The sequence below is a fragment of the Pithys albifrons genome, chromosome 1, assembly GCF_047495875.1.
Source record: "Pithys albifrons albifrons isolate INPA30051 chromosome 1, PitAlb_v1, whole genome shotgun sequence".
Taxonomy (NCBI): domain Eukaryota; kingdom Metazoa; phylum Chordata; class Aves; order Passeriformes; family Thamnophilidae; genus Pithys; species Pithys albifrons.
The window spans coordinates 43836782-43908870 of record NC_092458.1 but is presented as its reverse complement, the minus strand read 5'-3'; the positions used below and the strand labels follow the sequence as shown (position 1 = coordinate 43908870).

The 72089-nt window shown below is 38.5% G+C and overlaps 1 protein-coding gene across 1 annotated transcript; it reads right to left on the bottom strand.

Annotated features, from left to right (window-relative positions):
• Positions 1-32193: 32193 nt before the first annotated feature.
• Positions 32194-49533, bottom strand: EDNRB (endothelin receptor type B). The gene is made up of 8 exons (XM_071549649.1): positions 49450-49533; positions 48714-49212; positions 39582-39694; positions 39216-39420; positions 38716-38865; positions 37668-37801; positions 36992-37100; positions 32194-35519 (listed from the first exon to the last, which is right to left on the bottom strand). Exons 2-8 carry the CDS (start codon positions 49170-49172, stop codon positions 35388-35390), a joined length of 1302 nt encoding a protein of 433 aa, XP_071405750.1. The 5' UTR covers positions 49173-49212; positions 49450-49533; the 3' UTR covers positions 32194-35387.
• Between the last annotated feature and the right edge of the window lie 22556 nt (positions 49534-72089).

Sequence of the window (72089 nt, the reverse complement as noted above, 5' to 3'; positions counted from 1 at the left end):
AGATAAGGGTATGATAAGTTGTGGAAATAAAGCAGAACTATGAGATGGTATTATCCAGCATAACAAGCATACAAGATATCTCTCTCTTCATGTAACAGACTGAGGAAAATTTCCTAGAACTGGATTCACTCTGTGTACTACAGAGAAGATCCTGTGTGAGACATTCATGCAGAGACATTTTTGGAAGAATATAAGAGAGCATTTCAAACTACTGTCAGTGCATAAGCACTGGCCAATAAGTTGAAAATTTTGAGAAGTTGTCTGCAGGAGCATGTATCTGTTATGGTGCAAAAAGCACATTTCAAATGAAAAAGTAGTAACAGCGAGACTGGTCAGTGATAAAGACAGAGAGAATTGAGAAGAGCTGAGCTTTGAAGAACCAGGAAAATAATTGTTTGTATGGAGAAGACAGAAAAAACCTCACCTGATTTCAAGTGGTTGACTTGAATATTAATCCAAGAAACCCCAGCTCCTTTTGCAAGAATCATTAGTAGAGTGAATTGCTGTCAAAATTCAGCATCTGATACCAAAAGGGTTAATTTATCTGCTTAAACCAACAAATCAATTTACCTACAAGAAGTTTTTTAAACTACTGCTTTTTTGGAATACCTGACAAATATATTAATGGCATGAGTTCTTTTAACCTGAGTGTTTTGGAAGGGCTCCCAGTAAAGTTATTGACATAAAGCTCTTTCAACTAGTGGCTTTTGGAATGTATCCCCATAATGTTATTGTCATTCCCTCAACTCATTTGTCTTTGTAACATTATAGTAATTACACATTCATTTTCCTATTTATTGAGCTACCTTTCTTTGTAATAAAGTAGCATTTTAGGTAAACAGAATTTTGATTTCAAATATGTTCAGTATTAATACATGTCTGTTAAAGCCAACCGCAGAGAAGTAAATTAGTAAAAAAAAAAATTCATTAAACTGAAAAAAAGTGAAATTTTCAGATGCATATATGCCTTAATGAGCAATATTATATAGGATGAGTTCAGGTATGCAGAATGTAGTGCCAAGAAGACTTTGTCCTAGTTCAGTAAGTGGGACCAGTTCGTCACCATGTGGGTGTAACCAAAGCTGTGTATTCTACCTCCTCTTTGTAATTTCCCATGAACTGTTAACAATGGACCATTTGCAGCAGCTGCCCAGGGCACACCTGACCCCTCAGGATGTCAGCTGGGTGTTAAAGAAGCTGTGAGATAGGAACTGTGATAAGTCCCCTCCAGGAAGTCGTTAGTACCTCCACACCCAGCTTGAGGGGGACGTGTCTGCTAATGGGCCATCAACGATTTCAAAAATACCCCATAACTCACAGAGTGAGTTCATCCATTGCGGAACTCCCCGCCTTGGGTACTGAGCGGTCCCACCTGATCCTCAGGGGATATAATCTTGGGGTTTGGAGACCTCTGGTACCACTCGTCTGATCCAGAGGAGGACCAGAACCTCAACAGGACTGCGATCACTGCTCTTGACCAGACTGTGATCGTCATCTACACCAACAGGTTTTCCCCTTCACTCTATTTTGGACTCAGGGGATCCACATGGGGCTCAGCACAAGGGCTAACAAACTCCATTGTGTTTGTGCCCCAAGGTACTGGGTTTATACTTCTGGGTTTTGTAGGTTAAAACCAATTTCTCTCTGTGTCGTTGCATTTATTTTAATATTTTTATTAAATTGTAACTCTGACTTATAATCTCTCTTGAGCTGGGTTCATTTCTCCTGCTGGTTTACCCTTTAACCAGCACAATCTTGTTTCTTAATTTACCTAGTAGAGTTGTCAAGCTAATTGACATAATAAAATGGTCTGACTTCTTTGTGTGGCTACATGGAAAAAAAGTCACGAGATAATATATATATATATATTTTAACTTTTTAAAGTGCCTATCTCTGAAGTGCCTGAGTTGTTATGAGGTGTATCTATTCTTTGATATACTTTGTGCTACAATGATATTGATTCTTTAGGACTCATCCAGCCTGAGTTGAAGATATGTGTTACTGCGGAGAACTGTAACTTGGCTCTTTATACTCTCTGTCTAAATTACGCCCACTGAGAACAGACTTTTTGTCTATCTGGTTCACATGACTACATGACTTAAATGAAATTCCAACAACTGACTCAGGCCAGGTTTCTCCCTGCCTCCCTTTTTTTTTTTTTTTTTTGAGGTGCTGTGTGCTCAGATATTTGAAACAAATACAAAGAAAGACACATGGATAGAAATATAAATCCAGGCTGTATATGACATATGTTTTTTGTTGTCTGACCTATTTCATCCTTCTCTCTCACACAATTACTGACCTTCATGGGAAAGAACAAGGGAAAAAACTTGTTGCGGATCCTGCTCAGAAATAATTACAGCCTCAGGTGGAGATAAAGAGAGAAACATCCTTCTGTCAAACTTCTTAACTGATGGAGAGTTCTCATAATGCAGAGACAGGAATGCCAGTTTTGTGACAAGAAGCCATCTGAATAGAAAGCTTGGGTTCCTTGTCATGCTATGACAGTTCTTTCCATACAGCTTTTCTGCCATCTTCTTTTCTTCTTCCTTCAAAAAAGAGTGAAATTGAGTGTGTTTCCTATTTTTGCAGAGAGCTAAATGACAAAGGAAAGCACCATGACATTATTCAGGAGATATTAGTTCTAACTCCACTGCCAGCTTATGGAAAGGCCCACGTGGATATCATGGATGGAATCAGAGCCTTATCCTTTCTAGCGCTAAAGGCATAAAGCAGCATTGTGGAGATACTGTCACCTCCTCTGTTCCCTTCTAGAACCTCAGCTGAAGAGAAGCTTCTCCCATCGTGATGCAGGCAAAACAATCTTGTCTCTGCAAATTTATCTTGCATGAATTTATAGCCAAGCAATATAAACTTTTAATCACAGAAATGGGTATTGAGAAACAAAGAAAAAAATAAATTTAAAATTAAACAAAGTTAAATGTAAAAATTTTTTAAAAATCAGAAAAAAAACAGGGAAAGCTCCTTTCCATCTCTTTCCCCAGGCTCAAAGTCAGTTGAGACAGCTCTCAGTCCCTTCAGTAAGATATTGCATGTCACAGGAGGCTGAGATCAGTGCATAGGGGTTTTTTTCCTACTGCTCCTGATTCTGTCTCTAATTGCTTTGCTGTGGTATGGGGTCCTCCACAGGGAGGACCTTCAGGGCTATACCTGCTCTGGCATAGGCTTATACATGGGCTGCAAGTCCTCTGGAAAGTAATGCTTCTTTCAAGAGTGCATTTCCACCCATGCCCCTCAGAGTATCCCCTTCTGTGTCCCTCCTCTGGTATCTTCATGTGTCCCCTACCGGGTCTTCCCTTTGGCCTCCTCACATTCACTTTGGGCAGCAGCTCTTGTCCTTTCTTACATAGGTCTGAGCAGAGGTTTTGGCACAGGTTGGGTTGGTTGTTGAGCTGGGTGGGACAGGCTGTGATTGCACAGGATAGTTCATCACCTTCTCCCAGACAAGCCACTTCTTTAGCTTTCTGCTACCCAAGCATTGCCAGTTATGCCCACTATACCTTCCCAGAGTGGGTTGTGACCTAGTTCTGCTCTTGCATATACCCAAACATGCATATACACAAACTTTTTCTTGGCAAAGCATTTTCCTGCTCACACAGATCTCAGACATACCTGTAGGCATTGGGGTCACTCAAAATGCAGTGTTCCGACCCTGCTGGGCACGTTACTTCTGATACAAGACAGGATGCCATTGGCCTTCTTGGTCACCTGGGCACATTTCCAGCTTATGATAGCTGGCTGTCAACTAGCATTCCCAAGTCCTTTTCTACCAGTCAGCTTCCCATCCTCTCTGCTCCCAGCCTGTAGTGCTGCCTGGGGTTATTGTGACCCAAGTGCAGGTCCTGGTACTTGGCCTTGTTCAACCACACACAGTTGACATCAGCCCATGAATCTAGCCTGTCCAAATTCCTCTGTAGAGCCTTCCTACCCTTCAGCAGACAAACATTCCTTCCCAATTTGGTGTCTTCTGTGAACTTACTGATGGTACACTCAATTTCATCATTCAGATCATTGATAAACATTAAACAGGACTGGCCCAAAAACTGAACCCTGGAGAACACCACTTGTCACCAGTCACCAACTGGATTTAACACCATTCACCACAACTTTCTGGGCTTGACCAGCCAGACAGAATCTCCATCCAGGAAAGGATGCAGATTCTTTTTAGCCCTCCTTTTGTTGCTCATATATTTATAGAAACATTTTTAATTGTCTTTTATGGCAGAATCCAGATTAGGTTCTAGTTGGACTTTGGCCCTCCTAATTTTCTCCCTGCATAACCTCATGATATCCTTGTCTAGACTTAATTGTTTTTACAAGCCATATGTAATTCAGTCATGTGGACTTCCAAATAAGATATTTTATTAGTAGGAAGGGTTGGATTGTTTGGAAACATGGAAAAGACATGTAGGGCTTTTTGCCTTGAGTTCACTGGTTTGAGCTTGGTCCAGCCTGATAAGAGACCAAAACCATTAAATCTGTATGTTCTCATGCAGTTCTTCAAACAAGTATTTCCTAGTATAAGAGGGAGGTCATTGCTGTTGTTTTTCCTTCTTTTTCCTGCTTTCCCTCTGAGTTCAGTGTTCAAACTTGAACACTGCCTGGTAGGATGACCTGCTTCTACTTTTCAAAGAAATGCAGCAGAGAATTTTCTTCTGTAGACAGAATTTCTCCTTCCCTCCTACATGTTGTATATGAATACTATGTAACTACTGAGTTGACTTCATTGAGATATGTTAACAGACTTTTTGCTAGATATTGTTCACTGTGAACAGCCTTTCTTCCAGGTCATATGTTCTGTGTTTATTTCATATAGATTCAGGGACCTAGTCAAATCACATACTTTATCAGAGGGTTTCTCTAAACCCTATCATGCAGAAGAGAGAAAAGCACCAGAAAAGCATGCCTTAGATTTTTATATGTGCCACCTTCTCTACAATAACAATGCATTTCTGCAGTTTTGCTTGACACATTTTGAGAACATGTATAATTTGAGATTATGCTTAGGTGCAGAAAGACACTCTCAGTGTCAAATTAGAATGTTCAGGCTGGGATCTGAGATGTATTCAGCTGGATTCAAGTTGAGTTTTGATGACAAAATTCAAAAGAGAAATTAAGGATGTCTGCAACAGATAGCTGACAGCCCTTGAAAACCTCTAATTCTGTTAGACTTGCAATGCTGGGTTCCCTGAGAACTGAAAATGCAGGATCCCACATATCCTCAGAATTTTCCTGAACTAGACCTGTGGGAACCTGAGAACTTGAACTCCTGAAGTTTTCTCTGGTGAGAGATGATTTACAGTGATCAGACTAGTTAAGACACATGGAGAGGACTAATTTTGCTCGAAAACACACAAAGAAGATGGTGGTGGCACTGCATAAAGACTCTTTGAGGCTGAAGGTATCCATGGGATTTGAGTCCTTTCTCGCTGGCACTGCTGCCAGCTTCCTCTCCCTTCACTTGGCAATCCTAGGTTAAACAACAGTACAGGGATGAACCAGTGCTACAGCTTTGTTATTAGCTACATGCTTATTGTTCAGGGTCACAGGTTTTCTAAGATCCCTGTAATAGTGAATGACATTACACAGGTAAATGTCCTTTACTATTATTGTGGATGTTTCGTTTTTTGACATCTATATGAATGTTGCTTTTTTTTCATTAACAGTGGGCCTTTTTAATAGATATACCTAAGGGTATTTCATAGTTACTGCTACAGTTACTATGTTGTGTATCCTCCTGCTTTCCGAAACAAATACTGTATAGGTGTCCACTTTTAGAAAAACTGTTCTCCCTGCTCCTGGATATCAGTTAGACCTTTTTCCACCAGAACTCATGACTGCTTTGATCAGGGTCCTGGTTAACTTCAAACCTGGTTTTCTCTTCTGACACTCACTGGGGAGTGACCAGCTACTCAAACTGCTTGTGAGCCCTAATCCAAGTAAAGCCTTTGAGGAAAAGGCTGTCAGGAGTATCCAGGTCTTCAGCTCTATTTGTTTTCATGGTCAGCAAGCAGCATAAACACAGTGCTGATGTGAGTTGATGCTGACCTCTCCTAGTCCAACCTGTATCTCCATATTGCTCAGCCACTCTGAAGCAGCTGTGTCTGCACTACTGTCTTCCTAAGACCATGTAAAGGCATTAGCTTTATACTTCATAAAAATCCCTATAGCATTCAGCTGGCCTCCTTTTGTCATTTTAGCAGTTGAGTGGAGTGGAAGCAGAGCAACAAAGAGAATAAGTCCCTTAGTGTTTGAACAGTCAAGTGAATGGGGTATGTGTTGCTTGCAACTATCACAAACAATAGGGTTACCAAGTCTGTGGTATTTTCAGAGAGCTGAAAATGACATTTGATTTTCAGCAGCAGAAACACATAATTTAAATTAATTGTACTTTCTCACATAGTTAGAATATTGCTGATTCAAAGAGGGAATAATCAGCTTCTTGTGGGATTTAGAACAAAAAATAGCTGAGCATTCAAATAAATTTTCTTGTGAGGTTTCCAGCATTGATGATACCCTACTGGCACTGTATGCAGCAATGGGAAAAGTGGAGTGGGCTTGAAGTGAACATGGGAGAACAGCATCAAAAGCCCTGTCTACGCAGCAGCCTTAGGCTGGTTTATAATCCAGCTAGAGCACTGCTTTAGATGATTATAATATGTGTCTGTACCTGTCATTTCTTGGGCACAGACACTGAAGATATATTTGGGCCATATTTTAATCCTAATCACAGTACTTAAAGTAAACAAACTTTCGCGGAGAGAAAGGACTTCACCAACAAGCTTATGAAGTTTATAGTGAAGACCTTTTATTTCATACAGCACACGGTTTATATAGGGTTAGAGGTGCATCTTATTGGCTAAAAAGGTCTCACCCCAACACCCTAGAACTTCTAATTGGTTAAAAGCCTATCTCTCACAAGTCCAGTGTTTGTATTATCTCATCCCGATGTTTTGAGGTCCATGTCCGGAGATCAGGAAGGCAGTTGAGACGTTCTCGTGAAAACACTTGCAAGGAGTGACTGTCGCCTACCGGACAAACAGCAGGTATGTGTCCTTGCAGGCTGAAGTATCTGCATGATTCTCACGGAGCTGAAGCAGTTTGGATTGCTCAGAAATTAACTTTTTGCAAGCAATCTCACAACAAGTACTGAACAGTTATTGCATTCTATAGAATTACCTCCATCTGCATAAGCATTCAACTTTATATCTGTGTAGGTGGCATAGCAAGTTGTTCACACTGGTTGCTGTTTATGCTTGAGATCTCATATGTATAGTGTTTGAAATGCTATTTTTGTAATCGGATCTTCACCCCCCCTATCCTCACATGGAAGTATGGTGGTAAGTGCACAACAGGTAAACAATTTCCAAATTACATTTTTCATCTGGAATTGGCTACCAACACTCACTTTTCAGAACTGTAAGCTGAGGTTCTCAAGCACAAAATAATTTTCACATACATGTATGGGCATAGAAACAGTTCAGACAAAGAATCTGTCTAGCACACTACTCTGCCCTTGCACTGTCCGTATGTACACATGAAGGAAAGGGAAAAAAGGGGGGGGCAAAATGTTGCCAGTTCTAATATCCTTTCTACAAAGAAAGCATCAAAGCTGTACACAATGTTTATTCAAGGTGAAAATGAATGATGGATTTCAACAATGACATGAAGATTTTCCTATTTTTTTTGTTATCCTTATCTAATGTTTACTAATATTCTACTTGGGTTTTGAGCACTGAGTTAGTGCTTTCATAGTGTTATCTATCTCAAGATCTTTCTACAGAATATATTGGCTCATTTTATATGGAATCACCTTTTTGCATGAGATACTAGGTCTCTTTTTCCACATGTTTTGCCCTATGATTTCACATTTATCTGCATTGAATTCCACCTGCTGTTTTACTGCTCAGCAGCTTAAATACTTCTCTTCGCTTACACTACCTTGAATGAGTTAATTACAGCCACAGGCTTCACCAGGGCACTGTTGGCTCTCTTTGCCAAACATCTTGCACTGCACACACATGACCAAATTTGTGTTGCCTCTGAGACAGTCTCGCTCCTTGAACTGAGAACGTTGTTCAAACCCAGCTGGCAAAACTTAAACTGTAGCGTTGTGGGGGGAGGGGAGGAATGAAGCCTCTAGTTGTTCCCTGTGAACTAAATGAGTAACCTGCACTGCACTATTCTTGATATGGAAGATTTAAAGGCTTCCTTTATTTCCATATGCTTTTATTTTTTTTGTAAATCATGGTTATGCATTACAGTTTTCTTTTTTCAATGTTGAAATTGTATTGGAAGGTTCCTGTCCACCCACATCTACTTGCTCCCTCATTTCAATATTTTCAAAAGCCACAATTGCAATTTTTCTTGGTGGTGGGTTTTTTTGTTTGTTTGTTGTTTGTTTTTTAACCCTAAATCATTTAAAAGTCTTGGCACATCCCTGTGATGTTTCATGAGCACACTGTAAGACAGAGAACTACAACAGGCAACAGGTGATAAAAGGGAGTGGGAACAGGTGATAGAAGGGGGGCGGGACTTTTCAGGAACTAATTTTGTTGCCCAGAAAATGGAACATGTAATCAGCGCTCTAAGAAAAAGTTAGGTTAGATAATACCATTTCCTGGATAGGTTGCACTTAAGCAATCTTATCTTTAAGCTTCAGCATTCAGATACTCTCAAAATTTCTTAGGCTAAGAGCTCTTGACTGTCAAGAAGTCACAGAAATTTTTAGTCTATCAGCATCACGTGTGTAGCACTGGCTCCCATATTGTAAACTTCCCTTTTATATTTGTGTCTCTTTGGTTTTCATCATCCCTTTGTTAAATTCTGAAGCAACAGAAATTTTCAGTGAAAGCTAAGTGACTCATTGGGCCGTGATGGAAAGATCTACAACTTCCTGCCCTGAGCAGCAGTGCTGAATAGTTGCCTATGATTCGTACTGGGCATGGAATCAGATTCACCGAAAATATTGCTAGAATTGTAAAAAGTGGCAGGTCATTGTGGGGGCCTGGACCCTGCCAAAGGCTGAACTGAGGAAGCTGAGGCTCAACTAGTGTTGAGTCAGCCTGGCTCTGCTGTCATCAGCAGAGCAATCCCATTTTACCCTAGCTGACAGCCCCATCACAGCTATCAGTCTGCAGACCCAAATGCGATAGGATTAGAAGCAATCACCGTAAAACACTGCTTTGTGCCGGACAATCGGGGGCTCAGCAACGGATGTGCATAGGTAGCATGGAAATAATTAGGCAGCAGAGATAAAAAGTAAAAACCTCTACTGGGCAAAAACGATGATCATAACAAGTGATTTACTTTCCTTTTTTGAACAGCAGTTTGTTTTATAAAAAATGTTATTTGGCATGCAGGAATAGTCACCATCTCGTTGGCTGTTTGGTTCTTTGCAGGGAGAGATTATTCTATCTGCCTTTTTTGAATCAATTTTCTGTTTAGTATTGAAAGAGTCACCCTGGGTCTGGGTTAATCCATCTTCTGGTGGACATGGTGAAGGTCTGAATGAACCGAAAAAAGGACAAATTGCAGCAGGCATGTAACAAGCCTCTCTTCTTTTTGTTAAACCTCTGTTAATAATGTGTGAAGGAGTGATAACAAAGAGCTTCTGTCCCCTTTATGAAAGACCCTTGAGGGCATAAGCAAGCTGTAAGAAACTATTCTTTTGCTAATGATAGCTGAATTACTGAGAAGCTCAGTGTTAAAAACCCAGGACAAGGATCTTGTACATGGAAAGGAAGTATTTCCTTGGATGACTTTCTAATGACTGTCAAACATTTGCAGCCATCAGACAAAAGGAAGCATTGTGATGACAAGCCACATTCAACCTACTGCTAGTGCCGTGGTTACATCTGCCAGTTGTGTAGATGTGAGCTGCTCTAGTAGTCCCACAAATTAAAAACTGACTTCTGATTCTGAATTTGCTTTACTTCACTATTCCTACTTGTTTATTTTTTCTTTTACTTTTTCCAAGGGTAGCTTTAAAGGAACAGATTTTTGGGGTGAAGCTTCTATAAAAACAAAATGCTTAGAAATGAGGCAGTATTTCTAATATTGATGCAAATGTGTAACAGGAGAGTTAAATGTGTTTTCCAGTGGAATCAGCCAAGCTGTATTCCCAAAAATACTGCTTACTAAAAGGTATGTGTACATTGCATTTTTGCCCTTAGGCTTTGTGGCAAACTTTTAGGTATGGGTGTGATCTATGATGGAAAGTCATTCTGTCAGTATGATGTCTCAGCTGAGCTGGGGAAAAAAAAATCACACACCCTAAACTTATATATCTGTCCATACAATATGCAGCTCTAATCTTGGTTTAGTGAGAATCTTTAAGATAGGTGTGGCAGACACACTGGTGGAAAACCTCCTTCAGTATCTTGTTTTGCTAAAATAGCTCTGCTACCGGGGCAAATTGAGAGAATCTCTTCAGTGGAAAGAAAGAAGTTAATAGTACAGCTAATTATGAAGCATTTAGTGCAGGAAAGGGAATATAGACTACATTACTATTCAAGAATATGTGTCTTGAAAAGCAACATGCCTAAAAGCACTACAGAGTTTCAGTGAACACCAAATTATCTATGTGGTCCTCACATACTGCTTTGCTTGAAAGGGCAAACTCAAGCCTTGAGTGTATGGACTGAAAACTACTAGAGAGGTTTTGCATCAAACGCTGAAGAAATTGTGAAGTTATACCAGAGCTGGAATAATACGTTTGGTAGTAAGGATGACTAATCATAGCAATAACATAACAAGAGATGTGATGATGTCTCTGTAATTCAAAATATGCATATGAAAACTGTTGCTTCTACCTAAAATATGTATTCTACTTTAAAGAAAAAATTACTTTTCAAAACCAACATCTTATGCTCCTTGCATCTAGCCCTAGAAAAGGGACTGAACACTATCACAGTAGAGATTAACTACCTGTTTTTCAAGCTTAAAGGGTACCTCTTACAGTTTAAAAAAAATCCTTAATTATAGACAGGTAAAAATGAGATATCCGAGTTATCCATTCAACCTTTCCAGTATGATATGTGGCAAGAAATAAGCATCGAAGAAAGTTGTTCATCTCAGCTGAAAACATACATCTAAGACAGATCACATGAATTACCCTTTGGAAGTAACTTTTTTTGTACTGTGAAGGAAACTTGAAGGATTAGCTTCCAATATTTAAGCAAGTTCATTAATGCAGATGAATCCCTTCAGAGGTGTAGATTTGGCATAGTGAAGGCCTTCAAGATTTTACAGTTTAAATATTTTCTTTAACTTTTCTTAATTTATAAAATATCTTCTGCCCTCCTCAATAAGACAGAGACACAAAGACTTTTTTTTTTTACAGTAAGTTGCACTGCTTGCTACAACTCACCTCCCATTGCAGCAAATGTCTGCCTCACAAACCCACATTCATAATTTTCTGTCTGTGAGTGACACAGAGGACAGAGACACTGAGGATTAAAGGCTTGATTTAAATCCCATTAAAATGGGAGAGTCTTGCATTGACGTTAATGGGATTTAGATTGAGTGCAGAGGAGGCTGAATGCTGAACTTCTGATGGGTCTGAAGAACAGGGAGTACTAAAGGGCAAACTAATAATGCTTCTGTTAAATGTTAAGTGCCCATTCTTCAGAGAGACTTGCCAAACTGGTCATTCAGTCTCATTCAGGATGACTAAAGTGACTCAGTAAACAATACACAAAATTATTAATATAATTGCTAGTTGTCTTCATGTCTTCTGATGTTTGTTACATTTCAATAAAGTAAGAGTGTTTAAGATATGATATATTTTCTAGATACTATTAACAATTTATTTTTAGGGTTGTTTTTGCTATCTGTCAAGGAATCTCTATCCTCTATCAATGCACTATATGATTCATTTACAGGCCAGTGAGAGCAAGTAGGGCTGCATTAAGCCTTTCGGTTGTGGTACCTAAGTGACTCCTTTGGACTGTAAGCCCCTATATATCTGGAAAGTCCTTAGATACCTGCCTGAAATGAAGATAAAGCCAGCTGTAGTTCATAGATGCCTGCTCCACCAAGCATATCGCAACACTTGGTCCAGTTCATTATGTGGATGGAGGCAGGACATGGAACTCATGAAGTAGGGAGTGGGAGCTTTGGTTTTCAAGTCCTTCTTTTAATAAATGGTTTTGAATCTTTAGTTGCTATTTTATATAATGACTGACAAAGTAAGGATGCAGGGACTGTCTTCGTTTGCTGGTAAATCTGAATCACTGTGCAGGGATGAAGGCAAGAGGCAAATGGGCATGAACTGAAACATCAGGAAACACTATTTTTAATGTGAGTGAAGACAGCACTGGAACATGTTTCCCACAGAGCGTGTGAAGTTTCCACTCTTGGAAAAGCTGTCTGGACATGGTCCTAGGCAACCAGCTTCAGGTGGTCTTGCTTGAGCAGGGATGATAGACCAAATCACCTCCAGGGTTCCTTCCAACCTCAAGAGTTCTGTGATTCTGTGATGAGTGTCAGTCTGTGAGGTAATGGGGTTGTCAACCAGCTGTTGGCTTCTGAATCCTTGTGAGAAGAGAAATTCGTGAAAGGAAGGCATCCTGACTTCAGCTCAGTTCTGCTGGGACTGCTCAACCATATTTGATTAATAAACCAAGAGATTACAGCAGTGCTTGATGCATGCACCACAACACAAACTCTCCTGGGGAGTCTTTGTGTCCCTGATCTAGGGAGTGTCCTAGGAATGTGGGCATTCCTTTTGTCCCAGGAATGGAGGAGGGGCAGGGGAAACCACAACTTCACCAAGCAACCTGTTCAGTGCCTCATCACCCTCACAGAAAAGAATTTCTTCCTAATATCTAATTTCAATCTACCTTCTCACAATCTGAAATATGAAAGTAAACATGAAAAATGCTGCATGCAGGGCAGGTTCTCAGTGAACCTCTTGTGCAGTTGGTCTCTAGTCATGCTGCAATCAAATCCAGGTTATGTAGACAGCAGATCAGAATACTATTCTGGATTTCCATACTGAATATTGGATGAATATTCAAAATTCTCCTAAAGTGACCATAATTAAGTTTCCAGGCAGAAATGAAGCTGTGTGGAAGTGACATGGCCAGTGGTAATCGTGTGTTTTCAGGAATTCTGAGGAACGGTAAACATCCAGCATACTTCTCCGTATGCTGCCTGGACCAGGCAAAAGCTGTGTGTAATGCATAACCTGGGAAGGAATAGTCCTCTGCCTCGGAGTAGGAATGCTGCCTGCTTGCCTGTGGGCATCTGCTGTGACCTCCTTGATAGAACAGGTGCCAGTATAGATAGGACATTGCTGGTTTTACCAGCATGGTGACAAGGGTGTAGTTTCCCTTGGTTGCTGAGTCTGGATTTTCCCAGAGATTTCCCATCATGTTCTGCAGAAATGTGCAGACATACATCTGTGATTTGGGACTGAAAACATCCATTATATCATTGTCTCAAATTAAGTTAATTTAAAAGAACCCAAAGAATGGACCTGTATACCAAGAAAGCATAATGGTCTCCACAGTTCTTGTCAAAATCTAAAATTTTAAATAAATTTACTTAAAGGAAAAGAACCCGCATGTACATTCTAGGCTTGAAATTGAAGACATGTTTTATTGTTTATTTTGCTTTAGAGTTGGAGAGTAGATGGTACTGGAAATTAAACTGAATTTAAGTACTTTTTTAGAGTCCCAAGATATTACCTCCCCTCACCCTTTTCAAAAATCTTCTAAGTGCAGAAGAACAAAAATACATGTACAATGACAGAAATCCCAGATTTACAAGGCAATCTTTCACATGACAGTCAGGTAGACTCAATCTTATTTACAATTTGTTTAAAGAGACATAAAAGACTTTTTTGACCAGCAGTTTTAGATTTGTGTGTATCTGTGCCAATGTGTGCTCTGATGTCTCTTTGCTTTCTATGCCACACTAACAAATCTGAATTTAGAAATAATTCCAAGGCTGTCTCACAAGTTGCAGCTTAATTGGTTTCTGCTCTTTTTGTATATAGCAAGGAATACAAATAGCAATCCAAAATAATTTGATTTCTGAATTAAATACTTCTGCTGACTGACTTGTAGTGGCTTACCATCTTTATTCTAAACAAAGATTTGAATAGATCCTATTCAGTCTCAGAAAGCAAATCCAGATTTTTCGTGATGACTTTTGAAATGTGTTGATGGCGGATTCTCTTACTGGTGAAGAAAGACAGATTTCATTGGGTTTTTTTTCTTTACATTCAGGGCTTTGCATAATTAATCAAGAAAAGAAAATAATGAATACACTCAGTGCTCATGCTAAGTGGTGACTGTTTCATGTCAAATGCAGACATTCAAGGAGGAATGAGAAGCCCAGATTTGTGTCCTAATTGCTGGAGAAGAGTAATCAGTTTTCTGTTATTCTCCAGACTCATCAATCTTGGCTGCACTTTTGATTTTTTGTGTAGTAGCAGAGATGAACAGCAGGGGTAGATAAGCCTTGCTTCTTGATATGAGCAGTCTGCAGCCAGATGTCTGGTACAATTTTTACAGGTGAGAAAAGATAAACTGAGTTTTGAAAACAGTGTCACTATCCCCTGCTTTTCAGAAAGTATTGTGTCTCTTGAGTTACTATATAGAGGGCTGGAAAGAAATAAGACAGTGAATAACTTGGTGGTTTGTTTTTGTTTTATTTATAGTAAATGCCTTTTTATTTTTTTGCATAGATAATGCCCTGGGTTTGAATTATATAAAGAAGATGGTCATGGCTTCTGTATTCTTGATGGACTTATGCCTTAGAAATGACTTATGTGTGCATAGAGTCTACCTGCCAGACTGGGTTTCATAGAAAACAGACATAATTTAAAATTCCAATTATGTATAAACATGAGATATATGTTGAGTTTCTCAGCTGTGCCAAAATAGTAGCAATCTTGTGCATGCTTAGAAGCAGACTGTCATAGGAGGTTCACTGGTGTAAATGTGGGACTGTATCCAAAGAGTCACTGTGAATGTAGACTTGGTAGTTTGGTCAGTAACTGGGAGGTGGAGGAGGGTGGGCATGGAGGGGATCTGTAGGAGGTGATCCAGAGACTTCAGGGAGGTTTCTTACCACCTATTACACTGAGCACAGCTGTGGCACACAAAAAGAAGTACTGGGGCGTGCAGGCAGGACATGTCCAATTATTCCAGTCACAGGTGTTCAGGCAACTGAAAACCACCACTTGGGTTTTAGCATGGCTGATGACATTACCTGTGTATTTTGTTCCTAGTTCCTAGCACAGCTCAACATACCAAATCATGATACGTATACAAAATCATGGATCTAGTTTTGGCTCTTAGTCCTTGGTCTTGGAAGTTAATTTCACAGCTTCTTAAAACAAGTGGCTTAAAGCCCCTATTTTAATCCGATTATTTCCATGTCTAATATTATTTATGTTCTGAAGGCTTCCTACAATAAAACATAGACCTAGTCTGATTTGTTTTTCCTCTTTCTTTTTTTCTTTTAAGTATCCTAAATGATGGTTGACACTAGAACCAGGAATCCAGACACTTTGACATCAAAAGCAATTGTAATATGGATGTGGAACAAGGGTGGGGGGCAGAGTGGAAGGAAGAGGAGCACTTTGAAGATGTCATGATAACTCAGGCATGTTTAGATTCAGTAAGTAGGTGTGCCTTTTTCTGTATCCTGCTCATCTGCAAAGTAGGATGTTTGAAGAGAGGGAAAAATGAAATGTTATTTCCAGTAAAGGGGAGGAGACGTAACAATGGCAAAATTGTTAGGAAAAAACAAACAGTGGAGAGAACATTAGAATTTTTGGCCAGGGAATAAATGAAAAAAGTGTGTGTATTTGACATACAGATGAAAATTGCTGCCTTTTTGTTTTTCAAAGCACTGAGGTTTATAATGTATTCGTGAGTGAATTTTATAAAACGGTTGCAATGAATATAAGGCTGGAACTGAATCATATTTTCCTCTGTTAGTTTGGTTATTTGCAGAAACATGATTGAAATTATGTATAAATTCAACTGGTAAATACAAAATTTGGTTGGTTGTTGTTTAATTGGAAACAGATAGATCAGGACTCTGGTCATCTCTTGACATTTTAGCAGAGGTAGCTTATGGGACCTATGTGATGAGGTGGCCTCTGGTGTATTCCAGAGCCTTACCCAGGGCACCAGTCATTAAATTTCCCTCAGTGTTTGCCTACCATGCCAGCATCCATGTTCCTGTAAACTGAGACCCAGACCTCTCATGATGAAGATGCACCAACAAGGTGTTGATAAAGGCCCTCCATCATGTCTCTTAAGGGTATGGCACAAGCCATTTACGACGTGGATCTCAGCCAAAAAATTGGCAGCGATGGTTAATAGGTCACACTGCTTAGAGACACACCTTTAGCCACAGGGCAATGGCACATTGAAGATGGAGAAGTATGATTTTGCACAATGACAAGGCCCATGTGTGACTGTGGAAAGCTTTTTCCATCTTTATTATTTTTCAAACATTGCAAACCTGCTGGCAAGGGAAGGACAACCAGAAGTCACCTCTGTCACAGCTGAAGCAGTTGTGCACATAGCTTCAGCAGTATGTATATCCAGTGGGACTATAAGGAAGGAATACAATTAGTTCAAAACCAATTAGTAACTCTAAGGGTAGTTTTATTGTTTTTATTTTGCAGATGTTTTCAGATCTTTATCCATACACCCCTCACCCCCCCACCCCCCCACCAAACGCCCCCCCCCCCAACCCCCACTCAGATCTCCTTTCTGTATTTTTTCTTTTTTTTTTTCCTTAAAAAAAAATTGCAGAAAATATCCAAATATCCCAGGTATCTAGAAGTACATGAGGTGTTTATTTAAAATATCAAAATCAATATAAAGTTATTTGTTCAGCTATTGCACAAATATATATATATGGATATGAAATTTTGTTTTGGAGGTGTGTGTTCTGTGACATAACTTGAAAAATGCTCACTTTGATTGATACCAGATCAAACTTTCCTAATTTTGCCAATTTGAACTTTGGCTGAAGACAGATTTACTGAGTTTCAGTGGCGTGTTTCCCTCCAGCTGTTTGTTACCACCTCTGTGGTGTTTACTGCCCTATATCCAACCAGAGAAGCAGTTTGTGAATACTCCCTTAACACAGGACAAATTAATTGGATTTTTTTTTTTTTCAGTTTAAGCAGTTTACCTGGTTTGCTTTGTCTGAAGTGGAGTAGGAAACCCTAATATAAACTGTTCTAGGAGAATTGTAGAAATACTGAAATCTTTGGCAGTGACTTCGGTAGCAAGCCCTTACTCAAAGAAGCAGGGCAGGGCAGTGATCTCCAGCAACAACTCCTCAAAGCACAGGAGGATCATTCGGATGTTCAGGAAACAGCAGGTGTGGCAGACAGCCAGCTTGGAGGAACAGGGAACTTCTGACTGAGCTCAAACACAAAATGGAAATACACAGACAGTGAAACTGGAGATTGAGTAAGGAGTATGGAAACTGTTGCTTGAGCTTGAAGGGGCAAAGCTGTGAAAACCCAAGCCAGGCTGGAGTTTAAACTGATGCGTGATAGGAAGGGCAGTGGGAAGGATTTCTAAGTACATTGGAAGCAAAAGGAAGACCAACAAAAAATAGAGATCTGCTTCTGAATAGGATGAATGACTTTATGATAAAAGTTACAGAAATGACAGATGGATTCAGTGACTTGATTCTTACTGGCAAGGTCTCCTGTCTAGCTTCCCAATTCTTTGTGGCAGAGTCTGGGGGAGAGCAGTTACCTGTGGTAGGTTATGTTGGAAATAGAGTCCACTTAAGCAAATTTGACATATGCAAGACCATAGGACTGGACAGAAAGCAACAAAGGTTGCTGATGAAGCTGGTTTTTGTTATCAGAATGCTCTTCAGCATCATCTTTGAAAAGTGGTAGAGAGTGGAGAAGGTGCTTGAAGATGTGAAAAAGACAAATGTCACATACATCTTCAGAAAGTACAAGCAATAGGATCTGTTAGACTACAAGCCAGTCAGTCTCACTTCAGTTGGTGGGGAAGTTATAGAGCAAATCCTCTTGGAGACCATTTCCAGGTACATGGAGGAAAAGAATGTGATTTGCCAAGGGAAAATCATACCTAAACAAGTCTGATTGCCTTCTATAATAAAATAACTGGTTGTGTGGACAAAAGGAGAGCAGTGGGTGTCCACAAATGCTGAAAAAAGAGGAACAGATCTCTAGAAGTACTGGCATGTAGACAAGAGGCTTATAAAAAGGCAAAAGAAAGACATATTGCATAATTTTCTAAAACATATTGGGTTTTTTAAATAAATTATTCTTTTTAATTGACAGATTTATTTTATCAGAAAGCATGAAGGGTTTAATTTGCTAAATTTGTTATTTGGTGATGAGTAAGTGATTATGTTTCAGTTTATTCTCCATTTTCTTATCAGCTAATTGCCAAATCATTGTAGTAGATAGTAACAGTTTCCCCTAGAGGTATTCTATTCTAAGGATCTCAGAGTTTCTGTACAGGCACAGCTTTTTTTCAAAGTCAAATATTTCAGGTTTAACAAAAGCTGCGGTTTTAGGACTTTAACTGCTGAACTGCAAATTCAAAGCATATATCACTGTAAGTGGAGGTTTGAGAAGGAAAATACAGGTAAGTCTCAGAAAATATTACAACATTTTAAAATCATAGAGCAGTCTGTCATTTTTGTATGATTTTAAACTTACATACATGTAACCTCCCCACCCCCCCAAAAAAAACCAACCCTCAACATATTTTTTTCCTATAAATAAAGTTGGTTTATATTGTGTTCCTCTTCAATGTAAAATTCAAGCTCCTCCCAGAAGTTCAGGTGCAGGGTTATATAAGACGTTGACACACTGGAAGAGTGAAAGCTAAGGCTCCTGGCTCTGTTGATATTAAGCATTCATCTACCTATAGAACACCTCTAAGACTGCACCAGTGATATCCCTTGAACCAAGTATCATAGAATCATAGAGTATGTTGAGCTGGAAGGGACCCATCAGGATCATTGAGTGCAGCTCCTGGATCTGCACAGGACACCCTAAGAATCACACCATGTGCCTGTGAGACCATTATCCAAGCAATTTCCTATCTCATCTCAGAAAAGGTGGCAGTTGTGCCAAATTACATTGAGCCAATTAAGTTTTACAATCCAAATTATTTCATCAAGCACATAGGGAAGGGGAAAAACATTGCACCCTGGAAAAGTGTGAGGTAAAAACTGCATTATTTTCCCTTAGTAACCATAGGATAGGTGACTGAAGTCCATTGCTGCTTCTTGTACCTCTCACATGAAATCAACAGAAAATTTGATATTTGAGTACATTCAGTCTCTGACATCAGTTAAATTTGGGTAAAACTTAGTTTGCAAAAAGCTTTCTTTTCCTTTCCAATTAGTATACCTTGCTTTCAACTGATTTAGCCAGGTTTTCTCCCTTGTCTATTAAGGTTAGTAAAAGATAATGGTTATTAATAGTCTTTCTATGGAATGATCTTTAAACAAAGGTTTCCACTGTTGTCCAGGAACAACAAAACTCAAAAATTTCCCTAAATCTCCTCTGGAATTGAAGACCAAGAAGATCCAGAGCAAGAACATTTCAGCTAGCAGCACTTGGTTTCTATTTTCACCTGTCTTTCCAAGAAGTACAATATTCTGGAAGAACTATCTTTGGAGTGCCTAATACAGGGGAATAGCAGTTTTTAACACCTACATCTGATCTATTCCCTTTAAAATCCTTTCACTGCTAAAGTGTCATCTTTATTGTTGGAGAATAGTAGGCTGTCCCCAATGTTCAAATACAGATCTCCAAAACAGGTAAAATGGATCCCAGTTTGAGGGTGCCTCTTTTCCTCCACTGACTAAAAAGCAATCCTTGTATGACTATCCTATATGTAGGATGTTCTGCAGACATTTAGAGAAAGCAGAGATTATTTCCACCTGGCACATTGGACCTCTGTCACCATGCTGGACTGCCATGAAACTGGTGCTGAGAAAGCAAGCTGGCTTGGAAGGCTAACTGGAAAAACACTAGTGCCACTCATCAAAAGAACAATTGGCATTTGTAACCCTTGAAATTATATTTGCAGAGGTGCTACAGGAAGTGTACGTGCTGGCAGCCTAGTTACATGGAGTCAAGAAAAAGAAAGGAATGATTCTCTCCCCTTTCCTGGGATCAGACAACAGCATTAAGTTATAGTTTTCACATATGTGCCCAAACATGCACACTAAAACTTCTACTTAGTACAACTAGAGAAAAACCAACCCAAATACCATATGAAGGATTTTTATTTTTATTTGTTGCTTCCTCTCATTGCCTCAGAGCAGGCAATAAATATTTAAAAAGCTGCCATTTTTTTTCTTGCAGAGGTGAAATCACATTTTAATCATGCACAAACAGTACACCTTATTACAACAGACTACCAAGGACTGCAACTAACATTTTATAGAAATTAATTTATTTTTCATGTCTGACATTGGTCTTCTGGATGCTGTTATGAAGATGTAGCTGTTGAATGCCACATGAGTTTAATTCTTCAGTGTGATCAAAACTGTCCTGTATGTCTTTGTCTGCTTACACGATGGTGGAAATATGGTCTGGTGAGGGGGATGCCTTCACTGCTTTCAGTACAAAGCAATGGTAACCAGATCCTTCTGGGATTCTTTCCTCCCATTAAGCCTGGTCCATTGCCAGATGGTTGAAGTGGCAGGATGCCTGATTCATCTGAGAGTGGCAGCCTATTCTATTAATTCAATTCCATTAATTCAATATGATACACATATTCAGAAGAAATAATATGAAAAGAAATGTGAATAACTATGACCTGCTTAGAAATATTTTACTAGATGTTGAAAAACCACAGTATTCCAAAGAAAACAGTGTTGTATCTAAGAAAAGAAGCAGTTGTGATTTAAGAGGAATCAGAGTAGAACAAATAATAAAAAAGATGGATTTCTGCATGATATCAAGGATATATTTATGAGTTCTATCAGTGAACAGCATAGAAGCTAGCATATAAAGAAAATTAATGAAGAAGGTTAAGGAATGGAAGAGGAAGCCTGTAACCATCTGGGTTAAAGAAAAAGTATTTTCTGAGTAGATCCAAACAACATCATTACTAACAATAATAAAGGCAGGATGACCCTAACAGAGTTGCAATCACTGACACAGAAAAGGCAGAAGCATTCTGTAAGTGTTTCAGTTCTCTATTATGGACTGGGGAGAAAAATGAATGATGTCTTCCTGTTGAGTGTTGCTGATCTAATATCTTCCAGTGGTAGGTGAGTGCAAGATGTCACATGATTTTAAGTTAGCAGTTCCAATAATCTTGCAACAAAACCCTTGTCAAGTTTAATGTTTAGATTAGTGTAAAGAACCTCTGATCTTGATTTTCTAGGAGCCTTGGAATTCCTAGAGGTCTGGAGAATAGCTAACATTGTGCCATTATTTTAAAAGAGAAAATGAATAAAAGCCCAGACCTGGATAATGCAGGCCTGGCAGGCAGAGCACAGTATTAGGACAAATAATGGATCAGTATACATGCACTGATAAAAAATATTAAGAAATGTTAACATCATTAATTTCAGTCAGTAAAATCAAGAGAAATATATCTTGGCAAAGTTACTAAATATTTTGAATGAAGATCCAAGTTTGGTAGAGGTTTGACTTGATACTGTATGAGATCTTCATTATTACACTTCAGAAAAACAGGTCAACTTAGTACACATTATATTGATGCCAAACTATTTATACATAATTGTAAATAAGATGGTTTCTGTGTCTTGTTTGATTAACTGTGTTTTCCTTGAGGTGCCAAAGGGATTGGTTTTTTTCTCTATGTCATTGAGCATTTTTATCAATGACCAGGCAAAGGATACAACATTTTGTCTGACAAAATTTGGTGATGACACACAGATAAAAAGAGCAAAATGATTAAGAAGAGATGGATCAGTGACAAAGAGTATCCAGGGACAAGCAAGAATAGACCAAAAAATTGCATTTCTGTAGAGCCAAATAGAGGGTCTAACATATAGTAACACAAACGTAAGCTAGGAGTGAGGACTTTCCAGTGAAGTTGCAGTTCTGAAGGGGACATGTTATGACACTTATGGCCAAAAGATGGTCCTACTATGCTTAGGTATATCCACTGGACAGAAGTAAAAGGATAAGTCATTGCTGCATTTGGCAGAGAAGCAATTGCTACTGCAACCGAGTGTCCAGTTCTAGTGCTCAGAATTCGTGATGGATGTAAATAATTTGGAGAAGGGTCAAAGAAAAGCCATGGGAATATTAAGAACCTGGAAAGTCTCCAGCAGTGCAATCTATTCAGCTTATCAACATGATGACTTAAGGATAACTGGTCATGGTACACAAAACAGGACAAATAGCAGAGAGCTGTTCAATCCAGCAGTAAGAGGTCTGACAAGCTCCTCTGTCAAAAGGTGAAGCTAAAAATTCAAACAAAAAATAAGGCCCTTTTTGTTTCTTAGCAGTCCATTAAATTAGTGGCTATATTCAGTTATCTAAGAAATGCAACATCAGTGGCAGTTTTTAAATCTAGATGGTGTGTTTCTCTAAAACCAAGATTTAATTTTCAGTGGGACTACTTACCCTGACCTGATGCAGAAATAACTCCATAAGAGTCTGTGGACTCTGTTTTTGATGGGATCAGACAAAATATTTGAGCCCTCCTGCCCTTTTTATGACTGTATGGATATGCCCATTCTTCAGTGTGCTCTGAGAGAACTGGTATCTTTATATGGCATGACATGGAGATGATGCTGTCTTAGATCTGATAAGCAGCACAGCAGTGTTATTCTGGTGATGAGCTCAGGCTAATTAACCATGTCATGCACAAGGGCCAGTCAATCATCTTTGGTAACATGACTATGCTGCTTCCCTTTGTGGAGCTGGCTCTGCACAATCCAGGATTGTGCAGCTGTTTGATGTATACTTGGTTCAATATAGACCCTAAGCAAGTTTTAATGTACTAAAAAATGGTTACAATAAAGTGCTTCTCTCTTTAATGAAGGCGAAGTCATTACTGTAACTTGCATTGTGGTATTTTGAACTGTTTTATGTATCTGGACATCAGTGATAGCTCAGACATTACAGGGTGTCTGATTCTATTAGCATATTAGCCACACTATGACACACTATTCCCCCTTTTATTAGCTGTTTTTTGGCTCTGATGTTCTTATTTATATCATTTAATGAGAAATATTGAACAGAGGATTTATTGTGACATTATTTATACTGAGAAGAGGAAATAGATGATGAGGAAATGAATAACTCTTCTGTGAAAAACTATGAAACCACAAAAAACCTAATGGAGTAATTTTCACAGTTGTTTGTAATTGTTGATCATATCAGTCAGTAGGTGAGTCATTGCACCAGAACCTTCCTCACTCTTTATTTACTCCAAATAAATATTTGCAACATGCAAGTAATTATTTGCATTACTGGGTCTCATCCCTGGAATTTTCCAGAGAGATTCTCTGATTCCATGACACTTGTGTGGGCTAGGGATGTATATTATATACTCTACCTTAAACAAGAGCTCTCCCACATGTTATAGACACTTGGAACTTTACAATATATTTCTAAAAATGTTTCCCCAAATACAAAAATATGTGATGAAAACTCAGAATCGAAATTACAGCTTTCTCATGAAATGCAAGTATGGAAGCACTACTGATTTGAAAAATAAATAGAAAACGGACAAAAAAATAGAGAGGTGAGAAGGCTGAGAATGGGAATAAAAATGGTGAACTCATAATGTAGGTTAAATTAAGGTAAGCTAAAGGAGTAATCTGTATGAAAAGTTTAGCTGCCTCCTGAATCATTCTTCCTAAAGTAAGTGCTTCTATCTCTTGTCTACAGCAGTTTGGTTCAGAGCAGTAGAATTGGTTTGTAAATAAACCCCTTAATTTTCTTCACTTGCTGGGATTTGGTTGGATTCTTATAGCAATTTTGGTGGTTTCAAAGTAGATAATTTTGGAAGAAACAAAATCCATCTCCAAGTGAAGTATCCTCCAATGTCTGATGAGGACAGTAGTGTGAGAACCTGTGGAGTCCACATCAGGCCCAGTGAGTATCTAGTAGGCATGTGGAAGTACAAGGCCACTGAGAAATCCCGTAGCATTCCACAGTGGGTTTTGTCTTATATTAAAGGTCACGTGCCATGACTGCAAAAGCTGCTGTGCCTTTTAAAACCTGATGGCCATGAGCTGCAGAATATAATCTACATAGCACCTAGATGCATCAGAAACTGTTCCCTCTGCCTTTTTTGCTCAAGGAAGGATTTCTGTTATAGTTTCACTAACTGAGGAGCTGCCCATGTGGCAGCCCTGAGAATAGACTTTAAAGGTCCCTTCCCTGACTGTAGCTCCTTTGAATACTACTCAGTTCAGTACTGCCCATCCTGTTCTTTGCACACAAACAAGAAACTATTTCTTTAGGCTCGGACCCTCCAGTTGATTGTGCTCAAAGCAAGTAGCTATGACAAATAAACCAATTCTCCTTGACTTCTACCTCAGACACAAGGAGAGTCTAAAGGATAACTCTTTAAAAGAGGTGCTTTGCTGGGATAGCCACTGCAGCTATAGGATTAAGTTTCCAATCCTCTCCTATTATGTCTCACAATCCATGTTGTCCCAAGTCAGAGTGGGAAGGTAGTTTTGGCAAAAGGCAGTACAAAATCACTTGGATACAGCATGAACATAAAGAAGGTTCTGTTCAAGAGTCCTTGTATATGCAATTGTGGTTTGGCCAATGATGTGTTTTATTTTACATGAGACAGAAATCAGGACTGACTAGTTTAGAGGTTGAACTTTGACTTTTCCTTGACCTTGTCATACATGATGTCCTGGTGAACACCGTGGAGAAGATTCGTACAAAAAGTATTGACTCTAAGGTTGTTCTAAATTCATAATGTTTTAAAACCATCCGTAAACAGGAGATATCTCTGTCACACTGGTAGACAATGTCAAGTAAGAGCTTACATTTCAAGTAAGAATCATTTATGCTTGTAATTCTGCTCATACTTTTGCAATTGATTTGGACTGGTTATACACAGTGTACACTTAATGAATTGCATATGAAAGAGAATATGGAAGCAGTCTTGGAGATGGTATTAGAAATCAAAGCTTTTTTGATGAATCAGAGACCACTAAAGGTGATCTGCAGCTATCAGTGTGAAACTTTGTAAAGACTAGTAGTGTATGCTGCTACAAGCAGCAAAGATTGAGGGTGGTAACAGACCGACATGTAAAGATAATTTAGTGTTTTTGTTATTGTAAAAAGAGAGAAGTATCATTCTGGAACATACTGAAAGGAGAGTCATATGTATTATAAATGCTTTGTAGAGTAGTAGTTGTCTGTTGTGTGCCTGTTACAGCAAAATATCACAGTCTTAAGTACTTACACTGCAGTTGCAGCTGCAGACCTATAATCCTGTCCTACTTAGAAGTCTGATGTTATTTTTAATGTGGTATATATTCAAAGGAGTAATATAAAAACAGATTGATATAAATGAGGTGAAGGAACTGACAAGTCTTTTTAAATAGGGAGTCTTGAAGAAAAATTCCTAACTGAAGTGGACACTATGTTCCCTTCTCCCATTTAATTGCTATTAAGGAATGCATCTGCTTATCTTCATTGACTGTACTTGACATCTGTATATATATGATGTGCGTTTCACAACTTCCTTCCCACTTTTCAAGAAGCACAACAAAATCAAAGGTTTCTGAACAACAGAATTACTACTTCAACGTCACTTGAAATGCATACAATTCTTTATGGGACAAAATGGAGGAAAGTGTATACATTATCAATGAGGTCACCTTACAAATAAGATATTCCTTCACTTCTTATCCTCCAAAAGATCCACTAATTCATCTTATTTAATCAGGTTATAGAAAAAATATTCAGAAAAAGAAATTCTTGAGAGATTAGGGCTTCATATTTGTTATACAATGAGTTAATGCAATGAGAGGCCCAAACATAACATAATCCCTCTTGAAAGATTAAAAAGGGTAGGCAAACCCCAGATATGCTAGTCTACAGAAAGAAGACATGCACACTTTGAATAATTATTTAAGCTAAATAGCAAACATATCTACCTAGTATCATTGGCACTACACCTGATATGCATTTGGCCACACTAAACTAATCTAAACTAAACTAAACTAAACTAAACTAAACTAAACTAAACTAAACTAAACTAAACTAAACTAAACAAACTTTCTAAGAAAGTTCAACACATCTTTGCCTGGCAAGCTTCCATTGATTTCAGCTGTCCAGCTATCTCACAAGGAGGTCAGTTTTGGTGCATGGTAAGAGAAGCTTTCCAAAATATTCACTGAATGTTATAGTTATAAGTACATCTTTTCTTGCTCAATGCTTAATATGCTCAATGGATACCAAAACATCAGTTCTTCATCTATAACATGACAGTATATTTTTACTGATTAATGAAAGAAAAGGGACTAATGAAAAAATTTTGACCAACACTGCAATAGGAACATGTAATGGCAAAAATGGGATCTCCATTTCTTTTCTGTTGCAGTGACCTGTCTTTCTGTTCACATGGCCATTCTCCAATAGTGGCAGTGGTTTTAGGTTCTGAGGGGACTTACAAACTTGATAGAATAGACTGCATTTGAATCACAGAATTGTTGAAGTTGGCAGAGACCTTTGCTTCCCACTCCAAGCAGGATCACTCACAGAGGAGGTTGCATAGGGCTGTGCTCTGTCAGGTTTTTGGTATCTTCATGGATGAAGGCTCCACAGCCTCTCTGAGAAACCTGTTCTAGTTTTCCACTAAAGAATGTTTTACTTACAAGTGAATTTTCCTGTGTTCCAGTCTGTGCTCACTGCCTCTTGTCTGTTCACAAGGCATCACCGAGAGGTATCTGGCTTTGTTTTATTTGCTTCCCTGTCAGATCAATGAGATCCTCCTTCAGCCTTCTTTTCTCTAGGGTAAAGAAGTCCCAGTTCCCTCAACCTCTCCTTATCTGTCAAATCCCTAAAGTGCATTTAAGTAATGAAATACCTTGAAACAAATATTGACAGTTCTTTGTTGATTCTTCCAACAAATATACTGGAGAGAGACTGGAGAGGGACTTCTTACAAGGGCATATAGTGACAGGACAAGGGAGAATGGCTTTAAATTGAAAGGGCAAGTTTAGATTAGACATGAGGAAGAAATTCTTTATGGTGTGAGGATGGTGAGACACTGGAACAGCTTGCTGCGAGAAGCTGTTGGTGCCCCATGCCTGGAAGTGTTTCAGGCCAGGTTGGATGGGATTTTCAACAACCTGGTCTAGCGAAAGGTGTCCCTGCCTATGACAGGTTCCTTCTAACCCAAACCAATCTATGAAATTTCTGAATACAAGCAAAACCCACTTTTTTTTCATTTTAATACAGCCAATAAATGTTGATGAACTTGCTATAACCATACAGTCAAACGGTTCAAACACTTAGCCTTGCCTTTGTAAGTAGTTACGCTTCACTTAGGATCCACCTGCATGACAGCAGACTGACATCAGCTCATTCTACCCAAGATTTGAGTTGAATAGAAATCAGTCTGGTTTTCTCTGGAAGCAATGAAAGTACTTTAGCCTGAGCTTGGAACACACTGATCTCCGTAGCTCATGCCTTTCTACACTCAAATTTGTAGACATCCTTAATGCCTATTCAAATAATTGAGCACTATTTAATGAATTCCAGATCATAATAAATCTTTCTAACTATACAAATAAAAGATCACAAAGATTTAAAAGCCTTTTAAAATGTGTTTATAAAACTTAACAAAGTCAGTTATTAAAGAGGGGTGATTTAGATCCACTTAATGTTGAGTTGACATATGCTTAAAGAAACTCCGAGTGTTAAGATACTGATTTTACATTTGAATTCCACTTTTCATTCTGAAATGCTCCCAAGTACTCCACAAACTGAGAACAGATTTGGAAGGCTCCCATTTTCTAATATTGAAGTGCAGTCACCTCCAGTGCAAGACAGAGCAGATGTCCCTGCAAAGTGTGAAACTGCGAACAGGGCAGTATGCTCTGCTAACCCATGCATTAATGGGAATAGAGAGGAACAGAGGAAACAGACGGTAATTATTTAATTTGGAATTTGGCCAAGACCCCACAGCTGGCAATCCTGCTCTTCTGTAAGTGTGATTCTACTGCAGATTTTGCAACTCAGGATAACTGGAATAATCATGGTGAACAGTTGGAAATTTGGTTACTTCTATAAAAGCTGTAAGCTCTTCAGTTCAGGCAAAAGCAAAGTAGAAGTCTCAGCAGATCACATACATTAAAAATTTTTAGTATTTTTACTACCAACTGTACTTTCTCTAGTTTTTTTCTGCATCTTTTATCTTTTGACCAACATTTGCTTATGTAATATCTGTATATTTGTGTATGGATATACACACAGAGGTAAAAATACATAGATAATTTTTATAAATAAAGTAATTTAAAGGCACTTGACTTGTATATTAAATATTACAGTTTATTGTGTCAACTAAAGGTAATTTGTTGTTTTCTTGCACGAACTGAGTGCATATGTAAAGAAATATTGAATGACCTCACCTATTTATACACATAGGTCTTCCTATGAAGACATTTGTATGTGAAATATTTCAAGTATGAACACTTTCGTAAAGATCAAATGCTGTCATGATACTAAATAATGAGTTGCAAATATTAAGGAGCTTGCCATATTCTTTGTCTGTTTGTTGTTTAACATGAAATTTGGGTAACAAATTTAACAAGATAATTTTAGTAATTAGTTCGAGAGGAAGTATCTTTATAATCTATGGAGATATTTGAAGCAGAGCATTAATTTCAGTCTGTTTCCATCTCCTATGAAAACATGAAATTCAATTTTGTTTTTAAAGAGTATATTTTCTGTTGTCATAAATTTGCCGTGAAAGTTACAAAATTTAATGCTATGAAATATTTAAATTCTAAATTATTAAAATTACAATATTATAAAGTTACTTAATAACTAATTATCTTTGGAACTTATTAATGCCACTTACTAAATGCTTATACATATTTTCATTACATTTCATAATTTAACCATTCAGTGTCAGTACATGATTTGTCAGTATTTCAAACTTTTATTATTATAAACTGATATCCACATCAGAAAACAATAAAAATATTTCTGTCAGTGCTCAGCGGTCTTTATTATTAATGCTAATGAGCACAAAATTTAAAAAGAGAATAGACTAGTCCAATAGTTAGGCAGACACTCATAGTTTGCATGTGTGACATACATAGCTTCCATTACTAATATTATGGCATGAACTAATGTAAAATTGTTTTCAAATATAATAAAAACACCTTAAAATTCAAATTATGAGATCAAAGTGATAGAACACATTAAAAGTGGTGCATTTGTTTTTTGTTAAAGAGGACAGTGGGCTACGTTTTGTTCAGACTGATATGGCTTTTAAAAATTCCTGATTTAATTGTAGACTTTTTCAGATAAAAATAATGAAAAATATTCTGTATAGCACAGTGTTTTTAATCACATAATATGCAATATATTTTATATTTAGAGGTATAAATATATAAACACATGTATAGTTATCTATATACTCTCATAAATATGCATCAAAAATGTATGCACCTGGTTACTGCATGTGTTCAGTATTTGACTACACCATAAATAAACCTTTCATTCTATGTCTATGCTAGTACCTTAAGAAGACCAATGGGGCCAAATCTGTAGGATGTGCTACTTGCTGCATGTGCATTTCAGGGAAAAGCTTCCTATATCTTTGGCAAACTTCAGTGTGGTTCTGTGAACACCCTTTAGCAATTACTATGATTGTTCCAGTTTAGTTTACAAAAAAAAAAAAAAAAGGAAAAAGAAACAAGAAAAAAAGAGAAATCCAGATTACCTTAATTCTGCCACCTCACTTGCAGCTCAGACTGAAATTTACTGAATCCACCAGTTTTGGTTTTGTTAGCTTGGCATGTTTCTGTCCTGCCCATACAAAGGCAGAGAATGTGTTCAACCCATCTGTCTTAAGATGTGAGCATCTCGGGGATTTGTCATTAACCTTTTCCTGATAGCTTCAAATGAGAGCCATTGTCTGACTCTCTGGGTTTCACCACTGATTCTGTTTCTTTAGGGCAATCAGACTTGTGAGCTACTCACACAAACTTTGGGAAATAAAGGTCATGAAAAGGTAAAAGGGCAAAAAATGCTTCCCCCCATCCTGCTCACGCAGGAGAAAAACAAGTAGGAGCAATTTCTGGAGCTTGTGGTTTCCTTTCAGGTTTTACTGGGTTTCAGGATTTGACTTCCACTTTTTTTTAAGACAATCTACGAAGGTGACTATAGAGGATGTGGAGTTTTATGGCGACACTGAAGTTATAATTGTAGATATCCACTGATGGGTGTCATCTAAATATTGATGTGTTTCCCACATTACTGTTCTGAAAATGTTGATACGGGCTTTACATTCCACAACATTCATAGCCATGTGCTGAGATGTATGACCTGACTACTTGCCACATCATACTTTAAAATTCCTTCCAGATACTACAAACCACAATCAGGACATCCCTGGATAGTCATGAAGATTTCATGGAGGTATAGGATACTGATTACTAAGGTGAAGTATTAATTGCTAAGGTTTTACTTTTTATTACAGTAGAGTTTTTTTACTGACAGTTTTATTTTTCAAGAGAATGAAAGAGGACTGGGTGGGAGCTGTGCCTTTTCACTGGTAAGGGTGAGCTTTGGGACCTCATTCATAGCTAAATGAGAGTACATAAAAAGACTGACAAGACCAAATAGATGTCAGGGTTCCATTTACTGTTTTTAAGCTAGCAGTTGCAAGCAAGTAAACCATGTGACTGCTGCTGATATATAACAGTACTCTTACCACTGTTGGCTGAGAAGAAAACTGACCAGCCAAACATATAAGGCTAATTCTGAGTCCTTCTGTCTCCCTTGGTCTTCTGATGTGTTCAGCAGTTTGGCTTAGAAACTTGAACAGAAGTCCACAGTGTACATGATGAACTCTTGGGCCTTCTTGAGTAGACTACAATAACATGATGGTCAGAGCAGCAGGCTGCAGCAGAGTGCAGTAAAAACGACCAGACCCAGCCACAGGTTGCTAGTTGGACTATTCTGCTCCACCAACACCAGAATGCCAAATCTGCCCTTCTCAGGAGTGGTCCGAGTGAGTCAGTGTTTGAAAAATGTAAGCTACACATATATGCATGTTGCTGGGAAAGTTCTAGCATATTTAGAAAACTGACAACAATCTGCAGTTAATCTCTCTAATGAAAGAGCCAAGACTGCAGGAGAAAAAAGTTAGATGGGCTGTGAAGAGTATGGCCTACCTGTAGGAGACTGTAGGATCTTATAAAAATACGCAAAAAATGCTTCTTCATAAGTGGCTAGTGAAAACCTTGGACCATAGCACAGAATAAAGGGAAAAGAAGTGAAGAGGCCATGAGAGATATTAAGTAGAACATTTACTTACAAGAGATCTCATCTTTACAGGTGCTTCTTTTCCAGGCACAGAGAACTATGTGCTAAAGGTCCTGGGACCATGAAAAAAGACAAATCTACATGGATGCAGCAGACCACCAGGTAAAGAGAAGGAAACCTAACTGTTTGGAACAAAACAGCAGTAGCAACACATTTTGGCATCTACAGATACTGCAAGCACAAGAAATTATATATTTTACCAGTTACAGCATATTCATTCTGATACTATCTTGCAGTGCTTTATGAAATGTAAATTGAAATACACTGTCAGCATACAAAGGGTTTTCATATGGCATATTCCTGCATCGAGTGCATATGCTTCTAAATTAATGAACTAAAAGCTTCATGCCTTTTATTTGTGATGTCCCTAACAGAAGAGAATTTGTGACTATATATGGGTATGTAGAGAAGAGATTGCAATGGACATTCTGAGCAAAACCAAACAGAACAAAGATAGGCACGATTGTTCCAATAAACATCAGACAATTTTGCAAGTCTGAACTTTCTGCAAATTTCAGCTAGCTGTATAAAACCATCCCACTCAAAACTTTGATATTTAGCTCTGACTTGCTTGCTTCTTTTTATATCACTGTTACTGTTTAATAATAAAATAAGACCCCCTAGAAGAAAAAAAGCCAGACATCTTTTTGTAATGAATCAAAATGACACATATTTTATTGGTAATTTAGTATGTTTACACTGCCTGAATGACAGAAGTTGCTATTATTTTAAGTGAACACAGAAAATGAAATATAGAAATATTTTACACAGTTATACAGAACAATTTAAAAAAATTCTTTAAGCATTACTTGAGTACATAAAACATTCTCTTGCTAAGCCAGCTGTGTGTTGAATAAGACCTGTTTGGGACACTGAAATGTCACAGCTCACAGCAGATGCTCTGTAGCTGTCAAATTTTGCATTTGATTCTCTGAGGTGTAGTACCAATGTTTCCATTCAGTTTAGGCAGAATTCAGAGCAGATGGGGCAAAATACTCTCTGAAGGCCAAAACTCAAAGTTGTGATGTAATTTCTTACAAGTTGTTTTTTACATCTTGAGCCATTCTGTATCAACTCTTCAGACCATTGGGACAGATAACTCTTACTGTCACACCACTCTCAGCAAGCACATCAAACCCCTGTAAGGATATCTATGCCTCTGCAGTTGTTCTGCTACTCCCATTTGAGGCTTAGAGAGCCTCAAACTGGGTGTTTTACCCCACAAGCTGGTTTTACCCTCTTTTCCTAACTTTTCTAATCAACTCTTTTTGAAAAATAAAAAATTAGATTTTTTAAAATTCAAGCTAGCAAATGTCAGCTAGGTTTTTTGATTAGTTCTGCTCCCACTGAATTGAATGGTTAAACATTCACTGATTTCAGTGAATGGAGGAATAGACCTATACTGAGGATTTCAGAAAACACTTGTGTTTAGAGATTTAATCTTAGCTAGAACTGTATAGGAGCAGAAATCATGAGATTTTTTTACAGGAAATGAGAGCTTCACTAAAAATACTGCTTTGAATAATACTGAAAAAAACCCAAAAAGTGTACTAGTAGTTATATATTAACCCCAAAAGGGGGCCGTATATATGGGTTTTACTTGCAAAACCTAAATATTTGACTTAAAAGGACTTAACATAGAATTAGTCCAGGAAAAAATGAAAAGTATGTTACACAGTTGCCAATACAACAGCTATATTTTAAATAAAAATAACAATAATATACACGTACAATATTGTAACCATATAACTTGATGAAAATAACACTGATCAGTAATAAACTTAGTATTTAAGTGATTATCCATCCTTGACAGATGAAATGCATTTCACAGAAATAGATGCAGGTAGGGTGAAGTGAAGTGAAGTGATATTCACGGCTTACTGTGAGAAAGTTACCGTGAAAGTTAAGGTAAAAATGTAAAGAACAAAACTTAAAATAGATTTATATTTATAAAAGTTCAGTGTTAAGGCAGTTGAGTGCATGTGCTGCAGAAAGTTGGTAACAGCAACCTAATGGTAGTCAACATGCATGCTTGCACACAATACTCATTCACACACACACACACACACCCATGCTCAAATGCATGTGTATAGGTTCTCCTCAGCTTGATTATACAAGCATACACTTACTAGCTTTTCATGGAGGCAACATCAGGATTGGGGTTCACCTCCCCCATTACTAGCTGTCTGCAAGGTAGCTGTAGCTACCTAAAGTCAGAAACCCATTTAAGGTAACATCAGCTGAACATTTTAATGAAGCTGTTTTCATCCTGAGTATATTTAAGGCAGTTTATTAAAAAATCTGAAGTTCATCAAGATTGGAAAACAAGGTAAAATCCCTTACATATGAAATTTGGAAATGTATAATAAAAAAGTTCCTGAGTTTTGATAAATAACTTTATTATAATAAAATACCAAGCCTATTGAAAACATGTCTTTTATAAAAGCATGTTGTATGACATTTTTCTTGAAAAACTCATGCTTTTGTGCATGAAATATGTTCATAAGTCTTTGGGGACATCTATAACAAATTAATAGGAAATGAAAACCAAAGAATGACCTGTCATGTATGTACAGAATGTGCACTGCTCCCGGCAACACACATCATGTTTACTACAGGCATCTTTATCTTTCTGTTTTCTTACAGGGTCCTGCCCATATCTTAATACTTTACAATTAATTATGTTTCTCTAAACTATTTACAAATGCAGAAACTAATCACACATCTTCCTATGCCCATAAATATGGAACTACAGAAGTAGAACATATTTTAAAACAGTATGAAGATGAGTATGCTACATAGTAGTTTTCTCTAGAAGTACAGTTCATGAATTATTTTCTTTATGAAGATTTAAATCTAAATGAAAATGGATTCCAAATTCCCTCTCTGTTTTCCTTGGTTATATTTTTTTCCACCTGCTATTTCTAAAGAATTTTTCCCCAAGACAGTATTTGGATTGCAAAACCAGTTGTAAATTTTTGCAAAATTATTTCCAGTAAAGAACCATCAGGCTCTCAATTGCCCATTTTACATGGAATACAATCAATTTGTTTTCAGCTAAAAATAGCTGAAACACTAGCCATTGTTTGATTGTTTCTAGTAGAATCAATTTTTTTTGGTTTTGGTGTGTTTTTCTCTATTTTGCTATGAGTAAATACAAATACTCATACCCAAAGTGCTGTCAAATGCAATGAACATGCGCAGTAGTTACAGAATGCTATTTATAGAATCCTCGGGAGGTTCCCTCTAACAATAATAGGTAAAAATAATCATCAAAGTAAAAGGTACTTTTGACTTTACTGCATTCTTTAATATTTTCAGTAGCTACCTCTATAGTAGTCCTGATAAAAATTCCACTTTTTTTAACATTTAAATTTCTATTGCAAAGTATTTGATGCTTTATTTAAAAAAACCCTCACATTACTGATGCTGGTTAATTGGCTTTATAGAGCATAATATATTGAGTTATATATAACAATGGCTTTGATCCAATTAACTTTATATTAGTGGCGTCAGTTCCTACAACTGTTACAGAGAATACAAATGACTGTTTAAAGTTCAGGAAGTTGGGATCATTTGGAAGTGCTGATTCAGAAGTATTCAAGTGCTAACAATGACTTGTTCTTTCTGTGCTTTTCTTCAAGTTCCATAAATGACGATTTTATAAATGGCTGTGATTTTCAATGCAACACAGTTTTAGGGCAATATTTTTTCATGCTCTTTTTTTTTGTGCAAATACAAAACTAGATATTTCTGAACGTTACCATCTCACTGAAAGTAATTGCCACTTTTACTTATGAAGGCACCATCTTTAATGTAAAAGAATATACCTTTTATGCTTGTTTTATGAAGAGCTGTACTTGTTACTGGAGCGGAAATTATCATATCCGTGATCATTAGCTTTGAACTTTAAACAGGACTGCCTTTCCTCCAGGGACAACAGATCTTTGGATTGGCACCAACAGCACAAGCAGGACTGTTAAAATAAAAGGAATAAACATTTTACATCACTTTATTTTGCACATGTGGCAAAATGCACTGAAAAGCTTCCCTTCTACAAGGGTACAGTAGGAAATGGCAAATATACAAGCTGCCGTTTGGGCCGCTAACTACTAGGTTAGCAACATGAGTGCTGGAAAGCAGCAAGAGTTATACTGAGTTACATATGATGACAGCAACACACATACCCCTTCAAATTTGGTCCGCAATTCTAAATGCACCTGAAAATACTCCTTTTCCTTTCTCTCATAATTTTTCTTGGGAAAAAAAGGTAGGAACATCTATACTTTCTAAGCAAGATGCTGCTGTTTAGCTCATTTTTTGATGTGGGAAAAACAAAGCCAGCTGAAGAATGGTGAACATCTACATACAATTCATTCATTTACTAGGTGTACTTGCAGACCTTTTTCTGAGGCTACTGTCTGGTCTTTGGGTGCTGGAAGTCCATCTGGTATTCCTTACACCTACTTACTTCCATGCTCAGGATGCTAAGGACCTCTTACATGCTCTCAGCTCCAGTGACTCTTTCAGGGAGCCAGCAACATAAAGAGGCTCCATGACCACCAAGACCAACACTCCAAGAGCAACATGACCAACACTAAAACTTCTGCAGCGTGTGCTGTCAGAGTTATGTGGGAAATTCATTAACATTACTAGATGTAGAGCTGGCTGGCTTCTGACTGAAAGATATAGCCAGTAAGAAATTTACGCAGCCAGGCAATGAGCCTATCAGTAGCTGATGGTTAAATGCTTGGCAAGAAAATAAAAATCTAAGAATTGGTCATAGGCAATACAAGAACTCTGATACAGTGCCTGAAGGTGGAAAGGGGCCACAGATAAGTCCAAATCTTGACATTTTTCAAGTAGACAAAAAGGCCGAAGATCCACATGTAATCTAGAGCCTCAAATCCTATGTGTAGAATTAGTGCCCAGGTCTGTTCGCTCACACCAAGACAAAACTACCAAGAGGTCTGTCTCATCAAGTATTGGCACTGGAAAGAGATGAGTGGATACTTGCACCCTCTGCCTTACAAAACTGATTTAAGTGCTCACTCAGGGTGGGGGGAGCCCAGTGTCAGTGCCCTCCCCACTGGACTGCAGAGGATATGGCTACGTGAATCTCTGCAGCACAGCCTGAGACTGCTTCGTCAGTGCTCTGGAAATGGCTGGGTGCCAGGTTCAGTCAGGAAGTGATGTAGCACTCACAGGCATGGTGCTGAGAGGGTTTGTTATACACTCTGCTCTTTTGCTTTCTCTTTTTGTTCCCATCAAACCTTAATTCCTTTCTAAATAGCTTCAGCAGGACAGGGAGAGAACACTTACTACAACCTGGTTAAAATTTAGAGTAAAATTTAATGATAATTTTAAACACTTTGTGCCTGTTAAGAAATGAATTTTACTGCTGACATGATCTTTTAACCAGAGGAGCAGCTCCCAGCAGCCTCTTACCTTAAAGCAGTTTTGGAATCTTTTGCTCACCAAATACAGAGCTATTGGATTGATGCAGGAATTCAGTGAAGCCATGTTGATACCAATGTAGTCCATCACAAGGAAAAAGCTGTGTGGAAATTAAAGTGAGACACTTCTCATTTTCTCTTAAAAGGCATAGTAGATGTTTACAACTATGAAAAGTGGACTCAGCTTCATTAAATGAAGACTAACTATTAAATGTTATAGTAAGGGGGATTCAATTAACAGGATTCAGTCATGGAGATAACAGTTGTGCTTAACATTAAAATCTGAATCCGTCGACTGTTCTCATGCAAGTAACTTCAGAAGATCCAACCACCTTAACTTGAGGAAGAAAATGTTCATGAAGTTTTTCTGCACAAACTGAATCCTAACTGTTCTGTTGAAAGGGAAAACAGGGACAGAAATCTCCCTTCTACTCTTAAAGCACCACAGGACAGTGGGACAGTCCTAAAAGGGATCAGGAGTAAGACAGGGAGAAGAGAGGAAATTCCTCACAATTTTCTTTCTATGCTGCTGGAGTGAAAGTAGAGGGTCCTGAATAAAGAAGCAGGGACAACTTACGACACATCAAGTAAATTAGTTCATTAGGAAATCCAAATATGCCTATGGAGAATTCCAGCAGTGTTTAAGCATTTTATTTTTGCAGTCTCACCTTAAAAGTTCACATCTGTTGGGGTCCTTCTGATCATAAATAGTGAGTTTTAATATTCTGCTTAAGTGAAGTGGAAGCCAACACAAAGCAAAAACAAGTACCAGACAGAACACGGTTTTGGCCACCTCACGTCTCTGGGAAGGAAAATTGGACAGAACAGGGTTATAGTTTCTGATTCCTCCTGGATTGTTGTCTTCTAATATCCAAATGTTTAATAAACAAGATAAAAACCTTATCAAAATAGGAATTAGGAGAACACTGAATACCTTATTTTCCTGGAATACGTACTTAATCTTTTCTGTTGTTTTAGATGTCTTGCACTGATTCACTGTATATCTTACTTCAAAAAGTATGAGTAATAATATGAAAAATCAAGGTCATGAAAACAGTAATTTAAATTAAAATTAAGAACGTATTTGTCTCCCTCATCACTTTCAAATACCAGTTTGTTTTCAATTGCATTTTCTTGTGCTTTGATCTCAGGTCTTAAACGCGCCAAGAGATTTCAATTAAGGCTTTAAAGAGGTAAGAGGAAAAGAGCACAAATACACTTTATAGAACAAATGTAGTTTAATTCTAGTGACGTATGATGTTTGTGTCTGGTGCACTGCTAACTTGAAATGTATGTTGCAATGTGTTTTGTTTTACTAATGTATACTGACTACTAACCTCACCAGAGTTCAGCAAAAACTTGTTTCAAAATAGTTAAGTTTCATAACATCACATTCTAGAGTACAGCATGAGTTAAATTTGCATTACATAATATCTAGCTTTAATTATTATAAAGAAAAAATAAAAACTACAAAACCTGAAGCATTAAAACCAAACAAGACAGAATGTAGTGACTGTCAGTTAAAATCTTAGCTTTCTGAGGGCTCTGCTGCATACAGATGTATATGAGTTCAGCAGCACCACTGCTGGGAAACTCTTTACTAGTAACCCTGAAGTCATGATATAGGAACTGAAAACAACATAGCAGTAAAGTCAGTAAAAGTATTATTGTCATCCTGTCTACAATCAGCAGAGTTGTCAGGCATAAAATGTTTACCTGTTTTAGGTGGTCATTTAAAGCAATCTGCATCCCACTTTTCTTTCGTAACATCTCACAAGTCATGAGAGTATAGAAAAATGCTGTGATGGCCAGTGGCAAACAAAAGTAAAAGCTGAACAGCCACCAGTCTTTAGCTTGCTTGTAAAACTAGAATAAAAAAAAAAAGGCAAATCAAAAACATTGTTAGGAGTTGAATTTTGAGCATTTTCTAAGTGTGCTATAACTAATTCATCAGTCTATCCTGAAAAGCATCTCTGTAAGGTGTACATTACAGATGAGAAAACAGGACAAGACAGTAAGTAGTATGTTAAAACCTACAAAATGTCAAATGTTTCTGAACGCTCTTTTTTTAACCAATATATTTCAAAAATGTCAGCATTTCATTTGAACATTAGATTTACCTACATGTCATAAACACCTGTGCAGATTACAATTCACACAACACTGAGAAGATCCAAGTTACTTTTCTCGAGTTTTTATAAATGTAAGGGTCTTACCATCATAAAGGATGTTTTCTGTGTGGGATGAAGCAAGCAGATTCTAAGATCCTTTCCTCTGTACTCCATTGTAATCATGTCAAATGCAATAGCTTCTGGAACAGCCAGTATCACTGATATAACCCAGATCAGTACAATTTCAACAGCAGTCCACTTGGGCACTCCAATTCCTTTAATGCGACTCCAAGAAGCAACTGCTCGATACCTGAAGCAACAGCATTTACAAATTAAAAATATGAGAAAAACCACCTGGTTTAACTGGCTTAAACTCATCTTATTTGTATTATATTGGCTGAATGGGAAAGTGAATTTGAGCCAATGCCCATATAGAAAAGAAATTATAGTTTCATGAAAAATGCGTCTTACCTATCTATACTGAGGGCACACAAACTCAACACTGTGATGCCCACTGATGCCTTTTGAATGAAAGGTACTAATTTGCACATTTCAACACCAAAGGGCCAGTCCTCTGCAAGTAGCTGTGAAAAGAAAACAATTAGAGGTGAGATTTTTTAAACAAAAATTCCCAAAGCCGAAACATGGAATTTTTTCTTGACTGCTTTTCTTTTCTGCCATGTCCTGTGAACAAGGGTTGAGTTGGGTTTGTTGAGACTGGTGAAGACAAGGGTCTGGGGAGACCTTGTAGCAACTTTTTAGTACCTAAAGGGGCCTGCAAGAAGGCTGGAGAGGAACTTTGGATAAGGATATGTAGTGATAGGATAAGGGGGAGTGGCTTTAAAAAAAAAGAGGGTAGGTTTAGGTTAGATACTAGGAAGAAACTTCTTACTGTGAGGGTGGTGAGGCACTGGAACGGGTTGTCTGGAGATATTGTGCATGCGGCCACCCCTGGAAGTTGTCAAGAACCAGGTTAGATAGGCCGTTGAGCAACCTAATCTAGTGGAAGGTATCCCTGCCTACGGCAGGGACATTGTAACTAGATGACCTTCAAAGTTCCATCCAACTGAAGCCATTCTATGATTATATGTAAAACTTTGTTAAGAAGAACCTTGTCACAAGGGAGTCTCTGAGGTGTGTGTCTTAAAAACCAGATAGTAGCTTCAGAGTTACTCCTTGGCAGGGCAAGGATGTGAATTCAGGCTTAATCCTGACTTCTTAGCCCTGCAAACTCCACTCCTTTTGTTTCTAACTTCATCATCCTAGTGTTCCTCATCTCTATTGGCTTTATCTGTCTTGAGTGTTCATTGCTTTTCTTACATGTTCCAAGTAACTCTTCATTTACTAGAAATATAGAAAATTACTTGAGACTGATCAAAACAGGGACAAAGCCAAAAAGGACACATCTAGGGTGGAATTTACTTGAAGCTTAGTGCCTAGGTTACATCAGCTGAGAAATCAGGCAACCCTGGAGAGAAACGGATCTCGCATAGTTTTTAGCTGACCATCCATGTGATAACAAACAAAGATATCCACTGGACACTCATGGAGCCCAAACAGCAAGTTTGATCTCAATGTTACACAACAGGTAAAGACAGATCAGATGAGTCCTGCACTAAACAAAATGATTCTGTGTTATAGTACCAAAGGGACTATCTGCATATTCAACCTAATTATAAGTGCTATGGAATAAACAAAGAGGCACAATAAATTTCAGGTTCCTTCAATTACACTTTGAGTTATACACTTTGATAGAAACCTTTTCACATCACCAGCTGTACATTTTATCTGATATAGGGGACAAGACTTATTGGACACAGAAAGCACCTTCCTCACAGCTGATGCTATGAACTGTTTGACCGTAGCTTCAGTTTAGAAACATTTAATCTTTGAACTCTGCTGTGAGCTGCTCTAATGGCTCAAATGCACCACAGCAACAGCCAAATCTTCCAGTTCTCAGAAAAACAAGACTGTCCAGAGCAAGGATTATGCCAAGAAATAGACGCAATTGTTATATGTAAGAGTAAACTTTCTGTATTTCTGTAATTAGATTATCTAAACCCATCTCTGTTTTTCATAGCTTTCTTCAAATGAGGCCTTTTGGATCTGTTGCAGATAGAGGGCTACAAAATGGGAAAGAAGAAGGAAGAAGAATGATGACTACTCCAAAGAGGCTGAAAAATCTTTGCCTTGGCTCAGGGCTCTTCAAACATCTCATTTAACAGAATTGTAAGAGAAGAAGAAATAGCTCATGATACGCATGTATAGATTTCACTGGGGACCAAACTGAGGGTATGAAGGCTCTGCTGAGGGTTCTGGACAGGCTGGATTGATGGGCCAAGGTTCATAAGAACAAGTAGCGAGTCCTGCCCTTGGGTCACAACAGCCCCATGCAGTGCTACAGCCTTGGGGAAAGGCTCGAAAGGCCTGGTTGAATAGCACCTGGGAGTGCTGGTTGACAGCTGGCTGAACATAAGCCAGTAGTGTGCCCAGGTGGCCAAGGCCAGTGGTATCCTGGCTGGTATCAGAAGAACTAGGGCAGCGATCATCCTCCTGTACTCAGCCTGGTGAGACTGCACTTCAAGTACTGTGTCCAGTTCTGGGCTCCTCACAAGGATATTGAGGTCCTGGAGTGTGTCCAGAGAAGGGCAACAGAGACAGTGAAAGGTCTAGCAAGTAAGTCATATGAGGAGTGGGTGATGGAGCTGGGGTTGTTTAGCCTGGAGAAAAGGACGCTGGGGTGAGACCATTTCGCTCGCTGCAACTACCTGAAAGCAGCCTGTAGCAAGGTGAGAGTAGGTTCCTTCTCCAAGTAACAAGCAACAGGACAAGAGAAAGTGGCCTCAAGTTGTGCCAGGGGAGGTTTAGATTGGGTATTACGAAAACTTTCTTTGCTGAAATGGTTGTCAGGCTTTGGTACAGAATGCCCAGGGAAGCATTCTAAAAGCATGTACATGTGCCTCTTAGGAACACAATATGATTCCATGTTCCTTAGGAACACGTTTAGTGGAGAACACAGGTGCAAGGTTGATGGTCAGAAGTCTTTTACAACTTTAAGAATTTCATGATTCTGTAATTGAAGATAGCCACAGAGGGATGAGGTTGTAATAACCATACAGTATCATTTCTTTATATGATGTCAGAAAATAACTCACTCTGCAATTAAAGTATTTTCAGTAAATCCTCTCCCTTTTGGGTGAGACTTCTCCTGAATTGCTCCAAGGGGGTGACAGTGACCATTACTTTTAAAACTGCTATGTGAATAATTACAGGTGTTCTTAATGTACACTCTACAGAATCAAATGCTACCTGGACTAATTTAATTTATATAAATCAGACAGTGAACTTCCAGCCTATCACATCTAGTTGCTAAAGAAATCAAGAACTGGGTACCAAGTACATTGTACACTTGTTTATGACTCATTAAAAAAGCACTTCAGAGCTTTGGTCAAATCTCTGTTGGCAGATTCTGTTGAAGTCCCTGTCTCTCTTCCCTAAAATCACAATGGTACAGTGACATGTCAGAGATTTCCCTGAACTAATACTTATCCATCAGGTGCAGACACTCTTACCTGTGCTCCAAGCTGACTGGATTTGAGCAGGTTCCAGTTTGGGACTCATGTAACTGGATTATAAAGGGCCACCATATGAGTGAATGCAGTCTACTGAGAGAGAGGGTGCTTGGATTTAGCACAACATCAAAATATTACTTGCATTCGGCCAGCTTAAATCAGGGCAGAATGGACACACAGCTGTCTGCAGTGCATTGGGAAACATTTCATTTATCTCTTGCAGCTGATGGATTGTAAAATTTGAGCATTTTAATGCATGAGTCACAAGTTTCTCTACCATGGTATTGCAAACAGTTATTAATATGCTTTACACCAAAAGCTTGAAAACATTAAGAAAGTAAAAGGTAAAAAAAGTAGAATATTTTAATTGCTGAACTGTTTTTCCTTGCTTTCTTTTTGTTCTCTGTATTGCCATCTCAAATAGTGCCTTAGAGTGAAGATCTACCGTATTCAGGAGCATCACGTTTGTGGACAAGAGCAATGATTACTCTTAGTGAAGTAGAGATATAGTCTATTGCAACTGTGGTTGAGTGAAATGATTTTCTTATGAATCACAAGAGAGAGTAGAAAGCGTGTAATTTTACCAATGACAAATGACTTAGAACCATGAGATGAGATACTGCCAAGTGGCAGCAAAGAGAAAAATAATGTTGTGTTTTTCGGGAAAATGCCAAGAGAAGTCTACCACTAGCTATATTCAGAGTGACCTTTTCCAGTGTTCTGTAGTAACTTATTTTGCACAGGCGAAGCTTTAACTGCTAAGCAGCAGAAATGCGTTACAGATGAAATAGAATAAAAGGACAGGGAACACATTGTACAATGGTGTGAAATCATACGTGAAAGAACCAATACATCTCATGCACTCCTAGCCAACACTTTCTCACACCAGACAGATCTGAGCCTAAACTGATGTGCAGGCTGCACAGCTATGAAAGTAACCCCAAGAGATGTTGTGACTCAGAGACACACCTGTGAATCACAATTCCTGCTCTGCTTCCTCTTGGTTGTGTAAGAACTCAAAGATGTTCACAATCCACTGCTGGAATGCACTGCATGCAAGCATGATATGCTGCTCTCGAGGGCTCTCAGCTGCTGTGGTCACCAGTCAGAAGGCTGACATTGTGGCTCCAGCTCACTACTGTTGACTTGGGGCAGTTGGGCAGGAAGAAGTGGCAAAGCATGCGAATATTTACTTCAGTGTTCTAGTTCTAAGCAATGAATACACATGGGAAATGCAGAGCAGGAATTCATATTTCCTCCAAGCTGTGTGTTGTCTAGTTCGCAGGACAGCGGGATTTGGTTTTCATCATTATGAGCTGCACTTGGCAAGGAAAATCAGATATGCAACTGTACACCTAATTCATAAGCAACAGTTTTTCAATATATCAGTGAAATGACTAGCAGATTTACACCTGACTTTATATTTTGATATAGAAGGTCATGCAGATAAAATATTTTCCAGTATTTTATAGGACCAAGCATTTTTCAAAACAGAAAATTTGCTCAGGAAACTAAGCTTATGGTAAGGGATAAGTCATAGAACATTAAAAAACTTATTAATATTTAGCAATAATTATTTCAGGGTGAGGATCTTCCCTCTAGACAAGAAAATATATTTCCTGCTTTCTAGTGAAGTAAGAATGCTTTACTGATCTATCCAATAAACTGTAAACCTTAATATGAGGCATGCCAGTAGTTTCTTGTATCTTTATTAGTAACTTCTGCTTAGAAGCTTCATTTAAAAATAATTAAGATAAAGTAATAGTATACACACATCTTGAAAATGACAGAAACCTCATAATGTGGTGGCAAAGTAAAAAATTTCTGCAACTTCACAACCCCAGTGAACAGACTGCATGAAAACTAACCACTTAAAAAGCCATGCTACTGTCAGACTGTGATATGTAAACACAGGATAAAAACAAAAACCAAATCAGAGGAAAACTTTTGAAATTTGTCACATGTATCTTTTAAGTGAATGTATACACAACAAATGTATACATAATAAAAGTCCTAAGTTTACAAATCTATATTAGCATCATCTAACTTATTTCAGCTTGGAGATCCATCATGTAAGTGTTTTAATAACATTCAGACATTTCCAGTACCCCTGACTTCAGAGTAGGCTGTTCCCATCTAACTACAGAACAAAGTTACCCTTCCCCATTGCCTGCAGAATCCAAATAGGTTCCTCCACTGGACAATTCAGATCCTTCTTAAGTGCCTATAAACTGCATTTGTGCACTAAGTTCTTCTTAAGCAAAACAGACTTCTAGCTTGATATGGTCAAAGATCAATAAACTTTGCCTAAGAAGGTCTGAGATGAACTTTGCAAGGTCCCAAGTAAATGATTTAGATGTTGAAAGAAAGGAAATAATGCATTTCTTCCAATAAAATTACCGTTATCTTTAACATCAAAAGAACAGTGACCAAGAGCTCTAATATGGAATAATAGCAATGTTTTCTAAAGACAAACACCTTGATTTTCTTTAAAGTTAGGAAAAGGCTGGCTTTCGCATGATGCATGGCCTAGAGGTACTCACATTACAAGAGTTGGTAAGGTCATCAGAAATAAATTTCCATAGAGAAATCTTGCCTTTTTCAGAGCATAGCTGGATTAACAAAGGAGCCAGTTTGTGTCTACATGGGATATAGAGTCCCTAAACTGCTCTTGCTTGTATTTCCAGTGCTTGATAATGCTATATAATGTTAACCATAATTTTTATGTTGTTCCTAAAATACATTACTGAAAAGAAATCAGTGCCTACAAAGCTGAGTCTGGCCTTTGATCGCCAGTTTGGATAAAGACCAGATTTTTTTCCTTCTTTGGAAACTTTTTTCTCCATATTCTATTGTGCTCTGAGAAAAAGGAACCTTTGACAATATTGCCAGGAAGATATTTTCTCTCCATCATCTGTATCATAGCAAGTTGATAGTCAGAGTTAAGAAAACTACACAATAATATGCACAGGATAGGTTGTTTCCCTTGTTAAAAATCCATTGGGACAAGACAATAAATTGTATTTAATGTAAGAGAATATGTATCACAAAATGGGAGAGTGAGGTGTTGTTTATGTATCAGGTGTTTACGTATGTTTATGTTATTGTGTTATTATGGCTTTTTAAGTCTACAAGAGGCAAAGGTAATATAAGTTTGAAATTTTCAGTCTTGATGTTTTGGTGTCTTACACATATGACTTATCGACTTTATTGACTTCAGAAATAGCATAAGCCTCCCAGAACTGCAGACCTGTATTGTCGGGTGTCCAAGCTGCCATTATGTTGTCTTCCAAAGATTAAGTGCAGAGAAGGATATAAAAAGTTCACTGACCACCTATTTATCCTTCTGCTCCTTAATTGCTGTTTGCAGCCTCAAATTAACAGGGACAAGCTTACTTAGTCTGTTTTGTGAAGCAGTTGATGGGCACAGGACCACTTGCACATCCAATTAGTAACAATTTTGCAAAGTATCTGCACTGCCACAACATTACATACTGCAGAATGCTTGTATCATACTTTACTTCCCACTTGGCAGTTTGGAGATTCAGATGAAGCCAGACCATTTTGCAGGATCCTGAATGCTGAAAAGGTCTGCCAGGTTCTGCATGCTGGAACTGAATGTCCCTCAAACCCTCATTTCTTACCTGCTTTCTTGATTGTCAGACAGATCTGATACTTAATATTTTCTACTGAATCTATTGATTGGTATTCAAATTTATGAAGTGCAATGGACTAATTAGCATCTTATGAATTGGACTGCATTTGCCTCACAATGTAGATAACACCTACTTTTCTTCAGATATCCTTGATTTAAGTAAGTGACATCACTTTTCATTTGTGTACTTTTTTCAGCTACTTACATATTCACTTACACAGTCACAGGGGATCCGTGTTGCAGTTATCACTTTTAATACCTAATAAAAAGCTGCTTCTTGTGTGGATTCTGAGTTGGGTCCTACGGATCTGTCTGGAAAACATTCATAGGCACTTTCATCCTTTCTAGGACAAGTGTGGAGTGAACTGCTGCCATTTTATTAATATGAGAAATTCTCTCACACTCTTTTTCACACAGCTGCCTAACTGAGGATCTGGTAGCAATTCTGAGTCTGGATCTGTTTAATCCAGTCTTAAATTGTTTCAAATTGCAAGTTACAACTGTTAAGTATACTTGATTTACTAACCATGCCTTTGCTTCCCATATTGCTGGGTGACTATAGCCAGCTTTTGATTGTGTTACTGTATTCTCCATCAAAATGTTGCTCTGCAGATGGAATTAAATGGGATGTGGACTTGATAAAAAGTTATCAACAACTCAAGCCACCCTCAAACTCTTGATTAAACAAACACAGTATCTAATGGAGGGCTTTGTTTGAGTTTTTAAAGTTCTATTTATTCAAAACTCCTGTCTTAAACCAGTAAATCTTTAATTCAATATAAGGGATAATATAAATTGATTATGGGCTCTTCATTAAGATGAGTAGCAGCATGGGAGATTTAGCACCTGAGAACTACTCTGCAGCTTCTAGCATTACCAATAGCACAATAAAAATCCTTGACTTGCAGCTGGTGTAATATTTATCTGTTTGCAATCTGACCTTTTATTCCTCCTGCTCCAACCTACTCATAATTATATACTTGATGACATTCAGTCAAGATAAGAACTGAGGTATATTATTGCATGCTACCATTAATTTAATATTGAAATAGTATCACTGAGATTGCAAAATCTTGTACTGAGCAGCTGTTACTGATTTAATCTTTTTGAGTTTTCTGAGAACAGATGAAAGAAATCTTTTTGTTCAATATATGTTTTTACAAAAACATTTTTAAAGCAGGTTAAGGGATTTTTGTTTTCTAAATCCACCCTCATTGAGAGGAGTCACTCCTCTCTCAAGAACTAAGATAAATGTATATATATTATCAAATCCACTGAAACTGCAAAACTAAGAACTCTCATGTAATGCAAATTAACTGGCTCACAAATTTCACACAGTGATGACATTCTCTGCTTTGTAATACTTCAATACTTTAAAAGGCTGAAGATAGAGGATTCTTTTATTTCAGCAGTTTCTGGGAGTAATCATAAACCTATCCCTTTAATGTGGCTTTATAAAGCTAAAAGTAACAATTCCCAGTTTAAAATCATGCATACAAAGCAAAGAGAAGATGATAGATGAAGGCTATTATGTTCACTTCATGAAGTAACTGATGGGTGTTTAGGGATCCAGACTTTAAACTCTTAAAGCACAAGGAGCTCTGTTATTTTCAGTAACCCTTGCAAGAGTACTCATTGCAATTAGAGGCTGGATTCAACTGCGCAGCTAATTCCTGAGGACAAATGGACTGCACAAGCTGGGTAGACAAGACAGGGGTTGTACTCCTTCCATGGCAAGTCTTACTACGTCAAAGGACAGACCAAAGACCGTGTAAGACGAGCAGGCTCCTTCTAGGCTGCCCGTGCTGCAACATGAGTGAAGCAGGGTAAAAGGTTCACAGCTTGGGAAAGCATCGTACCTTCCAACCACTAGACAGATACAACCGCTCAGCAGGACGATCTTGGTTTCTCTTGAAAAGCACCCATGCCAAAAGCAACTGTACAGACTTAAATGAAGTATCATGACCAAGTCTGCCGCAGCTGAGCAGGAGGGACCGAGCGGTACCCAAAGGAAAGGATCTTCCGTGCCTCCTCTCCAGTCTTTGAGGGAAAGGAGGGAAAGGGTAAACCCACTGCGCATTAATCTACTGCATTTACTTCCTTTGTCCTTGTCACGGCACCTGTTTCCAGGTGATTTTCGTAGCCTGACGTCTCCATTCTGCCCCATTCCCAGCCTGGAACGCTGAGAGGGATGGGACTGGGACACAGTGAGCGTGCCATTTGCGATCACTTCTAATCAGAAAACCACTCTCCGACGGTATTTGGCTTGAGGTGAAGTCCACCTGTGTTTCCTAGCTAGCAAGGGACGCGTCTCCCCGCGGCGCGAGCACCGCACCCCCGAACCCGCTCCCGAATCCATTCCCGGCCCCTCCTCACCTTGTAGACGTTGATGGGGATGTCGATGATGATGTGAAGCAGGTCGCCCAAGGCCAGGCTGGCAATGAGAATGTTGGGACCGTTCCTCATGCACTTGTTCTTGTAGATGATCCGCAGCAGCGTGGAGTTGCCGATGATGCCCAGGACGAAGACCAGGCAAGAGACCACCGTGTTGATGTACTTGAAAGTCTCCTTGATCTCCGTCTGCCCCGTGCACATGGGGGGCGAGGCCGGGCGTCGCTGCCCGCTGGCCACCCCTCCGCCCTTGGGCAGCGCGGCCGGGCGGGACGCGTTGTGCTCGGCGCCCAGCACCGACGGGGCCCTGTCCGTCGGGGGCACGGCGTCGGCCGCCGCCGGTGCGCTCTGCCTGCCCGGGCCCGGCCGGCGCAGGGAGTCGTCGCCCTCGGCGGCGGCGCGGCAGCTGAGGAGCAGCAGGAGGAGGAGGAAGGTGGCGGGCATGGCTCCGCGACACGGCCGATTGTCCGCCGTCAGCGCCGACCTGCGCGAAAGAGAGGACAGGGAGTCAGCTGCGGGCACACCGCGCCCCGCCGCTGCCGCCGCCGCCCAGCGCCGGGCTGGGGCGCTGCCTGTGCACGGCGGTGCTGGCGCTGCGGATGCTGCAGCTGGCGGGGCAGCGCCGGGGCGAAAACCCGCGAGGAGGCCGGGGCGAGCAGCCCACTCCGGCTGGACCTCCTTGGCGTCGCCCCGCTCTCTGCCCCGCTCCTTTCCTCCTCACCTCGCCGAGTGGAGCCGAGCCGATCCTCCCCGCCCGCCGGCCAAGCGAGGGAAACGCGCTCCGCCGGTTGTCGCCGCGCTCCGCGTCCCGGCTGTCTGTCTGTCTGTCTGTCTGTCCCCGCCCGGGGCCGGCTGCCGCCGCTCGCCAGCGATGGGCGCTCCCCGCTGAGGAGGCGGGAGGGACGAGAGCTTGCGACAGCGCCCGGTGGCTGTCAGCCGCGAACCAGACCCCGTGGCTAAAGCCGCGCCGACGGGGCAGGGCCCCCCCTTTCTAAAATATTCAACCGCATCTGGCCCATCAGTCACAGGCAGACCCCACCCGCGCCCTCCTCCCTCCGCGGAACCCGGCCCAGCCTCTCTGCCCGCCCGCCCCGCGGAGCTTCCCATCACGGCTGTCAGAAGTTTCCCCTGGCCGAGGGGCTCCCCACCTCGCTCCCGACCGGGCGACATGACCTGCGACCTGCCCCCTTGTCTTGTACTAGTCTGGCTGTGGCAGCCTAAAGAAGTAACTTTGCGGGCTTTGAAACAAGTTTTCAGCTTGGAAGGATAGTTACAAGAGGTTTGGGTATCGCTGAAAGAGAACTGGGAGAAAGGGAGCATTGCCCCGCTGTCCTGTCCGAGTCTCATTCCCAGTAGCTGGGTACGGGGTTCTCCCCCATGCAGACAGCCCCTTGCACTCCTCGAGGCCACACAAGCTGGAGAAGCTGCTTGTGCAACGCCTACGAGATTAGTGCCACGTTTTAGAGCGCTTCACAAAGCGAGATAGTTTGTATACCCTACTTACATTAGAAATAGTATTTTGACTGCTCTGAAGGTGCGGTGATCCAGTTCGGTTGTGTGTTTGGTTGCCTCTTTGGGCAGCCTTAGCACGGCGTCTGAGCTCAGTGAGCTCGTTCCAGTCGCTGCACCCTTCAGTGAAGCGTAAGGAAAGGAGCAGAGAGATTTGTACAGGATTTTGTGGAGACTAAGAACAGCCTCTGCAGGCTAGAGACAATTGCATGTCTAATTAAAAAGAGTTGCATTTAAAGCTGTTTTTCAGCATCTCTACGTACATCTCCCTAATTTATTTTTTTTTGTTTAAATAATACTGGATGTTAAATCATGAATATATTCATGCTTCATTTCAGAAACGACACATTCACCTGTTATTGACATACTCATAGGGGAAAACACTGAAAACCGAATGCTTTTCTAAAAAAAGTGTGGTTTGATCTATCTCATCTTTCCATCATCTCCTGATAACATCTCCTTGAGCTGCCATAGCAGACAGGCTTTTCTCATCCTCACCTGACTTCCTTTTCACATATCAAACACCTGTCCTATTTAATTATTCTTGATCCATTTCCTAATTTATGCCATGCTGATTTTTCTTCCCATTTTAAATTGCAGTATTTGTGGAATAAAGGCACCGGAGTCACCTCTAAACTGTACAAGAGTAGCTGGAGGCTGATTGCATACCAGCTGGAAGACTGAACTTTCCAGGTTCAGGCTTTTCAAGACCGTGTTGTGTAGCATGATTCATTTTGCAACACCAGGACCAATTCCTCTCTCAGTGACAAGAGTATGAACATTGAATTCAATATTATATTCTGAGCCCTGGGGATTTAAACAGTCTTTTCAGTTTTCACTTCTGTATTTCAGTTTCCAGCTTAGCCATCCACAAGTTAGCAATGTTTTACTAAATAAAGTATTGGATTTTATTAGAAACTCCTGCCAATTAACATAGCAATAACTTTTATCTCAAATCCTTTTTTACTTGCAAGGTTCCTACTAAATCTCAAAGGTTTCTATGCTGATCCTGGCCATCAAGAAATAGATTGTGGCTACATTGATATATATTTGCTAACGTTTTTGTTAGCACAGCTCCACAAGATATGTTTGCTACTGTTTGGTAGCAGCACCACTGCTGCCACTTACTTCCACTTCAGAAGCTTTAGTAATAGCAATTTATTTTCTGAAGTGTTATACAGAACTTAGGGCTGCTGATACCTGAAGCACATTACTCTTTAATATTGCACAAATGAGTCTATGGGACAAAGCATCTAAGCTGTTTCTGGCTGTAACTAGTTAAATTTACCACCCTTTTTGCTACTAGCATTTTTTCCAGATATTTGAGAAATTAAAAAAAACATATGCTGTGGTACAAGTCTGCTTTAATAATGAAAATTAAAAGAAAATAAGAGTTTCACAGAAATTTATGTGAGGATTAAGATAATACTGTATTAAATACCAAGTCTTGGCAAATTAACTGTAATTTAAATGAAGATCAACTAACAAGTTTAATCCGGATTTCAACAGGAGAAAAACGTCTGTAATTGTAATAGACTGGTGCCCCTTAAGCAACCTCTGCTAATTAGGCTATGAAATAAATTCATGACTTAAGTGTATAGAATATGTTAAATAAGATAATGCAAAATGCTGCTAGTGTATGTGGCACATTTTTTCCCCTAGAAAGCAGAAACACCCCTTGTCCTATGCAAAGTTCACTTTTGTACAAAAGAGGGAAAGCTGGACCCCATTCTAAAAGGTCCTCCAGACTGTCTGAGACTCATTTCATTATATTCTGCACTTCCACTGCATTCCATTCCACCAGCAATAGCAATCATATGAATTGTAGCCAGACACTATTTTAGCTCCCACAATGGGACTGAATAAATTTTAATCACCATCAAAATGATTTTTAATAACAGAAAGACTTTACAGATTATTATGTTATATGTAATATAATCATGAGAAGTCATCACAATTATGGCATCAAAAATCCTTTCATTAACAAGCTCATGAGATATATCATAGGATTGCTTACTTTAATTCGTGTTATACTCATTGAATCAATGGGAATTTTATTATGAGTTTGCAGGTACTTTTGCAAATCTCATTAATTTTCTGTTTATGTTATTCAACAAGTAAGTAGCCTCAGAAATCTGCCCCATCAAGCCTGCTTTTTTTTTTTTTTTAATTGAGTCTGGTAGAAATTTGCCCACTAACTGGGGCAAGTCTAGGATGAACAGAAAGAATAGCAGTCTCAGTGTGAGCCACTCATTAGATGCATGAGCTGATTCAAAGACAGAAAATAGTTTTCTGTGTTTCAGATGTTACCATAGAAACAATACCAATGGCAATTTTAAAGGAATAAATGTTCTTTGAGAAATTACAATATTAGGACTTTGCAGTTTTTTAACTGCATTTGTTTATATACTGGACAGATGATAAAGAAGAATGACATTATTTTTCTCACATTTTTCTTAGTTTAAATTTATGCAAAAATATGAAATTCTTTTTAGTATGATGTGTGGCTATGCTTTGTCTCTTCTTCTACAAAGCTAAGCAACTTCCATCAAATATAATGTTGACTGTCAACTGCACTTGGCATTATACTTAATTACTGAAAAAATGAAACAATATTTATTTTATCATATAAAGTCATAATAAAACCATAACAGTAGATATCACAAATGAAACATGAAGTTTGCATGCAGATACCAATATTAATGTAAATTACATTACAAATTATTCTGTATTTCATCTTAAAGTGGCAAGATGCAAAACAATGAAAGACAATAAAATTTGTACTAGAAAGACAAGATTTGTCATTTCTTTTAGTCCTTATAAATAAGAATTCAAGGATTATGGAATAAAGTGCAAGTCTTTGAGTTAGACTGGTTGCTAACTGAAATTTTATTTTCTCATCTAATTCTAAGATGAAAACCAATATACCACTTAGTAAAATTTATTTTCCTCATCATTCCTATTCAACAGCAGCAAAGAAAATCAGAAGATAAATTACAGTTTTGAAATTGATATAACAACATATAATTAATTTGAGGTATAAAATGCACTGAATCACTGTATGTTTAAGGAGAAGTTACCAAAATGGATTTGGGAAAGTAGCTGCAGGTTTGAAATGACAGCATTTGCGAATTCTACAGAAAGTATGGAAATTATGAAAATATCTTTTTTTTAATTATTATTTTATTTTTTTCCCCATGCTACTTCAAGAGAATGAAGGTGAACAAGTTTACTTTTAAATTCCAGCTGTAGAAGGAGTTTGGATCAAAATCTCCCAGGAAGCCTAGATAACATCTGTTGTTAAAAAAAGCGCACATATTTCAGCTGCTGAGAAATGTATGTGTTTGTACAAAGGAGGTGATAACTGACCATACATTGTTTATGTTGTTTTACAAAGATCACTTCAGGCGAGCCTTTCAAGTCTGGATTAATTTCATTTCCAGAAAAATGTCTGATCTCAGCAAGAGGTGCAGTGATTCACTTATCTATGCTTTTCTGCAAGTGTGGCCATGTAATACAAACACAGAGTTCATCTGGATATAATGAACCTGCTACCACATTCTTGCTTTAAAATGTACTGATAAGCTGTACACCAATCAAATCATTCACTTAAAAATTGTTAGAATAGGGAAATCCATGTTGGGAAGAAAAAGAGTGACACAGAGAGATTTCAGCTGCCAGATAACTGGCTGTCCACAGGCTTCTTGTTTGCTTCATGCTTGGCTCAGCACAGGAGGGTTTCAACTAACTTCAAATCAAATCTATTACTGTGGGGCCAGCCCAAAGTAGTGGTGGTGGAAGCTGGTTCTTGTCACTGGGCACTGTGGGACTCCCTCTGGGCAGTAATGTGGCTGCACTTCCTGGCAACTATACTAGTCCCTGGATTCCTCTGCTCAGGTTGGAGAGGGAGACACTTAATGATATTAAGGGTCTTTTCTGACCTGAGTGATTCTATGACTCTGTGACTTTCACCAAACCACACTGACAGACCCAGGGGATTAAGCAAGAGATAGTGTTTAGATGCCATATATCCCAAGAGGAAGGAATACTGTTTATGTGGTTGACTGGAAGCTACTCAAATGCTCTGAGATATAGCAAAATCTTTCTGCAGATTTACATCATGATGTTGGCTCAAAACTTTTCTCTCGTAAGACATAAGAAGTTCTTACATGTGCAAGTAGGTTCTTGCTGATCAGACCTTTGAAGAAGCTCTTTACTTTTGTTTCGAACAAATGTTGGATGGAAAATCAAAACCAGTGCTTGGCCATTTTCTCAGTTTTGGATGTTGGCCATGGAAATAGCTTGGTAGCTCATCAGCTCTCAATTCTGAGCAGGTCAGAGCTCTCTCATGCAGGTCAGCAAAGACTCAAGCTGATTGATATATTTTAGAAAGTTCCTAACACTACTGTTTATACTGGACACCACATTTTTGATAAGGAAGTATTTAAGGGGCCCAGATCTAATGAACTGAAATCACACTCTTTCCAATAAGTGCAGCTACTTGATGAGATGGCTGCTTTAACTATAGTTTTCAAGGTGTTGATGAAGGATTTGTATTCTACATAGACATTCTGTAGTTAGTATAGATGCAAGACTTCTCAGTACCTCAACAAACACAATCCTTAATATATGTAAAACAGTAATGTGTTATTGTTACCTTGTGCATTTTGCAACTAAATCTTGACTCCACCACTTAACAAAGTGGTAATGGAGTAACATGTCTTGTTTTACGATAAAGGCTCAAACTGTTTATATCAGGTTTTACACACATCTATATTTAGTGCTAGAAGATTGTATGCTGTCAGCCAAGGCAAAACAGGAATTTTGTCTCCAGGTGCTGTTTTATTTATGGAAGGTGGCCTCTGGAAGAAGCCTCAACATCTGACATTTTTATTGATGTTACCAAGATGATTCTGTGTTTAAAAACTTTCCTTCCATTACAAATGTGTTTTACATTATTTTTACAGACTGGGGAATTTGAGCTTAAAGGCCTGAGTTCCTTTGCTCAGGTGCATGGTCACTATTAGAATAATCCTTTAAGATATCCCATACAGGTATTGATTTGCAAGCTCAAAGTTCTCCATAAAAGACAGACCACTCTGTTGCTGCACAATGGACTCTTAGTTTGCTATCCCTTTTTCTTCCAAGTGCATTGGAGTTGTTTTATTTTGTTTTTCTGGAATGCATTTTGAGGTTCCAAATATGTAATTTTGTATGGCATCTTCTGCTGTGTTTGGTCCTTCAGTTGAGTAGGTTTGGTAGCCATGAGTACTCTCATCGCTATCAGAACCATGTAACGATTGAAGTTGGAAAGGACTTCTGGAGGTAATCGGTTCTTTACTCCTGCTCAAGCAAGGCCAGCTACAGTTGATTCTCCAGAGCTGAGTCCAGGTGGCTTTTGCTGGAGACTCCACAGCAAGGTGTTTATATACATTAATAAGATCTACCCTGAGCCTTCTGTTTGCTAGGAAAAACAGTCCCAGCTCTATCAACCTGCCCTCATTAGAGAGGTGCTTGAAAGCTTTAACCATCTTTGTGGCTCTTTTCTGGTATCTCTCCAAAAACTCTGTATCTCTTTTGTACTGAGAAGGTCAGAACTCATATGCAGCTAATATAATCATGTTCCTTGATGCTCCATCCACTTGAAGCCATTAACAAAACATTACCTTGCTTGTTTCTGGTTCACAGATCTGCTATGAGTTTCTGTAGATGCTCTAGTAGCCTGGTCACATATTTGTTCTTAGATTAACCCACCATTCTCTGAAGTGGACTTCTTTGCTCCCAACAGCCATTTATTTTTTATCTCCAGGAAATGAGTATTCATGTTTGAAGAGGAACTCTCCAAAGCAATTTCCTGCTCAAAAATACATTTTGATTTCTCCAGGGAAAAGATCTCCCTAATTTGTTTTTAGCTCTCTCCCCATCCTTGACCTTTAGGTACTATTTTATTGTGACCTCTCCTCCATGACCTTTCCTTCTTTCTCTGCTAGACAGAGTACCTGTATCTCTTTTTCTTAAGTTCCCAGGCCAGAAAAATCATATTCTCCCCAATATCAGCCAGGTATTAAGTCCTTAAACTCCTCTCACCACTATTTTAAGCTGGAGAGTTTCTGCTATTGCCATTCATTTTTTTCCAAGTAAACTATCATATTATGGCACTATCTCAGTGCAAATTTCATTTTCCCTTAGTTCTCATGCATACAAATGTAGCCTTCAAGGTTCCGCTCCACCTCTTTTCCATTGTAACTGTTCTCTAAAGCTACTTCACTTTTTCCTGATCTTTTTGTTGGTAGTTTGAGGGGTTTTTATCATCCAGGCATTGAAATCCTACTGCTGTCATATCTCTTCCTGTAATATCTGATATACTTTCTGTAGCCTTGACCACATCTATTGGAATCTTCCCATAGAAGAACTTGAACTTTACTGGAAGCCACAGAATGCCATTTCTTCTCCGGGCAACCCTCTGGTTTCTTCTCCAGCTCTCCTGCTTCTGAGCTTCTGAACATGACATGAATGTATTATCCAGAAAGACCTTCATATTGACAGACTTGTAGCTGAACAGGATGTCTCAGATATCTGTTTTGACAAAAGTGGTATTCAAACATTGCTGCTATCATCTCACCTACCCTTCACAGATGGAATTTGCTGCCATTTCTTCTACTGTTTCATTTTTTGCCTCTGGAAACTTATCTTGCTCCCTTTCTTCTTGCAGAGGCTTATCCCTCCTCTGAGTCCTTCATAAAGCCAGTATTTTCCTATGGACATATTTATAGTCTTTTCAGTGTAACTGGATAAGAGCTGTGATTCTGTAGTAAGCATACAGAATAAAGTGTGCTTAATTCTGTGCTGAAATTTCAGCTTTAAGTTTCAGAAAGTCTGTATGAACAGGTGAGGAATTCTCTATCCAAATATAGCTGCAACCCACATGAATCTATCTTACTAAAAACTCTTCATAAGAATGGAATAAATTCTCTAGGAATTTCCACCTGCAGATAATGAAAATGTCCTTAAAATAAATAAATATTCAGCATCTTGAAAATGATAAGTAGGCATCATTATTTTCAAGATTCTTCTGCATCGTTCTCACCATTCCAGATTTGTAATGTTCATTTTTTCACTCCCCACTGTGCCAGTCTTCTGGTGGCCTACAAACCCAACTATAACATTTTTTTGTCTTCCTGTGCTCATTAATCTGTCCAGCAGACCAAATGGCTCACAGATTTACTCCTATGTCCTGTGTTCCTCTTCTCTGGTATGTTGACATTTATTTGCAATTGTCTTTTATAATGGGACCATGTAAAATGTGCAATGTAACTGAACAGAAATTCACAGCGTTGTATTAACTCATGTTAGCTGGAACATGCATAAGTTTGGGTTAGCAAATGCAGCTCTGGGCACTTTTTGGAAGCAGCTTTAACCCACTAGAAACTCAAGTTATGTCCATGTCTATTTTTTTGTTTGTTTGTTTGTTTCTATTCAGGACTGAAATTGTGCAATAACTGTTGTGTAGTTGGTTCCTCATCACTTCTCTTTCGGGTTAGCAGCTGAGGAAGAAAATTAAACAACAATGAAGAAAAGCAAGTGCAAATATTACATTTTCCAGAAAGGTCATTCTAATTTGGGTGAAATGTCAAAGAGAGTTTTAATATATCTGAGCCATTTCCCCTATTTCTGTTCATAGTCAGCAGAATGAGCTTACTCTTATTATGTTAAAAATAAAGTACCAAAGTTGCATTTTCAGGTTAAATATATGAGAATGATAACCCATTAGCCCATGTCCTCATACAGATTCCTTGCCTGCCTACTCTAATGACATGAATGAGGATTATTCCTTCCTCTGTTTTTAAACACAGAATACACTTGCAAACAAGACATTTTATTTTAGTGTGAATTTCCTGGTTAAATACAAATTACATCCCTCAGACATGATGCCTGTGCATTTAGATTGATGCAACCCTTCCTTTGAATCACTTGACTGAGACACACATTTCTTTCATAGCTGTGTTACACCAGAATTCCAGATGAAAAGAGCAAAAAGCCACGAGAATTAGGGCAAAAATAAGATGCCATAACATTTAAGAATGCAATTGTACTTTTCTATGCTCTATGATAGTTTTGGTAGTAACATCCAATTTGCCAAAAGTATCTTGTCAGTACAAATATAAAAATGTTAAAATTAATTTCTACTAAATTTAGACTCTTTTTATGGACTGATAATAAAGAGAGGCAGATTTACTACTGCTTACTGATGGCACAGAGCAGTTGGGGTTAGTTAACACTGTTATGCTTCAGACCAGCAATGAGCCTACCAATGTATTTCTGTGCTTGCCCTCACTGTTAAAAAAAGATGTGCTCCACTCCCTTTCTCATCATTCCTTTTGCAGCTGCCATTTTAAGCAAACCCTTTGCCCCTTTTAATATTTTAAGTCCCAGTAGGCTCAATACGTGAAACATGAAACTAGTATATATTTCTTGCATCTGCAATAAAAAGGAAGGGAACAGCTAGATGATCGGATTCCTTCTCTAATTTTTTGAATTATCTGTAAATGTATAATCAGTGGTTCCTACCACATACCAGCAACTGCGTGATGAATATGGTCTTAAGAGTTTAAGTCAACCATCATTTCTGAGGGCTTCATGTCCCACTTACTGCTTCCCCTTTGGCAGGTGACTTGTTTCATGAGCATTCCAGCCTATTAAGGACCACGAAAAGTTATGGATCTAAACACTATTGTGCAAAAGCAAGTTTTGGGAAACATGAAGGTATAATTCTATATATTTCTTAACTGATGGGTGGATTAAATTCACTGCTCTTCAGAGAACTGCCACACAGCAGTGTGGTTATGACTGCGCTAGCTAGACCTGGCCTAGATAGTGCCTGTTTGTTATGGGCCTAATGCATGATGGAGACTGTTCCAGTAAGGCATCTGGACATAGACACTTTGTTTTGGTATATATGGGATGGGGTGGGTTGTGGGGAAGAATGTTTAAATGTGTGCAAGTGAGTTACATCATGCCACTGATCCTCAAGTTCCTGGCTAATCCTATTTACTGATACAGACATATCCTGCAGGTTCCAGGGAAGCCTGGAAGACAGGGTTACAGTGGAGCTTGGAGTTGCTTTCTGCACAGGGAGGAATGGCATGCAGTCAGTGAGTCACTCACTCAAATGTAAGCAGACAAAGCTCTCACAGAGCCAGAGCTGGATCCACTTGTAATGCAAATAGCAGAGATGAGCAGCTGAGGGGAAAGGATCATCTGGAAACACAGTCTGAACTGTAAGGGAATTGGAAGCTGTGGAACAGGGGGAAAAAACAGAACCCACCCCTTTCTAAAGCTAAGTGGAGACCTATCTAAGTACCTTAATGAGTCTTGGCCATAGTATGTCTGAGGAGGACTACCTTAGTTAACAAAGCATATGAGGTAAAAAAACCCTTCATCAATAACTATCCAATGGTGGATGTTTTCCGGCTAAGTGGAGCTTAGTTTCTCCTGATCTCCTTGTTTACCCACAAAAAATGTACTGGGGGCTGTACTCTGCATTACAGCCATTTCTGAGCTAGGTATCTGCATGATACATGCTAAACCTGAAGCAGCTTTTAGAAGATTTCTTTGGATGAATAAAATCAAATGTCTCTGAAGGTGATTAATTGCATCTAGACACTGCAGTTATGAGGTTGCTCAGAGGATTTGTTTTCTGGGTAATCTACTATTCTGTCTCATTTGGGTCTAGTGAGAGTAGAGTGACTAGCTCAGATTTAATTTTCAATCTTTTAGCTGCTTAAAAATAGATGAGGTGAAGTCTAGTGTCTGAGTTTTAGCTTGAGGAAGGTTTAGGATAGGATAAATGAATTTGAAAAGAAGCTTTTTCTTACATCTATATGTTGAGTTTACTGAGATTCCTTAGATTTGTCTATGTCTTGTCACATAAATTTTAAACCCACTCAAGGACAAATGATGTCATAGTGTCTCTTTTATCATTTATTCCTCATCTTTACATCTGTTTCCTAACCAAGTATTTCTCCATGTGTAACATTAGTCATAATTTAAGCCACCAGTAAATTTGGGTATCTTTTTCTAGACAATGGCTTGTGGCATGTTCCATACTGTTTCCATTTCTAAAATCACAGAGAGTAACACATATTTTGATTCAGTGGGTTAATATTAATGATAAGGATGAAACATTTTCTTTATTTTTGGCTCAGACCAAAACAAATTTTTCTTGGCATTGATTCAGATAATTTGGACCTAATCCTACTCTTGTGGAAATCAATAATAGTACTGCCATTCGTCTTCTAGAGGGAAAAGACAAGGTGATTCATAATAAATATATTTAGTGAGTTCAATTATCTTTAAAAAAGTGATATCAAAATAAACAAATTAGCATCAGTAGTATATTTTTCTGGACAAAATCCAGATTTAATAAAAATGTTATGGGTAAAGTACACAGGTTACTCTACATTCATCATTATCATCATCATCATGGCTAGGATTTGCAAGTGAAGATTTGGGAAGGGCTCTCCCCACATGGGTGTGCCCTTCGAGCCTGTGCAGTGGATTTTTTAGGTGAGGCTCAGCGTGCGCAGAACTGGCCCCACCCTTTAACTCCTGAGGTTCACCTGCCACAGCCCAGCGAGCTTGGACGGTGACAGTGAAGTCCTCCGGACTACATCACTTGGTATTTCCAGGAGGTTTCCCATCCAAGTACTGACTGGTCCTGACCCTGCTTAGCTTCCAAGATCTGATGGGATCAGGAATCAGGGTGGCACGTAACTGCCTTTACTCTATATTATTGAAGAGACTTTGACACTCTAACTTTTTTGTACTTAAACAAAAATAAATTACAATGTTTTCTGATAAATGAAAATTTTCTATATGATGCATCAAAGTGATTAAAATTATTGAGAACATCTAAGAATCTAAAAATAATTGCTGTAGGAAAAGTAAGCTAGCTGAACTTGGTGACCTAGGCTTTGTTGGGTATGCACAAATAACACTTGAAGGCAAGTTATGACTTAAAAACTTTACATTTTCATACAAGGTTTTTGATAAATATGAGTGACAAAATTTGAATGGGTTTAGTTCCAGCTAGTGCATGAACTTAACTGAGTCATTTTTGCTGAGTTTATTTTTCCCTGAACCTATGTCTTCAATGGGAAAAGATCAACAGATTCAGAGTGTGATTTGAGCCATACAAAACCTGAAGGATCTATATCTCCTATTAGCAAGAAAGGAAACAATAATGCATTTGATTTAGATGCTTCTTTCATTATATATTATTAGAAAAATAAGAAGTAAGAAAATGTGAACATTATTCCACAGCTACCAATATTTTTGTTAGAATAATCTCTTATCTGGTTTTGATACATGTGTAGGCCTCACCAATTAAGTTAAATGGGTAGAATATGTCTGAGACAAATCATTCCTCTCCTCCCCTCTCCTCCTTTCTCTTCCCCTCTCCTTCCCTCTCCTCCCATCCTGTCCTGTCCTGTCCTGTCCTGTCCCGTCATTTCCTGTCCTGTCCTCTCCTCTCTTCTCTTCCATACTCTTCCCACATCTCCATGTCTCTTAAATACCTCCACCACTTCTCTGGGCAACCTCTTCCAATATTTGACAACCTTCGTAGTGAAGATATTTTTCCTAGTATCCGATCTAAAACTCCTGTGGTGCAACTTGAGGCCATCCTCTTGTCCTGTTACTGATTCCTCAGAAGAAAAGGACCTCCATTGTCATTGGAATGATTGTGTAAGATGTGGCAGAGAGTTAGCACTTGCAATCCCAAGAACATCTAGTTATGCCTGTATAAGTAAACTACATATTCTCAGTGTACCGGACACACACAGGAATTTGGAGGTCCATGCTGTTACACTATGATGTAGTCCCTCGCTAGGCCGTGGCAGATGAACCTTAGGAGTAAAGGGTGTGGCCAGTTCTGCACACGCTGTGCCTCACCTAAAAAATCCATTGTGCAGGCTTGAAGGGTTCACCCACATTGCAAAGCCCTGTAGCGACAGGTGAGGGTCGAAAATGGCAGGTGATAGGAAGCAGCTGGAAGCTGCAGACCCAACCCTGCATGCAGGCGGTTCAGGATATGGGTCATTAGAGACTTGACCCTGGAGAAAAACAGCAAGCGTGGGTAGTGCCCTTCTCAAATCTTTGTTCGCGAAGCCTAGCCATGACGATGATGATGATGATGATGATGAGTCCCTGGCATGCACAGCTCTAGAGGATAGCTATCACCCTCCCAAACAATACTTGGGCATGCTTCCAGAGTTGGCCAGGGCGAGAACTATTCTCAACAAGCTGTTAGAATATAGCTGATTTGTCTTGATAAATAGCAGTTTAACTGTATGGTGGTTGGCTATCCCATGCCATTTGGCCCCAGGGTGAGACAATACCTCAACACTACTTATTTTGAGCCCACTTATTGCACTGCTATAGTTGTAGTCTCAGACCAGGAAATAAAAATTGAAGGGACCCTTCTTGACTTGTCTTAACTATACAGATTAAGTAACATTGCAACAAGAAACTGCTTCTGCCATTCCACCATCTGACTGACACTGGCATTTGGCCATTCCCCTTTAAGCGAACAGCTATAAAATTTTTGACCAAATAGAAATAGTAAAGAATTGGATGTCAAGATATATAAGATCTAAATCCAAAATAGATGACTGCTGATACTGTGCTGCCTTGTTTCTCTTCAGGACTTCAGAGTTTCTTGAAATAGAATACATAAAATATCCATGGGTTATAGAGAAACATCACAGACAGACCTGGGATGATTGCTGATTGCTCGTATGTCTTTCTGTCCCCATGTGACTGCTCCTTCATTTGTATTTCCAAGAATTTCCTAAGAATTACAGTCTTGAGGAGGAACTGGACTGTGTTTGAGATGGCACTGGGATTCCAGGACTTTGGGAGTCTGACTGACTTTCTGTGACATTAAATTGATTGGTCAAACTCATTGGTCCATCCCATCCTTACCCACATCATGCTTGACTCCACCAGGGCTCTCAGCCACCAAATTACATGAGCAACAGGACTCTACACCAACCAGAGAAAGGTCTATACATATATAATATAACATGTAATGACATTAGTGCACTCCTTTATAAATAAAAATAGATGCTTTCAGAGGAAAAGAAATGCTACAGCTTTGTGGAAGAAGTTTAGCAGAGCTCTGTGTGACCCAGAGTGTCTTTTTAGAGAGTGTTTAGAGATAATTCCTCCAGGTCTTACCTAGAATAGGGGATAAACATTTTGCTCCAGGTTTTGCTGTCATCAGTTCACTTTAACACTGTAGTGCAGAAAGGAGGGAAAGACACTAGGAAGGAAATGATGAATAGGTGTTTTTTCAAAGCTTGACGCATCACCACTTTGGACTGGCTGAAAGCTTTAAAAAATTGTTATGAATATCACAGTACACTGTGGTTATTTTTAATCAAAAAAAGTGGGACATTTCTCACTTTTACACTACACATAGTGCTATCACATAGTTTGTTGTTTATTTTGATTTATTACAAGTCTCTCTAGCTTTGTGTTTTGTTAAAAAAAAATAAATTTTTTCAACTATCCATCACTGCTTTTGCATGACCCTGAATATGATAACCTTAGGCATATGTTGTCGGTTTTCATCTCAAGCAACTGATTCCCAAAGTACAATGACAGGAATTCAAGTTAGTAAGTTACAGGGCCTTTATTTCCCCAGAGATACAAGTGTGGAAGTCAAGGGAAATACAATGACGTTGTTAATGTTGTATTTATAACCATTAGTAGTCCCACCCTTGGCTCAATTGTCTGAAGTGTTACTGTTATTTTCATAAAAAGCACAGCAGGCAATTTCTATTTTATACAAATGATTTATTTCTACACATGTGAGGAAAAACCATTTTTATTGACTGTTTGTGATCTATTAAAAGAATTTTGTCACAATGTTTTATGCCTTAAAATACTTTGATTAGATGAGCTAGTTATGAACTGGACAACTTTTTGAAGGTCTAAGACTCTGGGAATTAATTTTCATCTCACAAAACCAATCTAACTTTAACCATTACTCCTAATAAATATTCTAACTAAAGATAGAAAAACTGATGCAAAGGTGTAGTGACTTCATAAGCCATCATGGGAGTTTGTTTACTTTAGCATAACTGATTGCCAATTGCTCTGTATAATTCCCAATACTTTTACAAGATAACTTACTTTGTAAAAAAGAAGTGAGATTATAAGAAACACAGACCCACCATGCAGAATGCCAACCCAATTGAAATAAAGCCTCTTCCAAAATTAAACCAATCAAATCTGGTTAACTTTGTTTTTAAATGGTTACAGGGTATCATTTGCTGAAAAGTTGGATGTGCATCTGTCAGTATATTTTAAGAAATTACAATTTTCCTGTATTTTTGGCACAGTCACAGTTAGGAAGTATTTGAGAGAAACTCATCCCGTGAGGTTGTCATGAAACACAACTTATTAAGTTCAAACAAGCTTTAAATAATCATTTGGACATCTGTTGGTTTATCCAAGCATTCCAAGGTTGCTCATGATTTTCTGTATGAAAACACTTCATTAAGTACTTAGCCAGTTACCAAGTCTGAAGTGAATGTGACCTGACAAAAACATCAGAAATCTTTGTAATGTGGTTTTTAATAAAGTAACCTGAAGTGAATTAATAGCAAATTGTGTGATTAAGCTCCTAATCATCTAAACTATTACTTGGAAAAGTAACAGAACAGGGGTTTGGTTTTGAGGTGTTTTGCAGATCAAGCAAGGTATTTCTTTTACAAGACTGTTTAAAATAAAGAAAATCTTTAGGTTCCATCTCAAATGACTCCTGTGAACTCCAGTGAGATGGACTTAGGCCAGTATTATGAAATACAGCTGTCTCTTGGACTGATAAGTGAATGAAGGCTTGGAAGATTTCTTTGAGAGGTGTTTGAAGATGAGTACTTAAAAAAGAAACTAGGAAGTGGAAAAAAGTGTCTAAGGTATTTTAAATCATGCAGATAGAGACTTCAGACATTCCCACAGATATCCAGAACTGAACACAGAAAGATTGTATCTGAAAGGCAGCCGAAGAACTACCTTAATAGAAGAACTCCTTGAGAGCTGCAGAGAAAAAAGGAGTATATACTATAGAGCAAAGAATTCTTTGGACTTAACTTTTCCTGCTGAGACACTAATCAACCCTGAAGGAAGGAAGGAATATTTGGCTTTACCAGGGAATGAAGTTGTTAAAGAGAAGAGGAAATCTGAAACAGCTACTGGATCTGACATCAATAGGTGAATCTCACTCCTAAGAGTCTTGGAGTTGCCACTTTTAAGATATATTTGTGGGGATGCTCTTAGTGACTTTGATACGGTTTCCACACTGTTTGATAGGGACCAAATCACAAAGATACAAGTGTAACATAAGTGTGGTATTTAATTCATTTTGAATGTGAGTTTTGTTCTGAGTTATCATGCAGGGGTCCAAGCAATTTATTCTGCTCTGTCTTCACTCTTAATTATCAAGAAAAGTAAATGGACATGACTGAATTTTAGCAGGCTCATGTAGCAAAATGTATAGTAAACAGGATAAATTAGTCTCAATATATGCAGATGTGTCAATAGAGTGGAATAGGTGGGAATTATATTGATCCTAGTAAAATACATTGATGCTGTCACTGCAGAGATAAGACCTTAATAGCTACCTTTTGCCACATGGTGCAAGGTCTATGCAGCAGTAATCAATTTGCTGTCAGAGGAAAAGTCATACAGTAACAAGTTGTAAGTTTGGAATGCCTGATACATCTTTTCCATGCCCTCTGAGATCATACTGCTTTGTCTAATACACTCATGGAAACCTTTTCTTCCACTAGCAATAATGTCAGTATTCCCTTACCTTTATTGTTAAAATCATGTTAAAATTGAACAGTAGCTGTCTAGGGGACTCGATTATCCTCCACATTACTGTTGATCTCATAAGTGTAAAATTTTATTAGTTCATTATGTTATACACTGTGTAAGTAGTTTCTTTCTGTTTCCACTTCTGAAATTCTAAAGGTAATTGATTCATTTGTGCTTTCTTTTTGAGCTAGACATTTTTTCCCCCTTGACTGTGTCTGAAATGCAGAAAATAACAAAAGAATTATGAGCTGAAAATAATGAGATATTGATAATTTCTAAAGCAAGAAGGGCAAAAATGTGTTCCAGTCGTGCCATGTGCTCTATCCTTTATCCCTCAAAAGTGACTTCTTTGTGAGACTCTCAGAGTCTCAGACAATTTATCTTTCCCCATGTGTAACCCCAACACTTTTTTTCTGTCTCTCCAGTAACAAAGTACTGCCTTTATTCTCCCATAGCAAATCCTAAATGCTTGCTTGTTCCAAAAATGTAATATACATAATAATTTTAGAAGTTTCATGTAAGTTGTTTTTTTTCCTTATTAAAATACCATACAGAGGGACTTGATTTGCCTATTTGATGAACACTCTTTTCCTGACTCAATAAAACAGTTAAACAAATACTACAGTGGATTCTGGTTCCAACTTCCCTTGAAAAAGGACAGTCCTAAGGCAGGGATAGGTTCTTACATTATACTGACAAACCCATTTCAAGGCATATAAACAAGTGATGTTGTTTTAGCCAAAGAACAATAGGATGAGCAAAATGACTAGTAATATGATCCAAAATGTCCCTCAAGAGTGTGAAATACTGAGTCCTCTAGTCTTTTTAGTTATATATCCCTAACTGATTAAACAAACCTGAAAAGATAGAAATAATCTAAAACCAGAGCACAGAAGTATTTGGAACAATTTTTGTGACAAGCTATAATTTATTCCAGGAAAGACAATATAATAAAAAATCATTCTTAATTTGAGTTGTTTCGATTTGTCTCTCTTGACATGATTCCTTTTGGGATGCTAAAGTATAATCCTGTCCTTTTTCCTGCCCATGCTAGTCTCACTTCCAAAGGACCACTAAGAGAACACTAAGTTTCTGTAGGAGATTGATTGTCCAAAAAGAGTCAAGACCATGTCATGACTGGAGAAGAAAACAATGATGTTTTTAGCCAACGTTTTTTTCAAGGCTTTAAAGAAGAAATGGTAGGAAATTGCTGGGACAATCCTGTGGAAACTGCAAATCTGCTGTATTTCTCAAGAAGGTATAGTCAACTGACATGTTGTAATCTAACTCTGAAAAGACTCATGTCCTTTTTATGGGTAAAAGCAGGTAGGCATTTCTCAGGAATGTAATTTTTATTAGAAAACTGTAGTTGAAATCAAAAGACTTTGGAGAAATGTGCTACATTAGTTTCGTAAGAAAAGATTTCTCAAACTTAGGATAGAACCACTTTTGCCATGGTTTTTTTCACGCAGCATGAACAACTCTGTTTTGCCAAAGATATTTAAAAAAGATCAGATCATCTGCAGTTATCTTTCTCCTATGAAATTACTACTTTGAAGGAACTCTGGACTTTGGGAGGCCAGGTCACATAGGAGTTGTTTTTCTAGTGCTGTGTGACAAGTTCTATCCTTATTTTGTAGGTATCTGTCATAAAGAGAAATGAAACAAGGAAAAAGAGGGGGAAAAGGTGGCAAAACTACATTAAGAGCTACATCAAAATACAGGAATTGTGCAGGTAACAGAGAGTTTAAGATTAAATGATATGCATAGAAATAAGGTTATACTCAGGTATCACATACCTTGAAACAATCAAATACCATAGAAAATTCACTCTTTTTCACAGTTCTGACCACACTCAAGTTTACTCTGTTTATAACAGAATTGAGCATCTGAGCCTAACTGAGTTGCAGTCTGTATAGTGAATACTCCTTTGCTATGTTCCCTGATAGGCCAAATACAACTAATACATTCTGGAAATGTATAATACACATTGACAGGTTTTGCTGCCACTTCTTTTTGACTGCCACTTCTTTCCACCAGAAATTTTGCCGCATTTAATTTTATCCATGCACTGAGGAAACTGGAAACAGGGGTGGGAAATTTCATCTCTTCTCTTGACACTATTTCTGACCATTTATCTAGACCATCATACTCCTTGGAATGTTTTTCTTTCTGGCCTAAATATTTGACTCCAGAGAGCAGAAGAATTTTTTTTATATATCCCTAGTCCAGGTAGCAAAAGGAAAGATTTCATCTTGGAAAAGCTGCATTCTGAATGTATACAGATACAAGGATATAGTAAGTGCCCTGATTCATCCTTGCTTTATTGGTTAGATTAGAGCCCATTTTAATAAGGACTGAAATACAAAATTGGCATGCCAGTTCCAGAGTGTTTTTCCCTGCCTAAAGCTAGGAACTTTCTGTAAGGGAATTGTAACTCCCTGTCCAAAACAGAGTGCAATTAACTACCAAATAACACTGAACTCTTTTAACTAGCACTTTCAAAACAAATATAGTATATTTGGTTTTAATAGGTCTTCAAAATCCTCTGGAGTACACTAGTGAATATAAGGTATATTTGAAATTGGTTTAGCCTGTCAACTTAAGGCAATTAATCTTTTCAAATGTTAACTAACAGCAGGAGTAACAATTTAAAAATAGTGATGGAAAATAAATGTTTTCTACCTGTCAGTACTGACTGTGATTGTTTGGGGTTTTTTTGTTTGTTTCTTTGTTTGTTTTTGTTTTGTTTTGTATTTTTCATTTCAAACTGACTTGTATTTTGCAAGGTCTTTCTTCAAGATGCACTACATTATTATTATTATTATTGCTACTATTACTATTATACACTATTATTACTATAGTTATTCTTCCAAACAAGCCTAGACCCATCAGAGAAAACAAAGTTGGACATAAGCGACTTTTCATTCTGGGTATTTATAGCCTTGTGACTTTGAAAATGCTTTCACCAAAAGTGTTAAAAACTGTAGTTGGAATGTTTTTTTCTGTATGAAGGTAGATAGGATGTGTAGACAAGGAAGGAGTGAGAAAGAGAAAGAGAGAGGGAGGTGGAGAACGGTGAAAGCCCCAAGGAAGTGAAGGACTATAATATGGAATATATTATACATGAATATAATAGTAGACATGTTCATTTTTGATGTGAATATCTAAGGAAAAACATCTGAAAGCTCTGCAGTGTGATGTCAGGTTTAATTGAGAACTCTTGATGCTGGATCATAGAACTGTATTACAAATGCATACTGTATTGAATAACTTTTAAGAGGAGTGTTCCTACCAAAACTCTGTTCTCAGCTACATGTGCAAAAGATGTGATTGTGTCAGGTCTTGAGAACAGTCCAGTGGAGGGCCACCAGAACACTCAGACAGAGTGTCACACCTCCCCTTTGCAAATAAATAGGGGGATATGGGCTTTTTGAGCCTGGATAGGAGGTGGTTTTGGGGGGATCTCACAGAAGTGCCCTGGTACAAGACAGTATTCAGGAGACAGAGACAGACCCTTTAAGGAGACGCATGGCAGGAGAACAAGAAACAACAGTGGTACATTGGAACAGAAAAGCTACAATGTCATACTAAGCAAAAATAAACCCAAAATGAGATACCTTGAGGACAGTCAGGCAGTGGAGCAGGTTGCTCAGAGTAGTGCTATCTCTGTCAAGTGTCAAACTCCACAGTACACAGCCCTGAGTAATCTGACCTGATCTCAGGGCTACCCCTGCACTGAGCAGCAGCTAGGATTAGAAATCTACCAAGGTCCACTTCCACCTGAAGTATCCTGTCATCTTGTTGTCCTATGGCTACTTCCCAAATACCAACACCGTGGTTACTGGTGAAACATGGCAAGGTACATTGTCAGAAAGCTGTCTGAGAACTTGACTCACTCTTGATCTAAATGGGAACTGAGATACTGGGTCATGTATTATTTCTAGGACTTCCTCCTTTTCCCAGTAGGTGTTTCATTTTCAAACTTGCAAACAGGCACATCCAGTGGCTGGATTTTACACATCACAGATTACACTTTCTTCTGCAATAAACCTTCAGAAGAGCACAGTCAAAGGGAATTGTGCCCCTTGACCTGAGCACCAATCCTGGCTGTTTTATGGCCTAGTATAGATATAGCCTCTGGGTATAATCACTCACTGCATGTTAGCATGCTCAGGGCAAGGGCACACATAACTGGACTCTCGGGCCATGTGGTGGTCAAGTGAATATGGGATATTCTGAAAGTGAAGCATCTCCCATGCTGCTTTCAAAATGTTTGTATCATAGACAAACAGCCACAACTGTGGCAGCAAGGGCTGAAATACTAGACAGCACTCAATTAGCTTTGTAAAAATCAGGTAAAAAATACAGGCTTATAGGGGAAAAAATGACCACATCCTTGGACCTTTGTGAAATCAGGCCATTACATTATACCAACCCCTAATTTATTATCTCTCTTTCAGATTGTTCTAAGAAAGCATATGCTCCTAAATTAGTACTGTGAAATATCAATGAAATAATTTTTCTGTAGAAGAAGAACAATGCACACAATAGAAATCTGCATTTTTTTTCCAAGCAGGGCCCCTTTACAACCTCATTTGTCTCTATGTAACCTTTGGTTGCCTAACTACCTTTAATTGGTGGGTCTATTTGAAGCCCTGCTGGACTGGAGAGTTAAGTGACAAATGTAGTAGCTGGCTCCCAGTATAAATAATCCCTCTCCTGCCCTAGATTACTTGAGTTGCTGTTGAATATATGTTGGCATATTGTATTCATGTAGGTTTACTTCAGAAATCTTTTATGTACATAGCGAATTTGATCCTCTTCTTTAAAGCAACTAAAGCTGTTATTCATAGTTTTGGAAAAGCAGAATTACATTCTTGATCTTTTCTATTACCTTAAGCAAAACAATGTAAGGGCCACAGTCATTCCCTGGTCACAGGAGCACTTGTATAATCATGTCTCATTAACCATTGGTGTATTTACAAGGTTTTCTTTGGAATAAAATGACTCACAAAAAAAGAAATTTCATTTTTTTAATAACAGCAAAATACTTGTCAAATGTAATGGATGAGCAATTGCCATTTCATTGTCTGACTATGGAACCAGACAGTCACTCAGGAATGTGAGGTTAAAGAGACTTTTATGCGCTTCCATGTCTTCCTAAAGAAAGTCTCTCTAGGTTCATCAGCCACTGTCTTTATATCTTCTATGCAAATTTTTTTAAACCCAGCTGCATATCTGACTTTTAACTTTAGATCAATAGTGCAACTTTATCTCCTGACTGTCGCTTATTTGCTTCTGGTTTTCCTCTTGATAAAATAGCAATAAAATGTAGATGTAGCATACTTCAGAATAAAAGGAAAGTAAGAAAGGGAAGAAACCTATTCCTCCTAGAAAATTTTTTGGAAAGTTTTCTTCCACTACAGTTATTATTTATTAAATTCTCCAAAATACATTTGTAAAACAAACAAACAAAAAAGAATTATTGATTTCTTGTGTACTTCTTTCAGGAATATTATACCTGTATGTGCTACTTTAGTAAACTCTACCCTGTCATCTGAGCTGGACTTAGACAGCTTTGCTCAAACTGTGCCAAGCAGCCAGGACTCCACAGAGAACTGGGCCATCTACACACTAGAAAGTCAGATGTTGTGCTGTAACTCTTCCCTGGGTGTCTTGGAATGTTATTACTTGGCACAGCTTAAAAATACCACTTGAAAAAGAAAAAAAGATTTGTGATTTAGGGCCAGATTCACTGACACATTCCAGTTGCTTTGTGCTTGTCTGGTGATAGAAAACAGCAGTAAACTAACAAGCTAAAGTGGATTTATGATTGCTTTGCATATCTGACATGGCATAGGGCTATTAGAGCATACCAGAGGGAGTGCTCTCTTCCTTAGTGATGGGCTGTAGATAAAGGGAAAGGGTGTTTGTTCTTGCTTATAGTGGAATTCTTTGTGATAT

What these genes read in the sequence shown, in the direction of transcription:
- EDNRB (XM_071549649.1), bottom strand. Translation starts at nt 49,172, where the DNA reads ATGCCCGCCACCTTCCTCCTCCTCCTGCTGCTCCTCAGCTGCCGCGCC. An exon ending in TCCCCATCAACGTCTACAAG is followed by an intron (nt 39,695 to 48,713) that starts GTGAGGAGGGGC and finishes TTCTTTTCACAG; the next exon opens with CTACTTGCAGAGGACTGGCC. An exon ending in AGAAAACATCCTTTATGATG is followed by an intron (nt 38,866 to 39,215) that starts GTAAGACCCTTA and finishes TTTTTATTCTAG; the next exon opens with TTTTACAAGCAAGCTAAAGA.